At 47.3% G+C, this 71906-nt stretch overlaps 1 protein-coding gene and 1 long non-coding RNA gene across 2 annotated transcripts; both read right to left on the reverse strand.

Annotated features, from left to right (window-relative positions):
• Nucleotides 1-827: 827 nt before the first annotated feature.
• LOC143836454 (uncharacterized) lies at nt 828-30136 on the reverse strand. Its single transcript, XM_077335762.1, has 2 exons — nt 30019-30136; nt 828-4670 (listed from the first exon to the last, which is right to left on the reverse strand). The coding sequence occupies exon 2, from the start codon at nt 2847-2849 to the stop codon at nt 828-830; it is 2022 nt and encodes a 673-aa protein (XP_077191877.1). The 5' UTR covers nt 2850-4670; nt 30019-30136.
• Nucleotides 30137-39983: 9847 nt separating this feature from the next.
• Nucleotides 39984-55735, reverse strand: LOC143836893 (uncharacterized). The gene is made up of 3 exons (XR_013230820.1): nt 55123-55735; nt 41852-41904; nt 39984-40328 (listed from the first exon to the last, which is right to left on the reverse strand). It is a non-coding gene; the product is annotated as an uncharacterized LOC143836893 (long non-coding RNA).
• Between the last annotated feature and the right edge of the window lie 16171 nt (nt 55736-71906).

Here is a 71906-nt window from a genome sequence, read left to right on the forward strand (position 1 = left end):
GACCCTGCAGCTATGGCTGCCAAGATCTCATTGTATTTTGCAACAACAGGCGCTACTTGTGGGGTGGCCGCATTAAGCGCTCTAAAATCCACTGTCATTCGCCAAGTCACCCCGTCTGCTTTAAGAACGGGCCAGAGAGGAGCATTGCATATGGACTGCATAGGTGTTATGACATCCCATTTTAGCAAGCCCTCGATAGTCTTGCCAATACCGACCTCTGCCTCTGCAGGGTACCGGTACTGCCGTTGGGGAGGGGGGTCTTTCCCCTCAATGAGCACGCAGGCGCCTCGCACCAACCCACATTCTGCCTTGTCCCTTACCCAGATGTCAGGAAACTCCTGTACCCAGGGGTCAGTGGACAAAGGTGCTAGGGGAAGGGGGGCCTTGAGGGCTGCGCAACGGTGGATGGCAGACACCTCTGTGGGGCCATCTTTTAGGCTCCAAAGGAAGCCATTTGCCAGATCCATGGTTACCTTGTGGCGGCGGAGGAAGGGCATTCCGAGAATGCCATCATCCTCTCCCTGGTTCTCGCAAGCCTCAATCCGAGTTGTGAGTTTCCCTACCGTGAGAGGGATGTCCTGCCAGACTTTGGCTCGGTGGGTTCCTCCTCCAAAGCCAGCAAGTGCTCGGGCTTCTGAAGTGGGAGTTCCCATGGCTGCAAGCCTGGGGTGGAGGATATCAAGAGAAGCCCCTGTATCCACCAGGAGGGAGGCGGAAAGAGAGTTCCCGGAGGTCCCGACGCCCGCCTTGACCGTCGGTCTCCCCCAAGTGTCAGGCACAAGCTTTGCCATTACACCCAGTGGGAGATCTCTGGACCTCGGGCACCCCTATTCTGACCCCCCCTCGGCTTCTGGAAAGCCGGGGTAGTATGGGAAAGGATTTTCCGGGTCTTGCAAAGAGGCAACTGGCTGTGCGCCAGCAGCTGGTGCTGGTAGGGCTCTCATCAGGTCCGTGTAGGCCTGGATCATGACTTCTAGAGGCTGTTGGTCAAACTGCCGCATGTCCTGACCCATCTCCTTCAGACGAAACCAGAACCAGTTCCGGACTGATTTTCTGGCTGCCTCTGCAGGAGCGAGGCTGGCCGGAGCCATAGGAGCTGACGGCTGAGCAGGAGCTGGAACCGTGTTCCTGGGGAGCGGGGATGGGCGGGGACCGAAGGGGTTATTTGGGGAGAGGCCATTGCCGGGAGCAGCAGCAGGGCGCTCAGGACCAGGTTTGGCTCCTCCCTTGTTTCCCCCTCGATAGCCGCTCCATTTTGCAGAAAGATCCCAGGGCTGCTTGTCACTTCCTCCATTCCACTTGTGGGTGGAATGAGGGCCGTTGTTGGCGTAGGTGACTGCCTGCACCGGTTCCTGTGGGCTTTTCTTGGGATGCTTGACCTGAGAACCTCGAGCATGGGCCGCCTCACGGAAAAGGTCGCCAGCGAGTCGTACCTTTTCTTCCAGTGCATACCAAGCGATGTTGGTCGGGTCAAACATGCCTATAGCAATTTTTGTTCGGGTGTTGAGACCATTGTAGAATGGTGTCTTAAAATTGTCTACATTAAAGTTCCATATACCCTCAGCATTTGCCTGAACCTTTTCAGCTAACTGCGCAAGGAAGCACTTGCGGCTTGAATAGCTTTCAGGGTTCTCATCAGGGCCTTGCTTGTCAGTGAGGAACAGTAGCTCCGCTGATTGGCCCGGCCATAGCAATTTTGCTATTTCGCGGGCCCAATTCATTGGACCTAACTGTGCCATATTACGTTGGAGTAGGCCATTCCGTAAGGCTTGTGTGTCCGGTCCAGTAGCACACACCCTTACCAATTGGCACAGATCCTCCCCGCTGGCAGTGGGGTACTGCTCTAGGGTTGTACACAGCCATTGCACGCCAGTGTCCCTGTTGAGAGGGCCCAACTGGTCACCAATAGCCTTCGCTTCATGAGGCTTCCAAATCATGACTCTCTCCTGGTTGGTAACCTCGACACGGCCGTTTGCCATGTGTCTCCGGACTGTCTCATGCTGGACGGGATGGACCGGAGTGGGGGTTTCCGTCCAATCAGGGTTGATTGGCAGATGTGAGACAGCCTCTGCTGGCAGTACCTGCTCTGTGTGAGACAGGTCTGGCAGGGAAGGGAGTGTCTCGGGGTGCACAGTTGCAATGAGAGCAGTCTGAAGCCCCAATTTTTGCTTCAGACTTTCAATTTCATGGCGGCACGCATCATGGCTTATGGCTGAGACTTGTGCTGCTTTTTCCCTAGCCAGAAATTGTGCTGCACTCTGTGCCTGATCATGCAGCTTGCCCAATTCTTTCACCTTAGCAGAGGCCTCTTCTGCTCTCAGAAGAGCCTGTTGGCACTGGAGATCTTTCTCCTGTACCAGATTTGCATAGTGGTTTTTGTCCACAAGCAAGTCAAATTTCTCTCCTTGCAACTGTTCTATTTTTCGGTGGAGCTTGCTAATTACAGCATCTCGCTCCCCGATTTCTCTCTCAAGATCTTTTCCCAGGGACTCAAGGCGAGCTTCCCTATCAGAGAGCTTGAGTGCATACTCGCGCTCCTGATTTTCCAGTGCTAGTTGGAGGTCCTGTTCCAAACTTACCGACGCTGTTTGGAGTTCTCTAATCTGTGCCACACTGTCCTGCAGCGCAGTGTAGAGACCCCAGGCAGCGTGGGTACTCACACTTCCCAGTTTCAGCCTCCTGGAGTCACAGTATGACTGAAAAGTCTCTGTAAGTTTCTCCAGGGGATTTGGATCTTTAAAGAACCCAGGTTTCCAGGGGTTGCGCCCCTTTGACATGACCCACTTGGTCAGCTGGTCTACCCTGTCCTTGCTCTGAAAGGCTTCAGCAAGAACAATCTTTGCAGCCATCTCTTATGGCAGCAGTTACCCAAACACTCAAAGAGATAGGGGAAATCCTACAGGCAACGCACCCAAGAATTAACCCAGAGATTGCTGGCACCGAGCTCCGGTATGCAGCAAAAGAAAGACCAGGCCTGTGTCCTCTGTCTCTGCAGAATGATCACAGCCTGCACCAACCCTGATTCACGGTATATACAGCACATGAACAGGAGGAAACAAAAAAAAAGGGGGGGTTGGCACGGTGTCCTTTCTTGCCCTGCACTTAACGGGAGTGCCCGAAGTCAGGAGGAGCACCTGCAAATCTCGACTGATTCACGGTATCTACAGCTCGTGATCAGAAGAGGAGGAAGAGGAGCCCTAATTCACGGTATATACAGCACATGAAAGGGCAAACCTCAGCTCTGCCTTAGCGAAGGTCAGATGCGTGAGGGCGGGGTTCCCTATCGCACGCTACCGTGGTGGGAGGCACCCTGTGGGTCTGAAAGATGCAATGTGGGGTCCCCACAGAGCGACAGTCAAAACCCACAACAAAAATTCCAAGTTAACACCGTTTTAGCCCACGGCCAACAGGCTTTATAGTACTAAAGGGAAGGAGGGGAACGGAAAACAGCCCACCCAGAATTCACACAACAGCAATTGGCAAACACACTCACACAACAAAAGCCACTAGTTCAACTCAGAGACTTTTCCCCTACGTCACCGAGGTTTTAAACCGAGGTAGTTGCACCACTGCTTTTACCACGGAATAAAAGCCCTGGGGCAATTGCCCGCGTGATCCACCAGATCTGTTACGCCAAATGTGTGTCTTAAGGACACGTGTCTAAATTTAGTTGTGGGGAATCAGCTAGTAGAGCCAGCAAGAGGCAGCGTGGCGTAACGTGGGACCTTGTATTGCACAGTTTACTGGGTAATTATGTCACTGAGATAGAACCAAGGCAGACAATGATCTAAACATGGAAGAACTTTATTAACACACACACTAATTAGACAAAAGACAACACATGCATACTCTAGCAAAGAAATGTACATTCCTAGCCACTAGCACACAAGGAAAAGGCTTATAGGGGAGGAACCTATACTAAGGGTTGATTGGAAGTGATATCTACCTGTCTTCTGGGTGGAGCGGAGTTCCGGAGGTCCAGGGAAGCAATTTGGGGCGACAGACGAGGGACGAAGACGAATGTCGGACAGAGTTTCTGTAGCCTGGAAACTGACTGCCCTTTGTGGCTGTGGGAGCCCAATATTTAAAGGAAATTTGTGGCCTGAGGTTACAGGGGGCTGATCCTACCTTGTCCAGGGCTTGGACAAAGAGTTTGATGGCTGGAGCCGGGTCCCAACAAAGACACGGGTTGCTGAGACAAAGAAACTAGCTGCTGGGAATATGAAGAAATATTTCCTGTCTAGAAGGGCTGATGGCCCATTTCTGGCAAATCCTGGATGATTGATTGTGCCTGGGGATAGTGGTAAGGGAAAAGACAAAGACCAAATCTTGGATTAGATTTGGTGTTGAAAGAGAGTGGCCAGTTCCCTTTGCAAGACAAAGTGCTTGGCTGGCTGGAGGGGAGTCTTGGGTGGGGTGCCTTTGTCTCTCTGTACTTGCCAGGTGTGCTGACAAACTCCTCTTTTGTTGCAAGCAAGTAGGTCGGGGGAAGCCTAACTCCAAGTCCTGCTTCAGAGCAAGAAGTGGGTTTTAGTTGCTTTCCCATTATGCTTTGCAAGGCTTGACCTGGCTTTTCTCTCTCTGGTGCCAGGGTCTGCTCAGGAGTGTCAGGAAGGGTTGACACGGGTGTGCCAGCCTTTGATGGAGGGGTGGCAGCCCACATAACAATCCTAACAAATAAAGAACAAACAAAGAAAGCAAAGAAAGAATACATAAGAAAAGACTGCTCTCATTTTTGATTTCACATGCTTTATCGTTTGCCTTAGGATAGGTTTCTTGTTCTGAACTGATCTCTGTAGTCTGGAGATGAGCTCCTGTTTTAGGGGAACCCCACATCCCACCTGGAGGCTGACATCCCTGATGGCAAAGTTTCGATTTGCAAAGGGGAGAGAAGGAACAGATCAGCTGTACAACTGAGGGACTTATCAGGAGAGAGAGGAAGGCCCAGTGATGTCACTGGCAATGTGGCTACATCACTTCCAGCTCAGTGTCCCAGTGATATTTTGGCCTGCGGGCAAAATTTGATGGTAGAAGTCTTTGGGCAAAGAGCTGGCTTTCCTACTCCTCCACATGCAGCCAGCTGGGTGACCTTGCGCAAGTCACTGTTCTCTTAGGTCTGTTTTCAGAGAGCAGTTCTGTCAGGGCTCTCTCAGTCTCACTTACCTCACAGGGTGTCTGTTGTAGGGAGAAGAAGGGTAAAGCCACCTTGAGACTCCTTCGGGTAGTGAAAAGTGGAGCATAAAAACCAAATGTTCTTCATTCCCCTCCTCTCGCAAGCAGGCTACCCTGCTTGCTATAGGAGTCAATGGGGCTTTGAGGATTAGGAATTATAATCATATTAGGAATTATAACTATCTAAAGGTAAAGGTATCCCCTGTGCAAGCACCGGGTCATGTCTGACCCTTGGGGTGACGCCCTCTAGCGTTTTCATGGCAGACTCAATACAGGGTGGTTTGCCAGTGCCTTCCCCAGTCATTACCGTTTACCCCCCAGCAAGCAAGCTGGGTACTCATTTTACCGACCTCGGAAGGATGGAAGTCTAGAATGATAACTATCTAGAATGATAAAATTTGGATTTAGAATTATTCATAACTTCAGGATTATTCAGTGCTTCTGAATATTTAGAAATCCAAATTGCATATCCCTATTAGATTTCTGAGATGGTGTACCAATGATGAATTGCATCTTAAAACAAAACAAAACCCCAAACACTTTCCTAATAACCTTCCTATATCTGCAAAATCCAGCACGCCAAACTAGATTAAAACCTCTCTCCCTGCTGCCATAACGGAAATTAAGAAATCCAGAACCATGCATAGATTAGGCTTCTCTGGTTCCTCAACTGTATGTCTATTTTGTGGTCTAGGCGATCATGCTGCATAATATTCTATTAAATCCCCCTTCTAAACAATAACTGTGGAAATGTAACAGATAAAGCCAATTCCCTGGATTTAATGGGCTTAAAAGAAGAGTGAACATTAACACAAGCATGGGTAACTTTATAAGAAGACGGGAATATTGAAAGGGGTTGATTTTCTCAACATTAATAGGAAAAGAGTCTTTCGCCACCAGCTGTTTTATTGGCAAAGGCCCTATTTGAAATTACAAAACCCCATCTTCGTATTCTCTTTGGCACGGGATATGCCTTAAATGAAAATGACCGAGATGAAAAAGAACCTCATCCGAAAGTTGATTGTTCTTATTTTTTGGAAACGTGGACCAACTCCCCTCCTGTTCCGAGTGATGCTAACGAATTGCGGACACGGTCTCCAAATTAAGATCGCCGCCCATGTATTTGCGTATCCAATTTACCAGCGTGATTTGTTTCCCTCGCCTGTGTTTGTACAAACTGCAGCAGCGTCCTCCGGAATGTGATATTTAGAGGCACAGCACCCCTGCAAAATCATCACAATAATAAAAATAGCAGGGCGTAGTAGTGCCAGAGCAGGATCTGACCTGATCGTTGTGAATAATACAGTATGAAATGTAAAGAAGCGGAAGTTAACAGAGAAGGCTTCTAAAGTTCTGACAGAGTAAAGTTTGGAGAAAACGCTCGGGCTGATTCTTGAAGTGGGTCACGGGTCATGAAGAAGACACACTTGACAAAAGAGAGAGACAGGCTTCCTCTGCATTTTAATGTTTCCTTGCCAGGAAGTACGTTCAGCTCGTGACTGTTTGAGGCTCAGGCGAGGTACTTTTGTCTGAGTACGGGCAGTTACTTGAAAACTTCATGCGGCGTTCGAGTGCCGGAAGTTCACACATGTGTATGTTTTGAAATAACAGGGGAGGGGAGGCGGGCTGAAAAACTCAGCTCTCAGGGCTATAGCTTCAATGTTTGATATGAGAGCAAGGCCGGGGAATGGCTACGGTAGTCTCGGGAACCACAGGAAGCAGAGGGTGGACTTTGAGCTGTCAGGACAGGAAAGGAGTGGGATGCTGGAACCAGGATCGAGGCTGAGAAGATAGGAGAAAAGGGCAGTAGTCCAGGAACACTTCATTCATTCATTCATTCATTCATTCATTCATTCATTCAATCTATTTATATACCACCCTTCCCTGAGGCTCAGGGCGGTTTACATGGAACTAGAATAAAAACAGTACAGACAACATGATAAGTTGAACAATTGTGACAGTCATAACAGGAAAACAGTAATGGAATGGAACAAACATGGTGAGAACATCCGATTTTAACTGTAACCTACTGATAGCCTCATAGGATGGACATGTCAGTGGTAGTTCTCATGGGAAGGGGGCTCAGGGGAAGTGACTGAATTAAAGTTGAGCAATAGTTGGGGCAGGGGCTGAGCTTTCCCTTTGGTATAATGTTAAGTCTTCTGCATTTCGGTGAGAAAGATGGCGTCTGCACCTGTGCAAAATTCTTCACAAGGCTGATGGATTTCCATTCCATAGGTCCACAGTGGGACCTTCCATGATGATAGATCAAGATGGGTGGCTGTGTTAGTCTGTCTGGAGCAGGAGAAAAGAGCAAGAGTCCAGGAGCATATTGAAGACTAACAACATTTTGTAAGTCACTGCTTACTTCTTCAGAACTACAGGAGAATCGGCGTCTTTAGTTAGGCCATCTAGAGTGGCCGTTTTCAATGGGGGCCATATGGCCTCTGGGGAGCACTAGCACATTTGAAGGGGGTCATAGACTGAAAAATATGAGGTGAGGCCAAGGGGTGTATGGAGGGGGGGGTACTGGTAACTGTGTGGATGACATACCCTTTTTTCTCAGGTATAATGTCATTAATTTAATCTGTGTAATCCGTTCCTTTACGTGGGCATGGATTAATGCATTCAAGAAAAAAAAATGAATGCACATGCTTCACTTTGTGGAATGTTCTAGAAATCAGTCTCATAAATATATAAGACAAGCTACATCAAGTATATTTAGTTCACTCTTAGCTTAAGCCTCTTTTAGCCTAGCTCATTGCACAAGCGGCCAGCCTGTTGCAGGGGGCCATGGAACATGAGAAGAGCTCCTAAAATGGCCATGGCCACCAAAGAGTTGAGGATGGCTGATCTAGAGTACATGGATCTCTTCTACCTTGTTGATTTATTTGTGTTACTTATAGACCGTCTTTCTCACTGGGGCTCAAGGCGGATTACACTAGGTCAATGAGCATGATCAATAGAATAAGACATCTGGCGAGTGAGACTAGGATTACTTTGGTCATGCAGGGATGTCCACAACTGCTGGATAATCCCATTAACCAATGTGGTGGTGGTGGTGGAAAGGGTTTTTTCTTAATTTATAACCCACCTTTCTCCCAAATGAGGACCCAAACCAACATTAATCACTGCTGTTAAGCCACTGTGGACAAGACTATCAGAGGTGCTTTGCCTGCCTCTGTGTAACAACCATGACCAACTTTGGGGGCCTCCCATCCAAATACTTGTTGAAATAGGCAATGTCTGATGCATAAAGAAGAAGAGAAGAAGACTCTACAGGGGGGCAGGAAGAAGATAGAAAAGCAAGGTCAGGACCTTCTCTCATATTAAGTGTCATTCCTTATCTGTCTCCAGATTGCTACTCTTAGGGGGAATTTCCTGCTTCTTCTCAGAAGCCACAGATCTGTCTCTGTCTCTGTCTCTGTCGTCTCTGTCTCTGTCGTCTCTGTCTCTGTCTCAGCTAGACCTGTAGTTAGCAATTACCCCTGTCTCTCCTCTGCACTATCCAGTATGTTAATTCCTGAATAAACTTTTATCTACTCTTTAATCAAGCTGTGCAACCTCACTGTGTTATTTACTCTGCTAACAATACTCTGCTAACATGGCTGACCCTACTTAGCTGCTGAGATCTTATGAGATCGGGCTAACCTGGACCATTTCGGTCAGGGATGGGAAAGGACCCAGGACGTTTCCTGTTATTGCAACAGAACTTCCCACTCCTTAATATGCCAAAACATGTGCCCTCGTGGCATTTTACTTTGCTTGCCCTCCCCTGCCAGGGAAGTGAATATATAAAATTGATCTTTCCACTCACAGATCGGGGAACAGGTATTGTACAGTCATCTGTGCTGTGAGAATAACAGTTCTGAACAAGCCTCCGCTTGTATGGAATGGGCTGAGGGCTGGTTGATTCACAGTCGCATTTCAACATTTCCGCACAACACAGGAACCTATGAGTTAGGACAGGTGGAACCTGCAAATGGATTGTGCATGAGAGTCAGCATGGTGTTATCAAGACCTGCTAATCTGGAGAACCGGGCTTGATTCCCCCTCCTCCACATGCAGCCAGCTGGGTGACCTTGGGCTAGTTATAGTTCTCTTAGAGCTGTTTTTGCAATGTCGATTTGGACACTTTTTAGACGAATCTTGTCTGAATCGACCTCTCTCTTTAATTAAACTGCCCGAATCAGCCTTGGCTGAATTGTCAAACTGTGATTCGAGTGCGAATTGTCGAACGGTGATTCAGCCACAGTTCTGCAGGGCCTGTAAGACTTGAGCTCTTCCACAAGGCACTTGTTGAGGCCAGATCTAGGAAGAGCTTATTAGACCTCTCCAAGCACCTACCCTGAGGCATTAGGTTGAGACAGGCCATGGAGCCAGAATTTCTTGAGGGTGGTTTTTTATTGTTAGGATTTATTTTATTGGACTATTGTAGCAGTCTATTTAATTGAACTGTATTTTACTTGTTGTAAACTGCTGTGAGCCAGCTGGCCCGAGAGTGGTGATTAACAAATGTAATAAATAAATAAAATAAAATGTAAAGATTGGGAAGTTTAGAGGGACCAGAATTTCCCTTTCCCATCTATTCTGTGGTCTGGGAACGACAGGGGTCTGAAGTAGAAGCACCAAATCTGCAGCAGAGCTGTGGGTGTCTTTCCTCAAAAGAACGCTCAAGTTTCAAAAAGATTAGACCAGAGGGTCCGATTCTATGGTCACGCAAAGAGGGTGCCCCCATCCGACCTCCATTGTTTCCAATGGCAAGGGGAAAGAAGCTTCCCTGTTCTCGCCTTGCCAATGGACAGAATGCCACAGAGCTACAAGCACATAAGGGAGAGATATCTCCCCTGCTCATCCTTCCTCCTGCACCCTTGCTGGAAATTCCAGCAAGCTGTTTGCAATTCTCATCTAAGCGAGAGAACATTTTGCGCGCGTGTATGTGGTGGTAGGGGGGAGCAGCCCACGATCTGTACGCTGTCTATGCAAAGATAAAAATATCCTTTCAGCCACATTGGATCAGTCACTGCTCAAAGTCAACAAAAGCCCACATTGCTCCAATTCAAGCACATCCCCCAGTTCATGAAAAACCCTTTTAGGAGCTGGGAGGTTTATAGGCCTGATTCTTCAGGGCAACTGGACCGTTTCGCTCCTCCGTAGCACTGAGTGCAGGTGGGCAGAACAGCTAAATGCTTGCTAATGGGATTGCCCTGGCCCTTAAAAGGACCAAATAATTTCCTCTTGAGAGGCAGGGCGCAGAATAAAAAGGAGGTTGCAAGAATCCAGGGCTACAGACTAGAAGTGAATCTGAACCGTTCCAAGGCCAGAGGTTTTAGCTCCTAATTGAGGCTTTTTAGGCCATGTCTTGATTAAAGCTTGATGCGCAAGAAGGGAGTGATTAGGGAACTGAAGTTCAGTGTGGAGCTAAGGGGGTGGGGTGGGGTGCTACTGTGTCAACTTTATTCAGAGTTGCCAGCTCCTGTTTGGGAAAGCCCTGGAGATTTGGGCAAAGAGCCTCGAAGGAGTTGGGTTTAGGGAGGGGAGGGGATAAAATCCCACCCCCAAGCAGCCAATTTCTCCATATGAACTGGAGATCTCTAGGTATCCCCTGGATGTTGGCAACCTTTGTTGTATCAATGAGTTTCCTGTTGGCTGCTCGTCTCTTGAATTTTGGGGATAAAATCCAGTGGCTTTTGGCTAGAGCGGAAGAAAGCAACAATAAGTTTCTTTCATTATTTAATGTTGGCAGAGTGTGAGCACCAGACAGCTTAAAAGAATAAAACAGCTTGAATTAAGAAGAGAAACAGCATTGCTTAGAAAGTCCAGTCTAAATATTCTGTTGTCTCATTCTGTCTGCTCGGGAGGCAAGCAGGGAGGAAGTGAGGTCAGGGGAGCAGGATGTCTCCAATTGAGCCAATCAGAATACAGGAGGAGAGTACTTGAACAATGCCAGGAAGCTCCTGATCTGACTATGCTAAATATGCATCTCCACCGACGTCCTCTGCAAAGTATTCTTCATACACTGTTGAATTATGCACAGTACAGGTCTTGCATATTCCAACATTTAAAACATTTTAAAGGCACCTTTCCACCCTTTCAAGGTCTTCAAGGTGGCTCACATAATATGCTAGCACAATGAAAACATCAAAATTTTAAAATAACTCAATAAAAAACACAAACTGACAATACCCAAGTAAGGAGAAGGGCCAATCATCATTATTTGGGATAGGCCAAATGAGACAATAGAGATTTGCCCCTCACTGGCAGTCTTCAAGCAAAGGTTGGATACACAATTTTCTTGGATGCTTTAGGATGCTTAGGGCTGATCCTACGTTGAGCAGGGGGTTGGACTAGATGGCCTGTATGGCCCCTTCCAACTCTAGGATTCTATGATTCTATGATTCTATGATTCTATGATTCTATGATTCTATGATTCTATGATTCTATGATTCTATGATTAGGGGAAATTCCTAGAGTGCCTAGATGTGATATCATATCCTACCCAAACTCCATCCTCCCTAGGCATCAACTGTTAAATCCACGAGTTCAGAGGTAGACACAGAAACCAGCAGTGAATTGAGCTCTTTTTAAAGACCCCAGTCTGGTCCAAGAAGTACTGAGTACTGAATCAAATAACCCCCCCAACTACCCCAACATATATGTCAGAATCCCCTAGTATTCTGCCATGATAATTGTGATTGATCCATTTATTGTCCCACCTTGTCAGCCTGTGATGCATTCCAGTTCCTGAGCTGATTGGTACCCCAAGAACAAACATGCTTTCGGTTCACATAGCCTAGCTCATCCTCCGCAGCCTCCCTTTCCTGCTCACGCCTCTGTAGTTTTAGATTGCACCAAATGCTTGGGCTCCTTTGAAATGCTGGCCATCACCTTCCCAAGGGAGGGGGGAATGAGGTGTGCTTGGGTTTATCAGAGGAGTCTTTTCCAAGTTTCGACATTCCTGTCTATGCCTTTGTAATGATGTCGATGTCTCTGAATAAAGAATGATGTTGATGATGTCATCCGTTCAGTCGTGTCCAGCCCTCAGTGATTCTATAGGAAAGTTTTCTCCATTCGTCTCTGTCAATGTCCGCCTCTCTCAGTTGGTCCATGGTCATTCCTGTATCGGGTTTAATCCTGTCGAGCCAGTGGTCCTTTGGCGACCACGTTTCCTTTTGCCGTTGACCGTGCCGAGCATGAATGATTTCTCCAACGAGTTTGATTGCATGGTGTGTCCAAAGTAAGTGAGCTTCAGCCGTAATATCTTCCCTTCTAATGACATAGTTGGTTTGCTCCTCTCTAAAACTATCTTGTTGGTAACTTTGGCTGTCCATGGTATTTTGAATGAAGAAACTTGCTGCTAAAGAAGTTTTCCTGTTCATCTTGACGAGCACTCTTACAATATATACAAAAGACACACAATAGATCTTCCCACTAGTGCAGTGGTTCTCACCCTCCCTAATGTCGCGACCCTTTAATACAGTCCCTCATATTGTGGTGACCCCCAACCATAAAATTAGGCAAGTGTTCTTTCACAGAAATTAAACCAAAACTGACCAATGGCGTGAAGATCCATTGTTCATGATTGCCTATTAATTGTTTTTTTCCCGGCATTTCTCAGTTCAGTTCTACCTCTTGCCCCACCATGCCGATCTCGCTCTTTTCCGCCGCTCCAGCCAGACAAACACTCTATCTCAATCTACCCTGCAAGGCTGTTGTGTGGATGGCGCCCTCCCCAGCCAAGCTCCTTGCCCTGCCGCAACCCCTGTGAAAGGGTCATTCAACCCCAAAAGGGGTCCCGACCCCCAGGTTGAGAACCACCGCACTAGCGCATGCTATTGGTCAGTTTCACTTTAAATTGACTGCATCCGGCAGGGAGGATCTAACCGCACTTTGGTCAATTTCGTGCCAGCTAGGAACCTACCTTGAACCTCAAGCTCTGTCCTCAGCAGGGCTGCACACACTACCTCAACCTCAACCTCAACATCTGGCATTTGCTGAGGAAGCGTTGGCAGCCTTCACCACAACCGTTTTATCTAAAGAACATAATTCTTGGAAGGACAAATAATCCATCCAAAGTCGGGTTTACAGTTATTGGCATCTTAAAAAAAATGGTTGGTGCTCTTCCCACTGCATTCTTTAGCGGTGAGGCTAGCCTATGCGTGTCCTGCCCTGAATTATGCTATCTCGCCATTCCTTCTGGGTGAGGAAAGCCGGCTCGAGAAGGAAGATGAGACAGAAAATAATTTTTCCCTCCTTCCAAGTTCTGTAATGCATTAAAGGGGATGGAATTAAGTCCTGACAAAGAGGCTTCTGCAGGATATAAATCTCCCAAGATTTGGCCTCTGCTGCACTTTCTTCCTCAATCAGAGCTAAGTTTAGAATAATTTATGCCAATTTAAAAGCGTCTTCAATAAATAAGGGAGAAATGAATTCAGGCAGGGGAGGGACCTTCCCATCTAGTGCCAAGTTGGATTTCTTTTTTTTTTTTAGAAAAGCGTTCATCACTCGCCTTTGCCATAGCCTACCTATTCATCAAATTCGCCATGCCGTCAGTGCGTGCCAGCTATGTTATCAGCGAAATGGGTAACTTGATGGCCATACTGAATTGCTCAGTTCTGAGCCAGAAGGACAACGAGATGGGGAGAGACATGGTGTTACAGTAGAATCAGAGACTTGGAATGGACCGCTGGGGTTATCTAGTCCAACCTCCTGCAGAATGCAGGAAATTCACAACTATCTGCCCAACCACAGTGACTCCAGTGCGATGCCCCCCAAACCAGAATCCCTGGCCAGTCTGCCTTGAAGGAAATTCGCTTCCTGACCCCAAAGTGGTGATTGGCATTTCCTGGGCATGCAAGAATGGGCCACAAGAGTCAAGCACCATGGAAATGTGGTGAGGCTACTGGGTCTTTATTTCAGACTAGGGGCAAAGCCCATTGTACCCCAGAATATAATGGGTGGTAGGATCTCCAGGTGGTAGATGGGAGGGAGGGAGGGAGGGAGGAAGGAAAGGGGGTAAAGGAGGTGAAGGAAGGAAATGGGGTAAAGGACGGGGAACGAAGGGGGGAAAGGAAGAGAGGAAAGGGGTGGGAAGCTCAAAGGTGGCATGGGTGAGTCCAGAGCTCTTACCCCTATCCCCAGTGCAGCAGGTGAGCACCCACCTGAGCTGTGTAGCTGGCTGAGTTTGCGGCTTGGAGGTGCTACCAAGTCACACTGCTGACTCATGTTCAGTGTCTGGTCTACCAAGATCCCTTGCAAATGGTGCTTCCAGCAGGCTTGGAGAAGGGCATTATATCACCTAATGAACCATATGAACTGAACTTGTTCATGAATTTATTTCCAGAGGAGGTAGTGACGGCCTCAGGAATAAATAGCTTTCAAAGGGGATTAGATAGATCCATGAATGATAAGTCCATCAATGGTGTGGTGACCTAGGGGAACCTCCATATTCAGATGCACTAAGTCTTTGAATCCCAGAGCCAGGAGGCAACATCTCCTGGCAGGAGGCAACATCACTGGCAGTCTTCAAGCAGAGGTGGGATACACACTTTTCTTGGATGCTTTAGGATGCTTAGGGCTGATCCTGCGTTGAGCAGGGGGTTGGACTAGATGGCCTGGATGGCCCCTTCCAACTCTATGATTCTATGATTCACTTTTCTTGGATGCTTTAGGATGCTTTGGGCTGATCCTGCGTTGAGTAGGGGGTTGGACTAGATGGCCTGGATGGCCCCTTCCAACTCTGATTCTATGATTCACTTTTCTTGGATGCTTTAGGATGCTTAGGGCTGATCCTGCGTTGAGCAGGGGGTTGGATTAGATGGCCTGGATGGCCCCTTCCAACTCTATGATTCTATGATTCTATCTGGGGAAGGCTTCAGCCTCTATGCTCTGCAATTGGCCATCCAGAGTAACCACTTGGTTACTCAATAAAATCAGAGTCCAGTAGCACCTTTAATACCAACAAAGATTTATTCAAGGTGTGAGCTTTCGGGTGCAAGCACCCTTCGTCAGACTTCACTTAGTTACTGTGTGAGACAAGACACTGGACTAGATGGACCATCGGTCCGGTCCAGCAGGGCTCTTCATGTGTTCTTCTGGAAGGGCATTGGGGCTGAGGCTTAGAGATGACCTAGTATGGGCACTCAAACAGAAAGCCTAGCATCTGATGTGCACGGTAATAACCAAGTTGAAAGCATTTGCACATGTGCAGAGTTTCTTTCCACCTTTATTGACTCTCTTCATTGTTAGTCCTCATTATGTCTATATTTTAATACTGGAGAAGACCGGCATATCTGTTCCCTCCATTGTCCTAAATTAAAGTGGGGACTTTAATTACCAATTTGCAAAAGAGATAAGAAGTTTAATTTAAATCTGGATGTGAATTTCCTGTTGCAGGTGAATAATGAGCATTAATTAATTCAATGAGGCTTACCATGATTAAAAAGAGTGCTTCTGTAATTTTTTGGGGGGGAGGGTTTGTCTTTGATGTCATTTGAAAAGATCTGCTAGTACTAAGGGATTTGGTTTCGGTGTGTATGTTGTTCCAATCTATCACCAGTTCAGTACTGCATTAAGTGAAAATGTCTTACATTTCAATATCGTGCTTAATTTATACTTTTGGTTGGTTCAAATACCTCCGTGTTCAGGTAGGGAAAAAAAACACCACACTGCACATTTTAATAAAGAAGAGGTGTTTACCCTGTTGTAAATTTAAACACACTGAAAAAAAATGTTTAATATTTAAGATGGATTGAATGTTAAGCAAATTACATTTTTACCCTTATTTCTCTTAGAAGGGTATTGGAAAATGTACCCACTGTGCATGGAATGAAACTTGTGAGCAAACTATGACCTTTTGATTTGTCCTATGCAATTTCTTTAGGACTAGGTGGCATAAGATACGTCCCCAGTGAATCATAGACTCACTTCTGTGTCTATGTGAACACCATGACATGCACAATCTGGAGTGTTGGGAGGCTGTCTGTCTTCATGTTGTTCGTAGCTCCCTCCACCCATATTAACGCTGGCACCAGCCTTCATCTGTATATTTAGCCCACCCACCCTTTTCAGCCCTGGCCCCAACCTGGTGGAATGACCTCCCGGAAGAGCTAAGGGCCCTGTCAGGGTTGTCAGCTTTCCACAGGGCCTGCTAGACGGAGCTCTTCTGCCAGGCATATGGATGAGGCCGGGGTGGGGTCCCGACATTCGATCTAGGGCTCCCTGTGTCCATCTGATGGATCTGGTGCCCCACTCCCATTAGGAGAACAGCAGGATGGCTGTCCCCTGGCTGAACGAGGGGAATAGATAGTGGTTTCTGCCTGCTGCCTTGGTATTAATAATATTTATTATTAAGGGGAATTATGGGGTTTTATTGTATTTTATTCTTTTATCCTTGTAAACTGCCGTCTCAAAGCAGCTTACAATCGCCTTCCCTTTCGTCTCCCCACAACAGACACCCTGTGAGGGAGGTGAGGCTGAGAGAGCCCAGAGATTACTGAAGAAGAAGAAGAAAAAGGAGAAGAAGAAGAAGAAGAAGAATTGGTTCTTATATGCCGCTTTTCTCTACCGAAGGAGGCTCAAAGCGGCTTACAGTCGCCTTCCCTTTCCTCTCCCCACAACAGACACCCTATGACGGAGGTGAGGCTGAGAAAGCCCTGATATTACAGAAGAAGAAGAAGAAGAAGAAGAAGAAGAAGAAGAAGAAGAAGAAGAAGAAGAAGAAGAAGAAGAAGAAGAAGAAGAAGAATTGGTTCTTATATGCCGCTTTTCTCTACCGAAGGAGGCTCAAAGCGGCTTACAGTCGCCTTCCCTTTCCTCTCCCCACAACAGACACCCTATGACGGAGGTGAGGCTGAGAAAGCCCTGATATTACAGAAGAAGAAGAAGAAGAAGAAGAAGAAGAAGAAGAAGAAGAAGAAGAAGAAGAAGAAGAAGAAGAAGAATTGGTTCTTATATGCCGCTTTTCTCTACCGAAGGAGGCTCAAAGCGGCTTACAGTCACCTTCCCATTCCTCTCCCCACAACAGACACCCTGTGGGGTGGGTGAGGCTGAGAGAGCCCTGATATCACTGCTCGGTCAGAAAAGCTTTATCAGTGCTGTGGTGAGCCCAAGGTCACCCAGCTGACTGCATGTGGGGGAGCGCAGAATCAAACCCAGCTCGCCAGCTAAGAAGTCCGCACTCCTAACCGCTACACCAAACTGGCTCTCCAGTAAGTAAAGTTAACTTTGTCCTTCCATGGCTGTTTGTCAAATTACTACTGGAAGTTAGGTAACACCCGCTGTATTACCACATCTCTCACAGAGTCTTGTTTTTCTTGTTTGTATTGACAACCTGGAAATTGGCAGCTCTATGACAATTGGAAAAGTGGTTGTGTATTTCTTCCCCCAAGTTTATTTCTTTAGCAGGGAAAAGTGCGCTGTGTTCCGTAGACCGCTCAGTCATTGTGAGATTCCCTTTTTGTTCTAAGCTGGGTTTGTTTTTGTTTTACTTTACACAGACTGGGGCCTCTTAAAGTTTCTTTTACATCTGTGCCATCCTCGCCAGCTGGTCTCCTTTCCCCTTCCCTCTGTCTTTTGATGCCGGCTTATAATTTATTTATTAGAACGGCTTAATTTTTAATTGGACTTTCTTCATTTTTTAAGCTGCTTCTGCTGCACAACCAGCTCCCCGGTGAAACATTTCCCCATCGCTGTGCTGACCTGAGCTTTCGAAAAAAAGATTCCCCCCCTCCTTTAGTTTCAGCTTCTTCTTTGGACCAGACCAGAGGTTTAATCTAGAGAGAGCTGCCCTCCAAGCATGAAAGTTCACTGCCGATATTTAAATATGGCCTCATTCCATCTTCTGAGCAGACCTGATGCTTATCGTATTTTTAGCTTCCTCAGACAAACATTCTGCAAACGGAACCAAGAGTCTACAACAAACTGGGTGATTTTGGCTCATATGGAGGGAGAGGGAGAACCATCGGGCTTTTGAATTCTTTGACTGATTAATCCAGGGGTTTCTGCAGCCATTTTGAGCCTGCAGGAGCCTTTGAAAGTCTGATACACAGGTGGGTACAAACACAAAATGGCCGCTACAGGAGGAGGCACCAGCTATGCAGTGCAGAGGAGAAGGAGGGTAATTTGACAACTGTCCTGAGCATGAGCTGTGAGAGAGAATAAAATCAATACTGAGGTAGCAGGTGCCTCTGAAACAACTTCTTGAAATTTGCACAGACGTTTCATTCTCCAGTGGCCACCCAGAAGCCCTGCTGGTCAGGAAACCCCTCCCACTTCCTCAAAACTCTTGGTAGAGTACACCACATGGTGTGCCTCTGCAACAAACATCCACCTTCTCCAAAACCTTGATGGGGTAACAATACATGACCTTTAGAGCAGTGCTGAAGCAATTGCCAGGAGTCTTACTTATGGCTTTACCATAGAGTTCCTGGTAATTCCTTGCATGATGTGACATCACTTCCTGTTTTCCCAGGAAGTGACATCATGCTGTGCATGTCCCCTCTCACCAAATCTCTTGCTAGATGTCAGTCTTCAACTAGCAAACCTAAATGTCACTTTGGACTAGTTTTGTGCCCACAGAAATCACTTCCCCTTTCCACAATTCTTCATGAAGGGGGACTAAAAGAGCTTGCAGATGCCCATTGCCACTCCAATTTGGAATATTGTGTCCAGTTTCGGGGGCCGCCATTCAAGAAGGACATTGCCAACTTGGAACTTATTCAGAGAAGGGCGACTGGGATGGCTGACGGGTTGAAATCCATGCCTTACGAGGAGAGGTTGAGAGAGCTGGGTGCATGTAGCTTGGAGTGTGACAGGATAATTGTGTAAAAGGCAGACAGGTTGAAGAGGGGGCCAGCATATTTACTGAAACTTTAGAGGCAAGAACTAGGAGCAATGGGTTCAAATGATGGGAAAGGAGTTTCCACTTAAATATTAGAAAGCATTTTCTGACAATGAGGGCTGTTCATAGATGGAATAGGCTGCCTCGGTGGGTGGTGGAGTCTCTGTTGAAGGTTTTTTAGAGGAGACTGGCTGAGCACCTGTCAGGAGGTGGGGTGCTGGACTGGGTGGCCCTCGGTGGTCTCTTCCAGCTCTATGTGACTCTGATTTTGAAATCTTGCTGGGCAAAAGCCCTGTATGGGTCCATCCACTTTCTACGAACAGTGGACATTAGGCTGCCTAAGGAGGTGGTGAGCTCCCCCTCACTGGCAGTCTTCAAGCAAAGGCTGGATACACACTTTTCTTGGATGCTTTTGGATGGTTAGGGCTGATCCTGTGTTGAGCAGGGGGTTGGACTAGATGGCCTATATGGCCCCTTCCAACTCTATGATACTATGATTCTATGACATCAGGAAAGGTGTTGGCAGGGGCCATGACACCCATGGTCCTCTCACTGGGGACCCCTGATCTTGCCCAAATACATTTTGAAGTGGGGGTGAGCTGATATGACTATCTTCATTCCTTTTCATTTGACTGTGTTGTCATTGGGATCAATCTCACTACACCTCATATTTGAGGTTGTCGATTTTTTTTGTTATTATTTTGGAGCATTTGTGCACTGTTTTTATGCCACTATTATGTGATCTGTGGGCAACAGACACAAATATAAATTAATTTCCCCCCATAAATGTTAATGGGATAAACTGGGTGTGAGGATGGAGAAGCCGGCACAGAAAGAAAGACTCAGGGTTTGATTTTGCACAAGACAGAAGCAAAATCAAAACAGGACTTGGAAAATCAGGTTTGTCAGCTGTCAACATTCTGTCTCATCCCTTGTCCAAAGTCAATAGTCCTGCATAGATTGTGGAAGACAAGTCCAGACTTTGGTGAGTCCCCGAGGGGGAAAAAGAAATTCCAGCAGCCAGTAAAAGCATCTTTGTGTAACAAGGTATTCCTGGCTCTACACCTGTCAAGGTCCTGACCTGGATGACTCAGGCTAGCCTGATCTCATCGGATCTCAGGAGCCAGTATTTGGATGAGAGACCACCAAGGAAATCCAGAGTTGCTAGGTAGAGAAGGGCAACAGCAAACCACCTCTGTCCTTCTCTTGCCTTTGAAACCCTACAGGGTTGCTGTAAATCATCTGTGATGTGACTGCTCTTTCCACCACCATAACTGTAAAGAAAAGCTAACTGGGCTCAGCAAACAGTGTGGTCCTTTCTCAAGAGATGGGCATAGGAAGGTCACAGAATCATAGAATCATAGAATCATAGAATCATAGAATCATAGAATCAAAGAGTTGGAAGGGTCCATACAGGCCATCTAGTCCAACCCCCTGCTCAACGCAGGATCAGCCCTAAGCATCCTAAAGCATCCAAGAAAAGTGTGTATCCAACCTTTGCTTGAAGACTGCCAGTGAGGGGGAGCTCACCACCTCCTTAGGCAGCCTATTCCACTGCTGAACTACTCCGACTGTGAAAATTTTTTCCTGATATCTAGCCTATATCATTGTACTTGTAGTTTAAACCCATTACTGCATGTCCTCTCCTCTGCAGCCAGCAGAAACAGAATCCTGCCCTCCTCCAAGTGACAACCTTTCAAATACTTAAAGAGGGCTCTCATGTCCCCTCTCAACCTCCTTTTCTCCAGGCTGAACATTCCCAAGTCCCTCAACCTATCTTCATAGGGCTTGGTCCCTTTGCCCCAGATCATCTTCGTCACTCTCCTCTGTACCCTTTCAATTTTATCTACGTCCTTCTTGAAGTGAGGCCTCCAGAACTGCACACAGTACTCCAGGTGTGGTCTGACCAGTGCCGTATACAATGGGACTATGACATCTTGTGATTTTGATGTGATGCCCCTGTTGATACAGCCCAAAATGGCATTCGCCTTTTTTACCACTGCATCACACTGCCTGCTCATGTTTAGTTTACAATCCACAAGTACCCCAAGGTATCGTTCACACACAGTGTTACCTAGAAGCGTATCCCCCATCCATCTTCTCCATCCATCCATCCATCTTCACCATCCATCCATCCATCCATCCATCCATCGAAGCATCCATCCACCCACACACCCGTCTGTCCAACCATCTGACCATTTGTCCACCCAACCCACCAACCCATCCATCCATCCATCTTCTCCCTCCCTCCCTCCCTCCCTCCCTCCCTCCCTCCCTCCCTCCCTCCCTCCCTCCATCCATCCATCCGGCTCCCCATTAGATATGCTGCTGAAGATATTGGATTGAAACGGGCAGGAGCCGCTTACCCACCACACCCGCCATTCATACCAGTCATCCCTAAAGCTGTAGATGTTTTGATCCTGGTGGTGAAGTTCTAGCAGAGGAAACCTACACACCTATAAAAGCATTCTCCCAAACACAGCTCTGTCCCCTCCCTGATTTGCTGTGGCCTCTTTGTGTTAGCTTTCTCGGCAATAATTGTAATTCACGTTGTGATGGGATAATGCTTTCTTAAGAGAGTCATAAATATCGGCCTGCCCCTGCAGGCTGGATAGCAAAGAAAATTTGCTGTCGCCAGAAGGAACCAATCTATTTTTACTGCTTGGAGTGTGGCCTAAGCAAAATAATTGAAATGTCCTTAGTCTCTTGTCCCTTCCTTAGAATTACTCCTCAACTACATTGCAGGTCACTTTGTTCTGGGATTTGAGCAGCTTCCCCAGTCCCCGTTTCTCTATTCTTTTGGCATTTCTTCCTGTACTCTGTTAAAGTCCTCCATCATTCGGGTTTAATTTGGAGAGTTTCTAAAGCTGTACCATGTGCTGTTTTGAACAGTCATCATTGTCCCTCCCCCGTGTGATCATTGGCTAGATAGCCTGTATGTTCCCATCCTACGTTTTGCTTTGAGGCACTGGAGAGGGGGGAAAAATGCAGAAAACCAATTTTGCTGTAGTTGACCACATGATCTTTTCAGGATCCTTCTTGTACAGTCGATTAAAAAATTTAAAAAAAGGTCTTTTAAATTTTAAGAATAAAAATAAATGTGTAATAGATATATAGGAGGGGTACAAAAAAGGGAAGGGGTTTATATATGTAATTATTCAGAATCTGCTTCAGACTATGTAATGTACTAAAAGAAGAAGAAGAGCTGGTTCTTATATGCCGCTTTTCTCTACCCGAAGGAGGCTCAAAGCAGCTTACAGTTGCCTTCCCTTCCTCTCCCCACAACAGACACCCTGTGAGGGAGGTGAGGCTGAGGGAGCCCTGATATTACTGAAGAAGAAGAAGAGTTGGTTCTTATATGCCACTTTTCCCTACCCGAAGGAGGCTCAGAGCGGCTTACAGTCGCCTTCCCTTTCCTCTCCCCACAATGGACACCCTGTGGGGTGGGTGAGGCTGAGAGAGCCCTGATATCACTGCCCGGTCAGAAGAGTTTTATCAGTGCCGTGGCGAGCCCAAGGTCACCCACCAGCTGCATGTGGGGGAGTGCAGAATCGAACCCGGCATGCCAGATTAGAAGTCCGCACTCCTAACCACTACACCAAACTGGCTCTCTACTAAACAAGCAAGCAAATAATCTTTACTTGTACAGTAGATTCAGTTGGTCTGAGGTAATAGAATGAAGTTTGATTCCAAAGGCACATTGAAAGGTCAAAAGAGGCCTACACATAGAAGTAGTTTCTAAGCTGTTTGTCTACTGAATTTTAAGCCCATGCACGTATGGGATTTTATGTTGTGAACCTCCCCAAGACTGTTGGAGGGGCGACCCACAAGCCAAAGAAGAGTTGTTTTTTATACCTCACTTTTCACTGCCTGACGAAGTCTCAAAACGGCTTACAATCACCTTCCCTTCCTCTCCCCACAACAGGCACCCTGCGAGGTAGATGAGGCTGAGAGAGCCCTGACAGGACTGCTTGGTCAGAACAGCACTATCAGGAATGTGACTAGCCTGGGTCACCCAGCTGGCTGCATGTGGAGGAGTGGGGAATCAAACCCACCTTGCAAGATTGGAAGCTGCCACTCTTAACCACTACACCACACTGCCTTTATAAATAGTATAAAATAAATAACACCAAGAAAGGTGATTTCTGGGCATATGCTCTCGGGTGCATGGACACTTCTGAAAAAGTGTGCATGTAAACGAAAGCTTATATCCAGAATTATTTTTTGTTGATCTGCAAAGTTCTACTGGGTTCAAACTTTCTTCTTTACAGTGGACTACTGAGTTGCATAGGGGATACAGGATATCGGCAAAACACTGCACGGTAAAAAATCTGGTTAAACTGTACATATAAATAAAGGTAAAGGTAAAGGTGCAAGGACCGAGTCCTGTCTGACCCTTGGGGTGATGCCCTCTAGTGTTTTCATGGCAGACTCAATATGGGGTGGTTTGCCAGTGCCTTCCCCAGTCATGACCGTTTACCCCCCAGCAAGCAAGCTGGGTACTCATTTTACTGACCTCGGAAGGATGGAAGGCTGAGTCAACCTTGAGCCGGCTGCTGGGATCGAACTCCCAGCCTCATGGGCAGACAGCTTCAGATAGCATGTCGCTGCCTTACCACTCTGTGCCACAAGAGGCTCTTGTACATATAAATACATCCTCATTATTTTTTTTTGACTTATCAGTGTCTCTGTGCCTGTCAGTCCTGTAGTGGGGATCAATATGCAGAAAGCCTAAAGCAGCTGAAATTTGTAAAAAAAAAAAAAAAAAACCCCACAGGGACAAAATGATCTGTATAAAAATGAGTAAATTAAAAGGAGTTAAAGAGTTAGATTCAGCTTGGATTCCACCGCTCCACTGCTGTGAAATTCACTGACTGATTTAGGATCAGACTAACCTATGTCAGCCTACTTTACCTTGCAGGGTTTTTAAATATAAATGGGGGGGGCTGTATAGTATGTCACCGAAGACGTGTACCGTAAATATTAAAGAAACCGCACATATAACACACATTAGATATGCATTTAGATATAAGTACTAGGCGCACTTAGATATAAGTGCGTTTAGTCAAGGCTATGGTCCAGTTGCAATGTATGGCTGTGAAAGTTGGACCATAAGGAAGGCCGAGCGTCAAAGAATTGAGGCTTTTGAACTCTGGTGCTGGAGAAGACTCTTGCGAGTCCCTTGGACTGCAAGGCGAACAAACCCGTCAGTCCTAGAGGAGATCAGCCCTGCCTGCTCCTTAGAAGGCCAGATCCTGAAGATGAAACTCAAAGACTTTGGCCACCTCATGAGAAGGAAGGACTCCCTGGAGAAGAGCCTAATGCTGGGAGCGATTGAGGTCAAAAGAAGAAGGGGACGACAGAGAATGAGGCGGCTGGATGGAGTCACTGAAGCAGTAGGTGGGAGCTTAAATGGACTCTGGGGAATGGTAGAGGACAGGAAGGCCTGGAGGATCATTGTCCATGGGGTCGCGATGAGTCGGACACGACTTCGCACCTAACAACAACAAGATATGCATTGAAGAGTATGCATGTGTGCTTGCTTTGTAAAGTTAGGACAGGAGCCTAGGAGCACCTGGGAAGGCAACAAGGTTTTGAGGACATGAGCTTTTAAGGGTCAAAGCAATTTTCATCAGATATGAGTAGGAATAGAGCTCTCTAAACCCAGTGAGAAGGTGAGAGGGGTGTTACAAAGCGAGAAGTAAAAAGTTGACCACAAAGGGATTAGAAGAAGAAGAGTTGGTTTTTATACCCCATGTTTAACTACCTGAAGAAGTCACAAAATGGCTAACGGACATCTTTCCCTTCCTCTCCCCTCCACAGACACCCAGCGAGGTAGGTGGGGCTGAGAGAGTCCTAACAGCTCTGGAAGAACTGTGACTGGGCCAGGGTCACCCAGCTGGCTGCATGTGGAGGAGGAGTGGGGAATCAATCTTGGTTCTCCAGATTAGAGCCCACCACTCCTTAACCATTACACCAACCCTGGCAAACAACCACTGGCCTATGTATTTTCAATTCTATCTTCACTATCTTATAGGAATACTTTGAAAGTCAAATTCTGTCCTTTATTTTGCATAAAGCATCTTGACTTTTTAAAGTTCTGTCAAGTCACTGCTTACTAATGGCAACCCCACTGATGGGCCTTCAAGGCAAATGGGAAGCAGAGGTGGACGGCCATGGCCTTCCTCTGCAGAGCCTTCCTTGGTGGTCTCCCAGCAAAGACTTGAGGGAATCCCAGTGAGGAGCTTTCAAGGCAAATGGGAAGCAGAGGTGGTTGGCCATGGCCTTCCTCTGCAGAGCCTTCCTTGGTGGTCTCCCATCAAAGACTTGAGGGAAACCCAGTGAGGAGCTTTCAAGGCAAATGGGAAGCAGAGGTGGACGGCCATGGCCTTCCTCTGCAGAGCCTTCCTTGGTGGTCTCCCATAAAAGACTTGAGGGAATCCCGGTGAGGAGCTTTCAAGGCAAATGGGAAGCAGAGGCAGTTGGCCATGGCCTTCCTCTGCAGAGCCTTCCTTGGTGGTCTCCCATCGAGGACTTGAGGGAACCCCAGTGAGGAGCTTTCAAGGCAAATGGGAAACAGAGGTGGTTGGCCATGGCCTTCCTCTGCAGAGCCTTCCTTGGTGGTCTCTCATCCAAGTACCAACCTCAGTTAGCTTCCAAGATCTGATGAGATCAGGCTACCCCATGCCACCTCCCCTCCCATAAAGCGTCTTCCCTCTGTAATATTATAACTTTGGCAACACAACTGCCATGCATTGATACATAGAACAATGATACTATCAGGAGAAAACTGTTGCCGTTCATGGCCATCGAACTGAATGGGAACTTGCTCAAGAGCATACTGTCGACTAAAAGCGAAGTCACTCTGTTTCTCCCCCTCTCCCCCAGGGCCAGTCTTAGGAAGAAGAAACCCAATAAGCTTTGGATATATTGTATGTTCCTGCACTGTACTTTTTTGATCTCCCCCCTCTATCCCCTTAATCTCTTGGCATCAGGGTTCTCATCTGATGCTCCAGGAATACATTTCCCCTGCCTTGCCACAGTTCATTATGAATTTGCATGGGCGCGAATCCATTCCACGGCGAGGTCCCTGATTTCGGTAAGCCGCAGACTAAGCCCATTTATTGTCATGCTCTTCTGGATCAGCCGTACCAAGACCTCAGCTTCGACTCTGCGTTATTGCTTTATTACATTTTTAATCTTTCATAATAAAAATCTCCCTCCCCCCTCGAGCGACAATAAGATTAATGTGGGCAAACTTTTCCCTGTGAGTTCCGTGGTCTTCCGATCTGCTGCTTTCTGTATCCCAGGCACCGAGTTTAGTAAAATATTAGAGTTGGATTTGGGATGAATGGTTTGTAGGGGTAAGTCGGGTGCAACTGAGGAAGGGAGCGTAGAGTCACCAAACTGATGTGGGAATAGATTGTGTTAGCCTTAAAAGTGCCACTGGACTCTGGCTGTATTTGGTCGCGAAGGAGGAAAGTCATCCGTAATGGACTTCCACTCTGCCAAGAGCAGATGTGATTTGTTAGGCACTGCAATCTTTTTTTCATAGAATCATAGAGTTGGAAGGGGCCATACAGGCCATCTAGTCCAACCCCCTGCTCAACGCAGGATCAGCCCGAAGCATCCTAAAGCATCCAAGAAAAGTGTGTATCCAACCTTTGCTTGAAGACTGCCAGTGATGTTGCCTCCTGCCAGGAGATATTGCTTCCTGGCTCTGGGATTCAAAGACTTAGTGCATCTGAATATGGAGGTTCCCCTAGGTCACCACACCATTGACGGAATTATCATTCATGGATCTATCTAATCCCCTTTGAAAGCTATTTATTCCTGAGGCTGTCACTACCTCCATCACTGTGAACATTTTTTTTCCTGATATCTAGCCTATATAGTTGTACTTGTAGTTTAAACCCATTACTGCGCGTCCTCTCCTCTTCAGCCAATGGGAACAGCATCCTGCCCTCCTCCAAGGACTATGACATCTTCTGATTTTGATGTGATGCCCCTGTTGATACAGCCCAAAATGGCATTTGCCTTTTTTACCGCTGCATCACACTGCCTGCTCATGTTTAGTTTACAATCCACAAGTACCCCAAGGTCTCGTTCACACACAGTGTTACCTAGAAGCGTATCCCCCATCCAGTAGGCATGCTTTTCATTTTTCTGACCCAGATGCAGAACTTTACACTTATCTTTATTAAATTGCATCTTGTTCTCATTTGCCCATTTTTCCATTGTGTTCAGATCTCGTTGAACTCTGTCTCTATCTTCCGGAGTATTTGCCAGTCCTCCCAATTTGGTGTCGTCTGCAAACCTGATGAGTAGTCCCTCCACCCCCTCATCTAGATCATTAATAAATATGTTAAAAAGTACCGGTCCGAGCACCGAGCCCTGAGGTACCCCGCTACTCACCTCTCTCCAGTCTGATGAAACACCATTGACAACAACTCTTTGAGTGCGGTTCTCTAACCAATTCCCTATCCACCTAACTATCTGAAAATCCAGATTGCAGTCCTTCAACTTATCCACCAGACTTCAATTTATCCATTTGACTGTGTTCTAATACAGGGGTAGTCAACCTGTGGTCCTCCAGATGTCCATGGAGGAAACGCGGGCAGGGGGCTCATGGGAATTGTAGTCCATGGACATCTGGAGGACCACAGGTTGACTACCCCTGTTCTAATAGATCACAGCCAATGTTGGGATGCTAGGGAGAAAGGTCTTCCCTGCTGCCACCGCCACAAGGTTGCCAACTTCCAGGTATGAATTGGGGTGGGGGGTCCTTCTGGAATTACAGCGGATCTCCAGAGGACAGAGATCTGTTCTGACCAAGCAGTGATATCAGGGCTCTCTCAGCCTCTCCTCCCTCACAGGGTGTCTGTTGTGGGTAGAGGAAGAGAAGGCAATTGTAAGCCACTTTGAGACTCCCTTGGGTAGTGAAAAGCGGGGTATAAAAACCAACTTTTTCTGTTTTATCGGCTCAGTTACCAGCCCCCCCCCAAACACTTTGGGCTCCCCTTTATCACATTTGTTTGTGGCCCCTTTCAAATGTGCTAGGCCCCCCCCCCCCCATGGGACCAAATGAACCCCATTGGGAATGGCTGATTTCGAGGATCCAGAACTGATGTTTTTATTGCGAGAAAATATGCAATATTTTTATTTTAAGATGTGTCAAATAAACGAAAACACAGTTCAGAGTCATTCATCACCGCGAAAGGCATTGTTCCACTGCATAACAAGCCAAGAGCAACTTTGTATCGAGCAATTATGAAGTCAAGTTTTTTACGCTCTATCCTTGAGAGGACCTTGGAGAATTGTAATACAACTAGCCCACAAGCTAATTAATATTTCATTTCCTACTGGGGGGCAGGGATGCCGACTGGTTCCTCTAACACAAACACAATGATTATAGCCAAGGTGACTGACAGCTGCATTCCACTCCATCAAAAGCATGAAGGGAATTTGGGCTTGCTTCATACATCTGGGTCTGTTCACATGTTACTGTGAACCTCCTATTGACATTACAGTGAAACTGCATTATTATTATTATTATTATTATTATTATTATTATTATTATTATTATTATTATTATTATTATTGCCTCTTGTGGCGCAGGGTGGTAAGGCAGCAGACATGCTGTCTGAAGCTCTGACCATGAGGCTGGGAGTTCAATCCCAGCAGCCAGCTCAAGGAGCCAGTTTGGTGTAGTGGTTAGGAGTGCGGACTTCTAATCTGGCATGCTGGGTTCGACTCTGCGCTCCCCCACATGCATCCAGCTGGGTGACCTTGGGCTCCCCACAGCACTGATAAAACTGCTCTGACTGGGCAGTGATATCAGGGCTCTCTCAGCCTCACCCACCCCACAGGGCGTCTGTTGTGGGGAGAGGAAAGGGAAGGTGACTGTAAGCCGCTTTGAGCCTCCTTAGGGTAGAGAAAAGCGGCGTATAAGAACCAACTCTTCTCTTCTTCTTCTTCAAGGTTGACTCAGCCTTCCATCCTTCCGAGGTCGGTAAAATGAGTACCCAGCTTGCTGGGGGGTAAAGGGTAATGACTGGGGAAGGCACTGGCAAACCACCCCGTATTGAGTCTGCCATGAAAACGCTAGAGGGCGTCACCCCAAGGGTCAGACATGACCCGGTGCTTGCACAGGGGATACCTTTACCTTTACCTTTTTACTACTACTACTACTACTACTACTACTACTACTACTATTTATTCAATTGGTATGACCGCCGCTCTCGGAAACCGTCTCGCGGCGGTTTACAATATTTCAACTACAAATCAATACATTAAAACCATTAAAACCATTAAAATTCCCCATTAACCCCCCCCCCCCATAAACCGTGACTCACTCACAATGATGGCGATTAAATAAACTATTCCCACACAGGGCCACTGGATGGGCAAAAGGGAACGGATGGACAGTTGGGCTTCCTCCCTGCTTGCCTCCAGGACAGCTGGACAACAGACGGTCGACTGCAGAAAACAGCTAGCTGTAACGTTAACTCTCTCTCTATGTTCCTCTTCTGTTCCTCTTCTGGATAAAAACGATTGCATTCTTTAATCCGCCGGATACTTTGCTCTCTCTGCATATTCAAACTCTGCGGCAATAACGCTCTCCCCACGGCGGTGGGAGAATTAATGGTAAGCAGACTACCCTGGGTTGCAACATGGCCACCTCTAGCCTTGGCTGACCTCTTCGGCTGTTAAAATCTGCCCCCATTGTCCCTGTGCACAGCTCCCAAGCTGGCTCCCGACTCCCCTCTCAGCAAAGGAGAGGCCTACTCCACATTGATCTTCTGGCCCTCAAGTAATGACGGCCACCGTCGTGTCCCTTCTAATGGCTCTCTCCATCAAAGGCACGGCCAGAGCCTAATCCCGTAATTGAAGCCCATCACAAACAGCAGATTATTAATAGCCCCCAGTCTGCACAAGCACCTTTTCCCGTGAGCGGCGACATGTTAATAGCAGAGAAATAACAAAATGAAAATAAAATAGGACACCTGAGGGAGGGAAGAAATCAGTTTTGCCCGTTTCTCTCCCGCCTCCTCTTCCAGCAAGGAGTGAGAACCCGTTCCTTCCAGCTCTCCACGCAGTTCTCCTTCCCTCAGCTGAGCGCCCTCAACGGAGTTCAGTGATTTTTATTTCACGGAAAGGCAAAAGTTTTGTTGTTCGAATGGGGGAGGGCCAAAAATAAAGCAGCGATCTGCCAAAATGTGCCGTTTCGAGGGCTGGGATCGGAGGAATGAAGATTTCCCTCCACTGCCAATTAATTTCTCTCAACAGCCTGTTTTGCTCTTTTTGCCGGGGCTCGCATATGTGACTGCTGACATCTTGCAAATGTTCCCTGCCTGTTTGCAGTTCTGTGTGAAGAAGGGGGCGGGGGGAGGTAGCATTGAAATGCTAAAGAGCGTGTCACCCATAAGCTTTTCATGCCTAAATTCATCTAGCAAGAGAAAGACCTACAAATAGATGGGGCTATTCATCTTCCACAGCTCTACATATATGGGATTTCACTCTGATACCGCAGCCACAGAAGCCTGAGAGCCCATATCAGCAAGTCATATGGTGAAGTCAGCCTTGAAGGGCTGTTGTTAAGCTGTTTAAACAGCTGAACTGTACCTCAGTATTCTCTAGTGATGCCTAATGGTCACTCTGAATTTGCAGTGGAAAAAACCCAAGAACATGTTCTGGGGATTCATTTGTTCAAGAAGGGGTCCCTGTTTCTTCAGAAAGAGAAAGATCTGATCAGTGTGTGTGCTCTGAAGCAAGCAGCAGTATCCTCCATTAAGGCTGTCTGCTGATGTGGGGCATGTAGTCTGCCTGCAGTCTAGCCACAAGAGGCTTGCAATGTGCTGCTTCTGTAACTATTCATTAAGCTTTTGTACTCTGCTTCAGTAAGGAGACTGAAGCACATGAATATGATACATTTTCTGTAAATAACCATGCAGTAAAGAGTCTTTCTTTTAAACCTCAAAGCACTGAGAGTCTGGATTTGTGCCTCATCCACAAAGGTAACTAATAACGGCATACTTCCAAAAGGCTCTGCTATTCTGCATCTCTAATTTTCTGGAGAGACCCAGGACTGAGTCAAGTCCAAAAGTCCCAACACTATATTTGTAAACAACCAAACTTCAGGTTCTCCATAGGGAAGACAAGGAAAACCCGTGATGTCACTGCAAACTGGCCAATGGTCAAGGCAGATTTGCAGATGGGGAGCCTGTGTTGAACACATGAAGCTACCAAATCAGCCCTACTTAGCTTCGAAAATCTGGAAGGACTTGACTAACAAGGACAATTAGCTCACCAGGGCAGTTCAGGTCAGGGCCTGAAGGAAAGGTGGGGCAGACAGAGAGATAAGCTGACCTGAAACCACAGTTGTGGTTAAACTAGACACGTGCTCGCCTATTCTCTCCTCCAAGACTCATATCATTAATCTCATTTTTAAAAAAATAAGCCAGTTTGGTGTGAGAGTCATCTTGGTGTAGCGGTTAAGAGCAGTGGCTTCTAATCTGGTAAACTGGGTTTGCTTCCCTGCTCCTCCACATGCAGCCAACTGGGTCCCCTTTGGCTAGTCACTGTTCTATTAGGGCCGTTCTCACAGAACAGTTTCTCTCAGAGCTCTCTCAGCCTCACAGGGTCTCTGTTGTGGGGCGGGGAAGAGAGGCCGCCTTGAGACTCCTTCAGGCAGGGAGAAGAAGGGTACAAAAATCAATTCTTCTTCTTCAAAAATCTCACGAAAGAACTGCAAGAACAGCGTTCTCTTGCAAATCTTCACTCCTGGTGCAATTTCAGCTCCTCCGATATGACCATTTACCAGGAATTAGGCTAATTGATCCCTTAACATAGCCACCTGGATATTTTGGCTTGAAAAACCTTTCAAGGAAGAAATGAAGTGGCTCTTCAGACACTCAGTGACCAAGGCCTTTTGGTCGGCATTAGCAGGGGTAAAATCACAGCGCTCCTGCCAAATGTTTTCAAGTGTGCTATATTTGCTACAGTCTCTCCTTTTTTCCCTGGGCTTCTCAAAGAACCCTGGCTGTACGTTTTATGCATCCAGCTGAGAGTCCTTCAGATCTGCTTAGCTCGAGAAATTAGTTATCAGGTCCCCCCCCCCACACACACACACACGCCTTCTAAGTTTACTCGTATCGGTAAGTCCATTTCCTATGGCTGAATAGTGGAAAGGAGAAGAAGAAGAGACCTCCCCCCAGAAATTATAGGCTTTTATTCTGAGGGTTGCCAACAGGTCAGAGGGAAAAGGTCCCATCCCTTTAATGGGGGCTTAAGGGCACGCCCTTTACCTCCATGCCACAAAAAGCTTCACTTGCCCATTTCAACACCAGAAGCTTCTTTTAAAGGGACAGGGCATAATTCTCCAGGCCCTTGCCAATCTGGGTCATTTTAAGTTTCCTAGCTAGGCTTGCTGTACGTCTGCTGGGGAGGATTGCCAGGTCCCTTGGAGCAGCCGTTGGGGGGTGGGAGGCACCCTTCCCGGGACTGGGGAGGAAAGCAGGAAATTAAGGTCATCTATATCACTTGGAAGTGAAATAGGCATATTGGGAACACAGGAGGGAGGGAGAGGAGCAGCTCTCTGGTTTTGGGGCAAAATATGGTAGAATTAGCTTCCACCATAGAGTTTTGCCCCCAAAACAGAGTGTCCCTCCCACATACCTATGTCACCTGGTTTATGTAAGTCCGTTGCATTCATTTCTGATGTTTTTCCCCCCTTTGGAGTCCAGCCAGCCTACAGTGGAGAGGTGGGGGCTGGCAACAGGAGACCCCTGCCCCAACCAGGGGTCCGGCATCCCTGCTGCTGTGGGTGGGAAATCTCTTGCCCCCCAGTGGCTTTTGGGGGGGGGGAGGAAGCTATCACAAACAGTGTGACCTTGCATCTGGGGAAACCCATAAGGGGCATCATGTCTCTCCCAGTAATCACTGGACTTAGTTCTAGAGAGGATTAGTATCAGTTTCGGAGAAACCCTGGAAGCGATATTTGTTTTCTAAAAGCTGCTGAAAACTCGATAGTTTACAGAGCTTTCGGGAGTGGTCTGATGTCACTTCTGGGTTTCCCAAGTAGTGAGGTCACACTTTGACAACAGTGCCCTCCTAGTCTCTATGGGCTGGCCCCTGTTATCTTTTTTGCAGGAGAATGAGGGAGGAGAAGTCCTTTTTGACCCGGGAAAAGGCTGGAATCCTGGACCAAGTAGGGGCCAGAGTCATGCAGGAGTTCAATCGGGCAAGACTGATTCAAAGATCCACTCTCTGCTGTGAACGTTAGTCAGGTGGCTTTGAGTCAATCACCAAATCTCAGACTCACCGACCTCAATGGATTTTGCGGAAGATAAAATGGAGGCAGAACAATGCCAATCGCTTTGGGCCCTGATCAGGGAGCAAGGTCAGATAATGCACAAAACAACAAGTAAAGAACAGGCTAGGTCAGGTTGGCCAAACTGTGGCTCTGCAGATGTCCATGAACTACAACTACCAGAAGCCCCAGGGAGGCTAGGCTATCCCCCCCCCCTGATCATCATTTGATAATGTTATTTCATTCCCTTGGGTTTCTCAGCCATTTCACTGAAACCGGAGTTCTGTAAAGGCGCAGATGTCAATCTGCAAGCACCACACAAATAATATCCCCCCCAAAAGCCTCACTCAGCTTTGCTTTCTGACAAACAAGCCCTGAGAAAAAGAGACTTCACTTTCCCATTTCCCCCATTATCTGTATTTTCCGTCTATGTCCTTTTCTCTACTTTAAACTGAGCCACAAAAGGAGATTCAGTTTTCTTTGACTAGCCTGAACATAAATGAAGCTCACAGGAGGGGGACCATTTTTACGGAGATTATTGCCATCCATCGCGTTGGCCTGTGTCACATCTCATTGCAGCAAACTTCTTAACAAACTTCGCAAGACTTTTTTCCCTGCCGAGGTCTACGTTGGTATTGTTATAGAGATGTGGGTTTCCTGATGCACTCATCAAGGGATCCGAACACAGCTTCATGCTGGGTTTTAACTTCAAGACGGTGTGAATTTCATTTCTGCTTTGTAGTCTAGATCAGTGGTCCCCAAACTTTTTATCTCCGGGGACCAGTCAACGCTTAACAAGTTTACTGACGCCGGGGGGGGGGGATCTTTTGCCGAGGGACGTCACCGCCGCTGCCTGAGCCCCTGCTCCACTTGCTTTCCCGCTGGCGCCCCTCACTTCCCGCCGCCCACTGGGGGGCGCTGCCAGCAGCAGCTGCGCAGTGCCACACCAAGGGGGAGCCCCAGCCATGGCGGCCGCTGGAGAACACCTAAGGTGAGCTGGCAGCAGAGTGGCAGAGCAGCCCCGAGTCAACAGCCAGAAAGGAGGATGAGGAGGAGCTGCGGCCCGGTACCGACTGATCTACGAACTGGTCCCAGTCTACGGACCGGTCCCGGTTTACAGACCGGTCCCGGTTCCCTGGACCGAGGGTTGGGGATCACTGGTCTAGATGGCAAAATCACATTAACAGTCATCTTCTGGGGTCAAGGCGCTGAATTAAGGACCAAAAATGGGGGAATCATTGGGTTACCAAGTCTGGATGTCAAAAGTTCCTGTTCAGGTGTTCCCATCTCTGCTCCACCCAGCTACAGCAGACATGGAAGGGAGATGTTCAAAGCCTTTGGCCAAAGGTAGTCAAACTGCAGCCCTCCAGATGCCTATGGACTACAATCCCCATGAGCCCCTGCCAGCGAATGCATGGGAATTGTAGTCCATGGACATCTGGGGGCCACAGTTTGACTACCCCTGCTCTAAAGTCTTTGAACATCTCCCTTCCATGTCTGCTGTAGCTAGGTGGTAACCTGGTCTCTCTGATTTACCTACCTTTGCCTCTTGTTAAATTGGGGGGGGGGCATCAAAGCTGAAGGTTTCTCAATTCCTATAAAGCCACCTCTGCGGAAGCTAAAAATAGCAAGAGCTGAGATCACAGTTCCCCCTCCCCCCTCCCCCAAGAGTGCTAACAGGGTGTGAAAATAGTGTTGTGCTAATGAATGGGTGCTGAGGGATCAGATTTGCTTCCTAATGGGTTATTTAAACTTAAAATGACCTTTAGGAACAGCTCTGAGTCAAGGCGGGGATCATCCTGATGTCTAATGAAAGGCTGAGGTTTTCCAACTTTTGTGTGTGAGATGGCGGGAGGGGGGGAGATTCGGTAGATCTGAAAAGATAAGGTTACTTTAAAAAGATGTTTTGCCTTCCATTCGGGGAAGATGACTTTGGCGTAATATTTTGCAAGTTTACTTTCCGTGTTGGTTTTTTTTTTTTTTAAATGCTTGATTCTCCCACCCCACACTCACATCTTGGCACCGGGATTTATTGCAAAAGGCACGAATCAGGTTGTTGATTTCTAGAAGACCTCGCTGAGGATCCTGCTTTGCACATCCTGTGCCAAACCCACTCCAGGCTCCCTCGCTAGTATTTCAGGTATTTCCCAAATGTAGAGCTAGCAACCATCATTGCAGGTATAAAAGAGGCTTTCCATAACTGCTAGAAACCAAATCTCACCTTTTAGGCCGTGATGCATTTTCAGCACATATGCAGTTTGATACCACATTGCTACAGTGTTGTATGTGTCAACATTTAAAAAAAATAATAAGGACTTGAAATTAAATTAAGGTATGCAACTTTTACAGAGCAATTTGAAGCAGATTTGCAGCCTTCTATGTACACTGAAGGGAATGGCCAGTCTCACAGTATTAGAGCTCATGTCCTGACAACAGAGATCAGATTCCCTGGAGAAACTGGCTGCTTGGGAGGGAGCGCTTGGCTCCCCTCCCCACTCTGAGCTTCCCCAATCAAGTGCAAAACACTTCCTGTTTCAATTGGGGCAGGGGGGAATAGGGGAAGATCCGAGTTCAAATCCATCTGAATTAGAATCATAGAATCATAGAGTGGAAAGGGGCCATACAGGCCATCTAGTCCAACCCCCTACTCAACGCAGGATCAGCCCTAAGCATCCTAAAGCATCCAAGAAAAGTGTGTATCCAACCTTTGCTTGAAGACTGCCAGTGAGGGGGGAGCTCACCACCTCCTTAGGCAGCCTATTCCACTGCTGAACTACTCTGTGAAAATATTTATGAGCAGGATCCACAATGGAAAAAACAAAGTAAGTGCAGAATCAGTCTAGGAACAGTGCTAGGTCATAGCAATTATCATAGCTTAAATAGTAGAGATAGGCAACAGTGATTTGTCATAATGGTCACTTTTTTGAAATAGTCAGGAAATATATCCTCTTTTTTGTTTTTCACAATATGGGAACACTCTTAAATTATTGTTTTGAAGAAGCGTGGGTTCTTATATGACACTTTTCTCTACCAGAAGGAGTCTCAAAGCCGCCTACAGTTGCCTTCCCCTTCCTCTCCCCACACCCTGTGAGGTAGGTGAGGCTGAGAGAGCCCTGATATCGCTGCTCGGTCAGAACAGCTTTATCAGGACTGTGACTAGTCCAAGGTCACCCAGCTGGCTGCATGTAGAGGAGCAGGGAGCCAAACCCGGTTTACCAGATTAGAAGTTGGTGCTCCGAACCATACTGGCTCTACCCCAACCTGTTAAGGCAGAGGTAGTCAACCTGTGGTCCGCCAGATGTTCATGGACTACAATTACCAGGTAATTGTAGTCCCAGGTAATTGTAGTCCATGAACATCTGGAGGACCACAGGTTGACTACCCCTGTGTTAAGGTACAGTTCTCTGCTGCAAAGGAGTCTGATTTCTTGCAATGCTTTTTTTAAAGTAAATTATATATTTATGAACAAATCCAAGCAACCAATAAAACAGGTTGATTCATGTTTACTAAAAAGAGGCAAGTTTGCTAAATTAATGAATTTCTATTGGGCTAAATCTAATGATATACAGTGTCCTGCTGAGTCTTTTTCGAATGCTTGTTCAGCAGCGCTGTAAATATGTCCGAAGAAGCCCCAGCCAATGCGCCAAAATGTCAATACAGAATAAAGGAGTGGGCTGGACCTGGATTCGGTTGTCATTCCTTGAGACCCAAAATTGAGTTGTGTTCTTAGATGCCGGAATTAAATCTGGCCATTTGAAAATCAATCCGATAGTAATTTCAAGGAAATACATTTCTAAGAGTAATTTCCCCACGGCATTCGTTTACACTTCTTGGAGCAAGGTGACAACTGCTGACTCGGCGGTTTGAACAAGAAGTGTAATTGGATGAATTTCAGGAGGGCAACCGTGCCGGTCTGGAGCAGCGGAACAAAGCGTTGTGCCAAGTGGCACCTTTAAGGACAACAAAGTTTTATTCAAGGAATAATTCTGTGTGTGCACCCGCTCTTGTTCAGGACTTTGTTCTCTAATTGGATAAGGCTGATGTCAATCAAAGGGTAAAGTTATGAGCTCTTTGCAATTGGAATGGGGTTTATATAGAACAGGGTTGGGCAAACTGTGGCTCTCCAGATGTCCATGGACTGCAGTTCCCATGAGCCCCTGTGCTGGTATGCAGTCCAGCACAGGGGCTCATGGGAGTCCATGGACATCTGGAGAGCTAGTTTGGCCAACCCTGATAGAAGAAAAAGAATTGTTTTTTATATCCCACTTTTCACTGCCTGAAGGAGTCTCAAAGCAGCTTACATTCACCTTCCCTTTCCTCTCCCCACAACAGACACCCAGTGGGGTAGGTGAGGCCGAGAGAGCTCTGACAGAACTGCTGATGAGAACAGCTGCATGAGAACAGCATTACCAGGACTGTGACTAGCCCACGGTAATTCAGCTGGTTGCATGTGGGAAAGTGGGGATTCAAGCCCAGCTCTCCACTTTAGAGGCTGCCGCTCTTAACGACTATACCATGCTGGCTGTCTTTAGAAGCAGTCGGGGAATGTGCAGAGCTAGTATACACAAATAGCGCCATGTTAATTTGGAATGCAGAGGATTTTTAAAAAAATCAAAACTGGAATGCACAGGTGAGGAGAACTAAATCTCTTTGCTCCACACCCTCAAACCCACTTCCCTGTGCTCTGCTGTTAAAGGTAAAGGTATCCCCTGTGCAAGCACCGAGTCATGTCTGACCCTTGGGGTGACGCCCTCCAGCGTTTTCATGGCAGACTCAATACGGGGTGGTTTGCCAGTGCCTTCCCCAGTCATTACCATTTACCCCCCAGCAAGCTGGTTACTCATTTTACCGACCTCGGAAGGATGGAAGGCAGAGTCAACCTTGAGCCGGCTGCTGGGATCGAACTCCCAGCCTCATGGGCAGAACTTCAGACAGCATATCGGCTGCCGGCTGCCTTACCACCCTGGGCCACAAGAGGAACTTCTCGCTTTTCACAGCCTCAATATGCCTCATGAACTACGTACTATCTCTAGTCCAGTGCCTGTATTCATGATGGCTCCCAGTCATGCAGAGGCAGGCAGGTGGGTGGGGACCTGGCGATGCAGGGGCTGGTGGCGTCCACAAAGAAATGCCTGCCTGCGAACTAGCCTCCCCTCCCTGGTGCCCAATGTCCCACTGCCCGCACCGAGGGGTAATGGCAAAGAGGCCAGTCGTCTCAGTCCCAAGTCCCGCAGCTTGTCCCCACTGAAGAAGATGAAGGTGGAGGAGGAGAAGGAGGAGGGAGGAGGGTATGTTCTTATATGCCACTTTTCTCTACCTGAAGGAGGCTCAGAGTGGCTTACAGTAGCCTTCCCTTTCCTCTCCCCACAACAGAGACCCTGTGTGGGAGATGAGGCTGAGAGTCTCATCCTGAGAGAGTCCTGAGATTACTGAAGAAGAATAATTGGTTATTGTATGCCATTTTTCTCTCTACCAGAAGGAGGCTCAAAGTGGCTTACATTTGCCTTCCCTGTGAGGGACATAAGGCTGAGAGAGCCCTCATATCACTGCTCGATCAGAACAGTTTTATCAGTGCCGTGGCGAGCCCAAGGTCACCCAGCTGGCTGCATGTGGGGGAGCGCAGATTCAAACCCGGCTCACCAGATTAGAAGTCTGCACTCCTAACCACTACGCCAAGCTGGCTCTCTGTCAGGAAGGTGGGAAGGGGGACTGGTAGCCATTGGAGGGGCAGCCTGCAATGACTCCTGTGCCCGAGGGAAGGCCAGAGGGGATCATGCCGGACACCCAGCAGGCATCATTCCATCCGCTGCAAGCAGCCACGGTGCCCAGCCTTGAGTCTGTAGTGTTGGGGGAGCCAGGATGCCTGCAGCTGGCACACGCACCATCAAACCATCCTGAGCTCTCTGCTGCTCGATTGCCCACCCTGGCATCAATCTGGATCTTAGCTGTGCTGGGGAGGGAAAGGGGAAAGCTCCCGTCTCCACCCTTTCTGATAGTTTAGGCCTAGTGTGTGTGTGTGTGTGTGGGGGGGGCACTCCTGGCAAGGCCTGCCTTCTTCCCTCTCCAGGGGTAAGGCCGCAGGGGATGGCTCCCTCCTGCTCCGAGGGTCGACCAGGGTCTCCTCTCCTGGGATTGCCACCCTCTGCACCCTTTCTCAGGTCTGAGCACCCTCTGTCCACTGTGGCAGGGGCCGCTGCCCGTGGGGGCTGTATGGATCCCAGTGTACCCCCATCAAGTACGGCACCCAGGGCTTGATTCCCGGTCACCATACCCTAAATACGCTGCAGTTCACAGGATCAAGCACCTAATTTGTTATGTTATTGCAGCATTATTGCTCGGCGCGTCCCGAAGGGGGGACGTCGAAAGTGGCATCGGAAAGGCACGAGTGAAGTGCCAGCCGGCCATTGGCAACACGGTGACACCTACAGAGCTGGCTTTGCACCAATGTATGCACAATGTATGCATGCGGCTTCTGTGGACATTAATCTGCAAAGCTGTCATTAGAACTGGGTTGAAGGGGGAGCTGCCTGCCGGCCCGTTTGCCATTAAATCCAGCTACTTCTGCACATCTCTAATTAAGAGACTCCGGCTTGAGTTCCAATTGACAAACCGCTACATCTCGATAGGAGACGCTCAAGGATGCTTCAGGATCTAATGCAGTGTGATGGGGCGGTGGTCGGGATAATTCTGGGAAAGATTTCTAATTACTTTCCACTCCAGAGGTTAAAAGCAGCGCCGAATTGAATCGGCCACTTCAGGTTTCGTGTATTCCTTCCAAGGTTTTTGGGCTCCGATAGCAGCTGCCCGAATCCAAAATGGGTGACCCCTCTGGGCTCCGCTGCTTGAATTTTGTTACTTTGTAAATCCAGTCCCGTGCCTCTTCATCTCTTCTGGCATTCATGCGTTGATGTATTGCTCTTTCATTGTTCTGTCGTTTGGTGTATCAGCACTGTGTTAAACTCCATTTTTCCGCATGTAATACAAGTTAATCGATGCTTACCTTTCCTGGGGAGAAAAGGAGGAGTGAGAAAGAAGAGTTGGCAAGGTGAACTAACGATGAAAAGACCAAATGACAAGCAAACAAACACAGAATGTCTGCTCATATTAACCCTGACAGATGAACAGTGTAAATCTAGGGGACAAAATCACAGGCAACAAGAACACAAGTTCTCCCAAAATAGCCAATGATGGGCTTGGAGGGGGTGGGAAGAGGAGGGGCCCCAGGTGGGCATGTTCACAGCTATACTTCCGAACAATATTCTGCACAATTGCACCACTCCTGGAGTTTCTCGAAGCCTTACAAATGTTTCATTCAACGGTAAGAAAATTGAGGCAGGCTGTACAACACCACTACTTTAATTCTACTTTTGGGATGAATAGCACTAATCTATGGAACATTTGCACACACAAACACTTTGAACATGAGTCTACATACAGGAAACCAGATTCATGATGTTAGTGGGCAGACACCAGAAACACATCAAGACAGATCAATAGTAAGTCTCAATTCAGGCAAAATGTTTCCCTTTCAACAATGTAATTTTGTCACTTGGAGCCAGCGGTGGAGGATGGAGGGGAAGGAGATGCTACTGTCAAAAAGTACTGTCCCTTTGAATCTCCAAGCAAGGATACAACATCAGGGGAAGTTCAGAGGAACTGGTTGGCCACTGTGCGAGATGGAATACTGGAATAGGTGGGCCACTGGTCTGATCCAGCAGAGTTCTTTTTATTTTGGGGGAGGTTTGGGGATGTAGCCTGGGGAGGGCAGGAACCTCAGTGGAGTACAGTGCCATAGCGTTCACATCCCAAATCACCCATTTTCTCCAAGGAATAGATCTCTGTAGTCTGGAGAGGAGCTGTAATTCTGGGGGATCCCCAGGTTCCTTCTGGAAGCTGGAAGCCTGACCACCATGGAAGTCTAGGGTACCTGCACAGAGGCAGGCAATGGGAGGCCAGCTCCACTCATCTCTTGCTTTGAAAATCCCATGGGGTTACCCTTGGCCGGTTGCAACCCGACACTAGAAGCAACCCGAGTGAGCCCTGCTTGTTGTTGTTAGGTGCAAAGTCATGTCCGACCCATCGTGACCCCATGGACAATGATCCTCCAGGCCTCCCTGTCCTCTCCCATTCCCCGGAGTCCATTTAAGTTTCCACTGACTGCTTCAGTGACTCCATCCAGCCACTTCATTCTCTGTCGTCCCCTTCTTCTTTTGCCCTCAATCGCTCCCAGCATCAGGCTCTTCTCCAGGGAGTCCTTCCTTCTCATGAGGTGGCCAAAGTATTTGAGTTTCATCTTTCGGATCTGAGCCCTGCTGGGGGAAAGCTATTCGGAGAGCTAGCTGTGTTGTGCTTGCAGTAAACATCCTACAAACAAACCTGCCATTTCCCTTTGGAAACCTTTCTTTTGGCAACAAGGCCAGATGATGCCTCCTTCATTTGCCTGTTAATTGGGCCACAATGCGCAAAACTGAAATTTCAGGGCCAGGAAACCAAAAGGTCTTAACTGAAGGTTTGAAAATGCACCTCACCTGCAAATGTTGTTACGGCCTGTGCAAATCTATCTCTCGGACGCATGTTCCTTCTAAAAGAAAAAAGAAAAAAATCCACGCATGATGTTTACTGTCAACTGCGGTGTTTGCTGGTGCTCAATTCTCCACAACGCCGGGCACAGGAGCCATCATAAACATCACCCTTAACGGACGATATTTGTTGATGCAGTGCATTCACTTACACTGACATACAGCTGCCGTCGGCAACAAGCAGCAGAATAGCATCTTTGAGCTTCTTAAATTAAAAATTAATTAGGAGATTTAAGAACAAACTCATTGGGGGGTTGCCGAACAATGGCGTGTTTACAAAATCGGAACAAAGGGGGTGTGGCTTCTTCGGCTGTGTGCGTTTCTGCTAAGCGTTTCAATCAATTCCGCGTCTATTAAATATAATTACGGGTGATGTTTCCTCCAAAATTAGAATGTGGCCTTTTAGGAAAGCAGCTGGGAGAAAGTCTGCAATTTTTTACATGGGAACGAAGGCGGTCATTAAAATGCAAATCGGCGTAAGGAGCCATTTTATCAGGGAGGAAAGACCTCCGCGTCAACATTGTTACACATTAATCTTGCGTTTACAATGCCGCTCGCTTAAATGCTATTTATTATCTTGGCCAGGCTGGGATTGCTGTGAAAGGGGGTGGCGGGGAGGCTTGATAATGCAAACACGTTTTGCCACTTAAGATATAAATATACAAGAGGTGAGGAGAAGCTGCACGTGAGTTTTTGCAAAGAGCTGTGGTTTTGCTGGGGTCTGGGTGGTTCTTCCGCAGTCTTTGCAGAAGCCTTCCCTTGCTCCATGAGATGAGGTTGAATCCCATGGACGTCTTCCACTGGCTATTTCCACTGGCAGAGTCTTCTATGGAGGCAAGGGGCTTTGAAAACGGCTGCTCCATGGGCCTTAGTTAACATGGCTTTGCCCTGCAGATGACTGACTGGTTGGGGATTGCATGGGCCCCTTCTGCATGATGGAAAAGCTGATGAAAACTCACGAAATACATCGTGGTTTTTCTGTTTTCCGCACAGGAGAGTGAATTTACTCCGCAAAACTGATTTTGCTCTGCGTGGTGAACTGCCTCTTCGGTGCTTTAAGCGTCTTTTAAGCGTTGTTTCTGAAAGAAGCTTTTCACCGATTCATTTCTCTCCTGCTTGCCTCAGGCGAAATATTAGTCATTCAGGGAAGCTCCTTGGTTATGCAGATTAGTGACTGCATTGGAGAACAAAGCATGTCATTGGCAAAACTACAGGGGGCAGGACTATGAATTGTTCCATGCAGAAAGCATTGCAGCATAGTTTTTCAACAGAATATATTCAATGCAGAACAACGATTGTAGTATAATACAGCAGTCTAAACTGGTTGTTTTTGAAACTGTTTTATTTGGCTCCGTGTAAAATACCTCCTGGCTCCTACCTGATGGAATGAGCTCCTGGAAGAGCTAAGGGCTCTGTCTTACAGGCCCTGCAGAACTCAAAGATGGAGCTCTTCCACCAGGCGTTTGGTTGAGGCTGGGGCAAGGAAGATCTTCAGGCCCCTTTTCCCCTGCCCCTGCCTGTCTTCCTGAGCCACCGGGCTGCGGGGGACTATTGGGTGAAAGGGTGAAAGGGTTATTATCAGGTTTGAATGGTGTTAGGATTGCAGAGGAATTGCTGTATAGATTTATGTATGGTTTTGCTAGTGATTTTACTTTGCCACAAGTCATATGGCTGCGAACGTGCGGTTAATAAATATAATAACAAATAAAAATAAAACAGGATGAGTGAAAACAGTGGGTTTTCACCCAGTCTTCCCAGGGATGGGGAGATTAATGACAAGTGAAATGTTACATTTTGCCCAGTTACTGGGCAAAGCGCTAAAATGGGGGTGCCGGGTCTGCCCTGGCCACTAGCAGGGGATGGGGGGTAGGGTTGCCAGATACAGGTTTGGAAATGGCTGGAGATTTGGGGATAGAGCCAGGGGAGGACAGGGACTTCTGTGGGGTACAAAGCTAGAGTCCCCCCTTCCTCCAAAGCATCCATTTTTCTAAAGGGGAAGTGATCTCTGTCATCTGGAGATGAGCTATAATTTTAGGCAGTCTCCAGGTTCCATCTGGAGGCTGGCATCCCTAGCCTACAATGTGCACTTTCCCTATTATTCTTATTCTTATTCTTAATTCCAGGTTCAGTCCCTGGCATCACCCGTTCCAAGGTGGTGCGAAAGATATTTACCCAAGACCCTGGTAGTCTGAAGAAACAATGCTGATCGGAAGGACTGATGGGTTAATTCAGTGGAAGGCAGCTTTACTTATTTACAGGAAAAATATGTACGTTTTGTGGGACTGTATTGTGGTACCTCATGAGAAAGACGGGGTTAGCTGAGTCACAAATTGGGATCAAGATTGCAGGGAGAAATATCAACAACCTCAGATATGCAGATGATACCACTCTAATGTCAGAAAGTGAAGAGGAACTAAAGAGCCTGTTGATGCGGGTGAAGGAGGAGAGTGCAAAAGTTGGCTTGAAACTCAACATCAAGAAAAGAAAGATCTTGGCATCCGGCCCTCTCAATTCCTGGCTAATAGATGGGGAAGAAATAGAGGTAGTGACAGATTTTATTTTCCTGGGCTCCAAGATCACTGCTGATGGGGACTGCAGCAAAGAAATTAAAAGACACTTCCTCCTGGGGAGGAAAGCTATGGCAAATCTAGACAGCATCCTAAAAAGCAGAGGCATCACCCAGCCAACATATGTGCGTTTAGTCAAGGCTATTGTCTTCCCAGTTGCAATGTATGGCTGCGAAAGTTGGACCATAAGGAAGGCCGAGCATCAAAGAATTGAGGCTTTTGAACTCTGGTGCTGGAGAAGACTCTTGCGAGTCCCTTGGACTGCAAGGCAAACAAACCGGTCAGTCCTAGAGGAGATCAGCCCGGACTGCTCCTTAGAAGGCCAGATCCTGAAGATGAAACTTTCATGGGCTACAATTCCCATGAGCCCCTGACAGGGGCTCATGGGAATTATAGTCCATGAACATCTGGAGGACCACAGGTCCTCCAGGTTGACTACCCCTGCTCTCCAGCATTGACCCTACTGAAGCCCTTCTTCTCTTCAGGCTCCACTCTAGATTTTCAACTCTACCCCCCATCTCCTACCAGGGAGGACCTGGCAACCTTTTCCATGTTAACTGATTGGAAAGATGGCCAAGACAGAAAGACGGTGTGTCTGGCTCTTGGGAGTGAACAATGTGAACGTCCTTTTCAGTTTGAGATATATTCATTAGCATTCATTGAGAAGCTGAAGTCTATAGCATATATTGACTTTTTTTTGATGCATTAGTTGTGGTTTCTTCTAACATGTCGACTTCCATACAGGGTCAACACTTAAGAGAGTCTCAGGGCATGGCCACACATCACTGAATTGCATTCCAAGAAAACGGCAACAATTCAAGCAAGATTCCTCAATGGCAAAGAATGAATTGGCCTTCAGTTCTGGGCTCATTCTGCACACATAGGATAATGCACTTTCAATGTGCTTTGGCAGCAGGATTCTCCTGTGCAGAACAGGAAAATCTACTTCTAAAGTGCATTGAAAGTGCATTATCTGTTCTGTGCAGACTAGGCCCTGGTCTGTTCAGGTTTACGAATAACGAAAGGGATATTTCTGATGTAATTTGTGTTTTGCCTGCATCATGTCCATTTTGCTGAACCCTGCCTGGAATTGAAAGGATAATCACGGTTAAAATATCTGGCAGGAGCTTTTGCGTGACACGCCTTTGGCTGATCATTGTTTGGAACATGCCGTTGTTGCTTAAAAGAATGAGGAATAGAGCTAGAATTCCTCCCCCTTCATATTTATTTAAACGTTTTTATTCTGCCCTTCCGCCCCCAAAAAGGGATCCCTAAGGCAGTGAACACCTGTGCCTTTAAACATATGGAAACATTGAAACAGCATTTAAAATGTATGTATAAATATTTACGAGCACAATAACAGCATACCAATGTGGAATCAAACAAATTTAACCAAGAGGGAAAATAAGCATTCACTGAAGGGAAGCCAAATGGGAAAAAAGGCTTCACCTTGGGCAGAATGCAATGACAGAAATAAACAGTTGAATCTCCCAGGAAAGGGAGTCCCAAAGAAGGGGTGTTAGGTCTGTTGGACTGACCAGTGGGAGATGGAAATGAACTTACTGGGAAAAGGAAGGGAAAAAGCTGGAAATAAATGCGATAGGCCAAGATCACCTGGAAGTGACATAGACACATTGGGGGTGACACTCTGGTTTGTGGGCAAAACCTCTATGAATCATAGAATCATAGAATCATAGAGTTGGAAGGGGCCATACAGGCCATCTAGTCCAACCCCCTGCTCTACGCAGGATCAGCCCTAAGCATCCTAAAGCATCCAAGAAAAGTGTGTTTCCAACCTTTGCTGGAAGACTGCCAGTGAGGGGGAGCTCACTACCTCTTTAGGCAGCCTATTCCTATGGTAGGTATGTGCACAGAAAAAAATATCAGTACTTTTCTCATTTGTCCGAATTCAGTTGGGCTGAATGACCTGAATTGCGGCTTCACTATAAAGCTCATTCCACCAGGTCGGGGCCAGGACTGATAGGGGCCCTGGTTGAGGCCCCTATCACCCTTTTTTTCACTTTTGCAATCTACAAACCACATGACAATCACAGATTGAAGGTCCTCCTAACTAAACAGCACTGTGGGGCCCATGGCATATGCTAAACTGCTTCTGAATGTCATTTAGAATCATAGAAGAAGAAGAAGACTTGGTTCTTATATGCCGCTTTTCTCTACCCGAAGGAGTCTCAAAGCGGCTTACATTCACCTTCCCTTTCCTCTCCCCTCAACAGACACCCTGTGAGGGAGGTGGGGCTGAGAGAGCCCTGATATTACTGAAGAAGAAGAGTTGGTTCTTATATGCCGCTTTTCTCTAATCGAAGGAGTCTAAAAATGGCTAACAATCACCTTTGCTTTCCTCTTTCCACAACAGACACCCTGTGGGGTGGGTGGGGCTGAGAGAGCTCTGGTATCACTGCTCGGTCAGAACAGCTTTATCAGTGCTGTGGTGAGCCCAAGGTCACCCAGGTGGCTGAATGTGGAGGAGCTCAAAATCAAACCCAGCTCACCAGATCAGAAGTCCGCATTCCTAACCACTACACCAAACTGGCTCCCTCATAGAGCTGGAAGGGACTTCCAGGATTACCTAGTCCACCCCCCTGGAGAAAGCAGGAAATTCACAACTTGATGGCAACACAGATGACTCCCAGTAACCAACAATGTGCAATAGTGACAGAGAAAGATGATGGCCCAAGGATACCACATCATGGGGAGCTGCACGATGTTACAGTGGTTCAGAAGAGAACCACATTTCTCATAATCGATCAGGCCCCTCTATGATTAAAAGTTAGCTGATAAATTTAGAAAAGAACACACGTTCTAAAACTAAACCGTTTCAGGATCCAAGCCGGTGGTAAAGGGATTGTCAGTGGACAGTTTTACTTAAATGAAGAAGTACAACTAATTATGTAGGGGGAGAAAAAAAATGCCTTCAGGTTTTAGAACATGAAAGAAGAACTGTTTTGCTGACGTTCATTTTGGCCTCTTTTATATAATGGGGCATTATATATTTATGAAGCATAAACAGTAGAACCGTTTCCCCCACCATGTTGAGGGCATTCTCCTTTTTATATATTCAGCGTTTTCAAGAAAGGGAAAATGGGAAATAAGGTTGCCTGGGTTTACCTCTCTCTGTGTGGCCTCAGTGACTGATCAAACATTTAAAACTTAATTAGGCTTCGGATGACCCGTAAATACCGGAGGGTGGGAGAACATAAACAAATTGTTTTTCAAATGGAAGCTAATCTGTCGGGTCACCCCCCCTGTTGAAGAGAGCAAAGATAAATGAGATAAAACTATGTCCCAGTAATGAAACCGGGCCTGCCTGAACTGAAAAGAGGGTATAAGTAGGACAGATATTTTGATCAATTACATAGCTTCTTGCCTTTTGAAAAATTGGGGGTACAAGTGGGGGCTCTCAAGACTCCTGGCAGGTATCCCATTCCCCCTCCCACCCTGTCGCCAAGCCCAGGATGGCTTGAGGCCTCTTAAATGTATTTTTTTTAATTCGATTTTTCCAGAAACCTAGGAAGGAGCCCTTTCAAATTTGCAGAACTATCAGGTTTTTTTTACAGTTACGCCCTTCTAAATCCATTGAGTTCCAGGGCCTTAGAAGGGTGTTTAGGATTGCACTGTTAATCTACCTTTCTTCCATTTTATCTGTTCACACACATTTCTCTGTGCGTTTTGTTTCTGCTAAGCTTGCAAAACCATAAAGCAACGCAGAGCCCGGCACTCTTTGTCTCCGGTGGGCCATCTGCTTCCATGGTGGTTCTCCAAGATGGACAAATAGTTGTGAATTCCTCCCAACCCAATGGCCCAGAGGACTGTTAAAAGTCGGAGATGGATAATGTCAATTTCAGACTCATCAGGACAATCTAAATGATAATAACACTCTATTGACAAGAAGCAGTCCACCTGGCCCTCATCCACAGATTTAGGTATCCGTAGATTGGGTCACACTTTATTAGAATGCTCTTCCACCAGGCCTAGGGTTGAGGCCAGAACAACAACAATCTGACCTCCATCCTGCATTGTACCGCCATCCTGGGTTTTGCTTCTACACCTATGGGCAATTTTACAATTTTTAGAACTATTTAACTGTGTTTTTAAGTGTATTATCAAACACACGTTATTCACTGCCCTAAGTCCACTTTGATGGAGACGGCAGTATATAAAATTAAATAAATAAAGGGGGGAGCAGGCGTGATGGGCTGTCACAAAGGTGGTAGTAGGGAGCTTTGGTAGGCCCCTTTGAAACTGCGAGAGAGAGCCACAGAAGGGTGGGAAGGGGAGAAAGACCCTGATCCTGAGTGCATCCAGAGTCTTTAAATGCTCCCCCATCACAGCCCTCTGATGACATGCAGAAAACTCATCAGATTGTAGGAGGACATCATGCTTCGTGCCCGCTTCTGGCAGCCACTGCATTAGAAGAAGAAGAAGAAGAAGAAGAAGAAGAAGAAGAAGAAGAAGAAGAAGAAGAAGAAGAGATGGTTCTTATATGCCACTTTTTTCTACCCAAAGGAGTCTCAAAGCGGCTTACAGTCACCTTCCCTTTCCTCTCCCCACAACAGACACCCTGTGAGGGAGGGGAGGCTGAGAGAGCCCTGACATTACTGCTCAGTCAGAACAGCTTTATCAGTGCGGTGGTGAGCCCAAGGTCACCCAGCTGGCTGCATGTGGGGGAGTGCAGAATCGAACCCAGCTCGCCAGATTAGAAGTCTGCACTCCTAACCATTATACCAAACCACTACACCAAAAAGAAAGTTGTCAGGATCACAGTTTGCCTTATATATAGTAAAGGATAAGATCTGTGGATAACTCCAGATAATTATGAAAACCTCTGCTGTCGATGGGCGTCTAACAATTGGCTCTTCATTGCTCAGCACACAGGTTCCCCTTTTGGAGGAGTTGCCATAGGTGGGGGTCATTACTCCTCAAGACACCCTGTTTCCTTTTCTCTCTACCCCTTAAAGCTAAAAGGATGATCATCCTATTTGCCACCCACAAACTCCCCCCCCAGGTTCCCCCCCCCCAGGTTTGTACAAGCATGACCTCACATTTCTCATGTTCTTTCTCTAAGTATGTTATGCCACATTTATTTATTTTATTTTATTTATCATACTTTTATACCGCCCTCCCCGGAGGCTCCCCGGAGGCTACATGGTAGCCCTGGGACAGCCATGCAGGAGGCAAAATTCCTTTTCACACAAACAGTGGGAAGAAAGTCAGAATTTATTGAAGGATAAAATAGAATCATAGGCAGGACAAATTAGCATACATAAATCTCTCAGGATTTGGGGAAACATAGGCACTTAATAATGAAAAGCAAAGTGGTAAAGTTACAAAAAGGACACTCCGAAGAACATAAAAGCCTTAAAGCACCAAGCTTCCAACCGTAACATTTTCTGTCACCTTCATCCCTCTCTCTTGAGAACCAGATCCAGTCATGGGTGCTCTTTATCATAGAATCATAGAATCATAGAGCTGGAAGGGGCCATACAGGCCATCTAGCCCAACCCACTGTTCTACGCAGGATCAGCCCTAAGCATCCAAGAAAAATGTGTATCCAACCTTTGCTTGAAGACTGCCAATGAGGGGGAGCTCACCAACTCCTTAGGCAGCCTATTCCACTGCTGAACTACTCTGACTGTGAACATTTTTTTCCTGATATCTAGCCTATATTGTTGTACTTGTAGTTTAAACCCATTATTGCATGTCCTCTCCTCTGCAGCCAACGGGAACAGCATCCTGCCCTCCACCAAGTGTCCCTGATCGTAGAATCATCACTGGCTGGCTTATTTACTTGCTCTTGGCAGGGTTGGATCCAGATTTCCCATCTGTGAAGCAGAGATTCATCCATCCATCCATCCATCCATCCATCCATCCATCCATCCATCCATCCAACCATAATTATATTTATATACCACTGCTCACAGATGTCTTGCAGCGGCTTACAAGAATTGATAAAATACAATTAAATCCCCAACAATATCCTTAAAATAACCCTGTATCATCACACTAGCAAGATGGTGAACCATAAAACATCAGCCTTCCCCCCTCCATTCAGCATGTAGGTCCGGAAACTGGGAGCGAGGATCTTAACTGATCTTCGTCAGCCTCAGATGGAGATCTCAGATGGTAACACCAGGGGCACTGCACTGGCCTCAACCATATGCCTGTCGGAAGAGCTCTGTCTTGCAGGCCCTGCGGAAAGCTGAGAACTCATTCATTCATTGGAACAGGCTTCCTTGGGAGGCGGTGGGTTCTTCTTCTTTTCAAGTTTTTAAGAGGCAAGATAGCCATCTGACAGAAAGGCTGATTTTATGAATTTAGACTGATGGTGTGTTGTGGGGGCAGGAAAAGATGTGCCAGCCTTCGTCTCTTGTGGCCCTTCCTTGCATACCTGGGGAATTTCTGATTGCCACTGTGGGATGGTAGGTAAATTTCCTCCAGGCCAGGCTGAAATCTGGAGGGTTTTGGTGGGGGGATCACTGGGGCATGCAACTGGAGCAACTGTGAGTGGGCTGGTAGTTGTGAGTGTCCTGCATTGTGCTTGGGGTTGGACTAGATGACCCTGGAGGTCCCTTCCAATTCTATGATTCTAGGATTCATTCATTTACTGACAGAGTTCTGTATTCCCAATGGCATGCAGATCCTGGGGCCAGCTTCTCCTGCAGGGCAATTGAAACCACACTGCAGGAGAACGTGAGGGCGATCTGGCTGAGACATCTGTCACCCCATTGATCGCCAGGGTTGATTCAGCTGATCTGGCTGGCTAGGCGGGTGTCCCCTACCTCCCTCACCGCTCCATGTGCGTCCCTCCCGAAGCTGCGTGCTCGGTGAAAGAGGAGGACCATCCCAGATAGAAGGAGTGTACCGTTCTTCGGTCAAGGGTATACCACACTGCAGGAGAAGCTGAGCAATCCTGTTATTTTTCTTCTTGTATCTATTGGATCTGAAAAAAAAACCTAGAGTTCTGAAAAGCCCCAGATATGATTACCATATCAGTACTGGGATTTGGGATTTTCCAGAAGTACCAAAAAAAAAAAAAATTGCCCCCAAGAGACCAGAATTGGATTGAACTACCTACCTACCTACCTACCTACCTACCTAACTAACTAACTAACTAACTAACTAAACAAATAAACACATAGTGCGCTCCTATTCTGTGTGCACGGACGGAATGCCACAACTTACTGTGGAATGCCCAACTTAGTTTGATTGTGCACATTGCTGCAACAAGGTTATTTTGATCTAGTGATTTCAAAACAAATTTAAGAAGGCATATACTCTCCCCCCCTGCAAAAAATGTTGCTATTGAAAGATAAATATCCTATCATATCCCAGAAAAAAATACCATTTTGAATATGCATAAATTCAAATTGAGCCTCTTGTGGCGCAGAGTGGTAAGGCAGCCAACATGCAGCCTTAAAGCTCTGCCCATGAGGTTGGGAGTTCGATCTCAGCAGCCGGCTCAAGGTTGACTCAGCCTTCCATCCTTCCGACGTCGGTAAAACGAGTACCCAGCTTGCTGGGGAGTAAACGGTAATGACTGGGGAAGGCACTGGCAAACCACCCCGTATTGAGTCTGCCATGAAAACACTAGAGGGCGTCACCCCAAGGGTCAGACATGACCCGGTGCTTTACCTTTAAATTCAAATTTAAACCTTCATTTGCAAAAGTTCAAGAAGGTTGCTTAACACTTAAAAAAAAACTTTCTTCCTTCTGTCTTTCAACTTACAATTTTAATTACTTTGACTATTTCTCCTCTTTCTAAATTCTCCATAGCGGTTCCTGCTATATGCAATGAATTGGAGCCGCGTTATCTATACTTTGAAGAGCTGTTAAAAGCTATCGGGGCCATTGTATTTCCTGTTTCTGCAGTTATTGTTATTTCCCTCCCCATATAGTACCCAGTTAACTCAATGGTAAATAATATAAATTTTGATATCTCTTTTCAATATTCCCATGTAATAATCTTGAAGTTATTTGTGATCTTCTCATTTTGTTATTGTTTGTTAAATAACTTCACTGAATTGTAGAATCCTAGAGTTGGAAGGGGCTCTAGGGCCATTTAGCCCAACCCCCTGCTCAATGCAGGGTCAGCCTAAAGCAGGAGTAGTCAAACTGCGGCCCTCCAGATGTCCATGGACTACAATTCCCATGAGCCCCTGCCAGCATTTGCATTTGCTGGCAGGGGCTCATGGGGACTGTAGCCCATGGACATCTGGAGGGCTGCAGTTTGACTACCCCTGGCCTAAAGCATCCAGGAGTTGGATCTGTCCAGCTGCTGCTTGAAGACTGCCAGAGAGGGGGAGCTCCCCACCGCCTTAGGCATCCCATTCCGCTGCTGAAATACTCTGACTGTGACCATTTTTTTCATGATCATGGAATCATAGAGTTGGAAGGGGCCATACAGGCCATCTAGTCCAACCCCCTGCTCAACGCAGGATCAGCCCAAAGCATCCTAAAGCATTTTTGTGACCCAGATGTAGAACTCTCAGCGTCTCCTTACATCTTGTTCTCATTTTCCAGTATGTTCAGATCTCGTTGAACTCTATCTCTATCTTCTGGGGTGTTTTCTACTCCTCCAATTGGGTGTCCTCCACAAATTTAATGACTCCCTCTACCCCCGCATCCAGATCAGTGATAAAAATGTCAAAAAGTACCGGCCCCAGTTCTGAGCCTCTTAATCCTTCTCTAAATATCACTTACATGAGTCAAATGACTGAGTAAATGTACTAGTGCTACATTCAAGGGGATATGGAACGGCATGTGTCCCCTGATCTTGGAAGCTAAGCATGGTCTGTACTTAGATGGGGCACGACAGAGGAAGACTCTGCAGAGGAAGGCCATAGTATCCCCTTTTCCTCAGCTGTGATTTTCAGAGGCTGATTCGGACTCAACTTCAAGTTCCTTATCAAAACCGACCGGGCTTATAAAATCTTAACAAGGTAGATAAACAAGGTTCTTGTTCAAGCTGAATAAGCCGCCAGGCTGCATACGCCGTTGAAGCTTGTAGAGGCCGCAAAAGCTTACAAAGACCACCAGCCGACAACATCTGGTCTCCAGCGTCGGACAAATTCCACAAACAAGAGGCAACTCAAGGTCAGCTTCCTAATTTCCACTTGCCTGGTTTAGCATTCGGCTTAGCAATTATTCATTCTTGAAGGAACCAAAGTAAGATAGAATTTTGAAAGATGTAAAGATAAATAGAAAGATGAGTTTCTCACGGATAGCCCTGCCGGGCAGTGTTATTTCTTTGTTGCCACCACTGTTAAGAGCAGGGGTAGTCAAACTGCGGCCCTCCAGATGTCCATGGACTACAATTCCCATGAGCCCCTGCCAGCATTCGCTGGCAGGGACTCATGGGAATTGTAGTCCATGGACATCTGGAGGGTCGCAGTTTGACTACCCCTGGGCAAGAGGATCAAATTAAGGGCTTTTCTGCATGCGACAATTATAGTGGAATGCTTACCTTGTGAAGACGCTATATTCCAGCTGCTCCGCATGACGTCGCCAATCTTCCGCATCTTGCCAGCAAACTGGTCGCTACATCCTCCATTTTAAAGCGCTAGGTGGGGAATCGCATAAAGTGGATTCACCTAATTAAAGGGGTTTTCCCCCAGTGGCCAACCAGCAGGCCACCAGCAAAAGAAAGGTATGGAGGTGAAGAAGTGCTACATCCGCCTCCAGTGTCCTGGCCTTGCACCCGCCTCCCTCTCCCTTGTTCCGGGGACGGGAAGTGTTTTTTTTCAAAATGGAGAACAGCCTGGAGCAACGAATAGGCGGACACGCGCCTCAGCTGAGATTGTCTGTGCCTCTATGAAGATTCGGATAGGCACTTAAACAAATAAGTCTATTTAAAAACAAAAAAACGGCGATCACCGGAAGTTCATCTCCCATGCCGGGAAGGGATTCCAGGGCTGTGATGCAGAGGCAGGCAATGGCCATTTACCTCTGGATGTCTCTTGCCTTGTAAACCCTATCAGGCCTCACTGTGAGTCAGCTGAAGAAGAAGAGTTGGTTCTTATATGCCGCTTTTCTCTACCTGAAGGAGGCTCAAAGTGGCTTACATTCGCCTTCCCTTTCCTCTCCAGCATGCCAGATTAGAGGCCCGCACTCCTAACCACTACACCAAACTAGCTGTGAGTAGACTGCCTACCCAAAAAGTTCTGTACCACTGTGGCATGCCAAACACTGCCCCAGTGATGCTTGCTCAATCCAGGCTCCCGAAATTATGTTGGCAACCTGTATCTGCGGAACAGATTGCCACCACCACCACCACCACCACCTCAATTTTTTTGTCTTCCCTAAACCAGGGGTGTCTGCGGACTACAATTCCCATGAGCCCCTGCTAGCAAACGCTGGCAGGGGCTCATGGGAATTGTAATCCACGGACATCTGGATAGCCACAGTTTGTCCACTCTTGGCCAAAGTTTCTCATTCCAAAAGGCCTGGAGTTTCACCAGTAGACAAAAAGTCCAAAATATATAGGAGCTGCAGCCCTTATTCATAAAAAGAAATACAATTCACCCTCCCCCCCTCGTTCTGCAGTCCTAAACGAGAGCCACTCTTCCTTCCTTTCAACATGAGGTTGCGATCCGGGCAGTCAGGGGAAAAAGAAAAAAAAGAATTAGCATGGCTGACCTTCACGAGGCGCGTCGCTCACTTCCCTTTGATCCGCCGTGTTGCTAAAAATGACTTCAAGGCCGCGAAGTTTCTCGCACTGATCGGGCGTCTGGATCGGAAACTTTGCCGGAGATGATGAGGGGACTTAAAAGGAAGTTAGTCAAGTTCTGTGCCTTGACCCCGTGAGGCTTATTTTAAAGCGAGGAGCTTAATTAGAGAGGATAATGCTGTTCCTTCTCTCACTCCGGTATCGTGCCTTAGTTTTGCAAGATGATTCCGATCAATTAAAGCGGCTCTGCTCCTGCTGCCCGCTTTGTGAAGGAGCTCTTCTGATAAAGGTCGCTTGGCACCGATCACAGCCGGGATTCTGTTCCGGCCTCTGCCTCCAGACCTGCAGGGCCTGGGATCCTTTTAAAGAGGTAAAATATCACTCCTGTTGATAGCTTCAAACTTCCGGGTGCTTGTTCCGCAGTAAAAAAAAGAAACAGGCCGCCGTTGAGGCGAACGATTTACGGCCGCAAATAAAAGAGAAGAGTTTCTAAGCAAGTCGCTGAACTTTAATTTAGTGATGGGAGGGGAGATGGAGGAGTCTCTTTGGAAAGTTCCTCCTCACCTCCCCTCACCGGTCAATGCCAACTTCCTTCTGCCTGGAAAGGATTGTGGTCAAGAAACTGGCACAGCCTCCCTTCCTTCTCCTCTTGGCTTGGATGCCGTGGCGATATTCCATGAATGGAAGCATTTCCACCTATGGGGCTGCTTCCAGAGGAAATGTCATAGTCCCATTGTATACCGCACTGGTCAGACCACGCCTGGAGTACTGTGTGTAGTTCTGGAGGCCTCACTTCAAGAAGGATGTAGATAAAATTGAAAGGGTACAGAGGAGAGCGACGAGGATGATCTGGGGCCAAGGGACCAAGCCCTATGAAGATAGGTTGAGGGACTTGGGAATGTTGAGCCTGGAGAAAAGGAGGTTGAGAGGGGACATGATAGCCCTCTTTAAGTATTTGAAAGGTTGTCACTTGGAGGAGGGCAGGATGCAGAGGAGAGGACACACAGTAATGGGTTTAAACTACAAGTACAACGATATAGGCAAGATATCAGGGAAAAAATTTCACAGTCAGAGTAGTTCAGCCGTGGAATCTGCTCCCTAAGGAGATGGTGAGCTCCCCTTCACTGGCAGTCTTCAAGCAAAGGCTGGATACACACTTTTCTTGGATGCTTTAGGATGGTTAGGGCTGATCCTGTGTTGAGCAGGGGGTTGGACTAGATGGCCTGTATGGCCCCTTACAACTCTATGATTCTATGATTTTATGATTCTATGAAATGGTCTGCTAATGGAAGGCAGTTCCATCAATGGAACACAACCTTCTTGCAGTTCCCTCTGCTTATTGTCTCCCTGAAACATAGAAACATAGAATCATTGAGTTGGAAGGAACCTCCTGGGTCATCTAGTCCAGGGGTAGTCAACCTGTGGTCCTCCAGGTGTTCATGGACTACAATTCCCATGAGCCCATGACAGCATTTGCTGGCAGGGGCTCATGGGGATTGTAGTCCATGAACATCTGGAGGACCACAGGTTGACTTCCCCTCTAGTCCAACTCCCTGCACTCACAAACCTATCGCTCCTCCACTGTCACCTGCCACTCCCTTGAACCTTCACAGAACCAGCCTCTCCTTCAGATGGTTATCCAGCCTCTGTTTGAAAATTCCCAAAGATGGAGAACCGACCTCCTCCCAAGGAAGCCTGTTCCACTGAGAAACCATTCTGACTGTCAGGAACTTCTTCCGGATGTTCTTTTGCATTAATTTCATCTCATTGATTCTGGTCTGTTCCTCTGGGGCAAGAGAAAACAACTCTGCTCCATCCTCTATATGGCAGCCTTTTAAATACTATCCGATCCCCTCCCAGTCATCTCCTCTCCAGGCTAAACAGACCAAGCTCCCCCAACCTTTCCTCATACATCTTGGTCTCCAAACCCCTCACCATCTTTGTTGCCCTCCTCTGGACACGCTCCAGTTTGTCCACATCCCTCTTCAACCGTGGTGCCTAAAACTGAACAGAGTACTCCAAGTGAGGCCGAACCAGAGAAGAATAAAGCGGTACCATCACCTCCCATGACTTGGACACGATACTCCATTTGATATAGCCCAAAATACCCATGTACCTTTTTAGCCACTGAGTCACACTGTTGACTCATGTTCAATGTGCAGTCTACTAAGACTCCTACAACTTTTTCACACATACTGCTGCCAAAACAAGTCTCCCCCATCCTATATTGGTGTATTTGGTTTTCCTTCCTGAATGCAGAACTTTACATTTGTCCCTATTGAATTTCATTTTATTCAGTTTATCCCACTTCTCAAGCCTATCAAGATCACTCTACCTGATCACCCCCTGCCCTCCTTTTCCCCAAGATACACATACCCAGTTCTCTCAACCTCTCCTTGTAAGGCATTCATTGAAATCCTTCCACCATCCTAGTGACTCTTCTCTGACCATGTGCCAACTTGTCAATATCCTTGAACTGTGGCTGCCAGAAATGGACACAGTAGAATAGAGTGGCCTTAGAGACCCCCAAGGAGGACTCTCCAGAGGAAGGCAATGGCAATTTCCCTTTGCACTTGCCTTGAAATCTCCTTACTGGAGTTGCCATTGGTCGAAGATGCTAGATCTGTAGGATGCATGACTCAAAGAGATACGAAGGATGTCCTGCAGGGGGCATCAGAGGAGATCTGTAATTAGCATAGTATGATTAGGAACTTCCTGATGTTTTTTTCAAATAGAGCCTCCCAGCCTCCCCTGCTCTCTGGAGAATGGGGCAGGCTGGGATGCTGTGACGCCACAGTGCCTGGCTTCCCAGGCCTGCCCCACCCTCCGGAGAGCAGGGCAGGCTGGGAAGCTCAGAAGCTGCAGCGCCTGGCGTCCCAGGACTGTCCCACCCTCTGGTGCAGCACCCAGCTTCCTGGACTTGCCCCAACTCCAGAGAGCAGGGCAATCCAGGGAAGATCTGCCGCCATGGAGCTCAGCTTCCCACGCCTTTCCTGTGCTCTGGAGACCAGGGCAGGCTGGGAAGCTCTGCCACCTCTGCTCCCAGTTTCCCAGCCCTGCCCTGCCCGCCACTACAGCACCCGGCTTCCCAGGCCTGGCCCACCCTCCACTGCAGCACCCGGCTTCCCAGGCCTGGCCCACCATCCGGAGAGCCTCGGGAAGCTCTGCCACCATGGTACTTGGCTTCTCAGGCCTGTCCCCCCCTCCCCTACCTTGCTCTGTCTCTCTTCTCAGGCTCACGTGGTCTTTCTAGGCAATCCCTCCCAACTCATTTCGATTCTTACGATCAACCACATAGCGGGCAACGAGCGTTTTCATCTATATTTCACGGGCGAAGTTATAGGAACAGAACCCGGAAAGTGATGGATTGTCCCAGCACATAATCTTCTTGGTGTCGAGAAGGTCCATGCTGCATTTCAAGCTAATATACTTACGGGGACGGCTCTGTCATGTCATCTTTTGTCACCAGCCCTGGGAAGGAAGTGTTTAATGACACAGTCAGGGCGGATTTATAAATGGAACTCTGCATTTGCAGGTTGGAGAAAACACCTTGTCCGCCATTCCTGCAGACGCTGAAAGTGCCTGTGAATATGTTAACACCTCCCAAAGCAGGATCTTACTCATAATTATATCTATATGCAAGGAGGGTGAAAAAGAATCCCGGTCGGAAGGCTTAAATTCCACATGAAAAAAAAAGAAAGAAAACACAGGCAGATTACAAAAATACTCTGTGACACACTGGAAAGTTGTTCCCCCTCCTGAAATATTTTGCCTTGCATATCATTGGAGTACTAAGAGGGCAAACTTAAGGACACATTGGAGTAACCCCATTTGAATGCTGTATGTGTGAAATGCTGTCAAATGGCTTCAGGGTGACTGTGCGCAATGCAGAATATTGATAGAAACATGGGAACGTATCTGGGTTAAAGTGCCTAAACTAACAAACAGTCAAATCTTAAGAGGAAATTGGTATAAGATCTTTTACAGATGCTATGTAACACCCAAGGTAGTTGCAAAGATGGCTATAATAATGTGTTGGAAACGTTATGAAAAAGTGCAATGGCAAACCCATTTTCCTTTGCACATGCATTAAAATCTCTTTACTGGGGTTGCCATTGTCGGAAGATGCAAGATCTGTAGGGTGCATGACTCAAAGAGATATGAAGGATGTCCTGCAGGGGGCATCAGAAGACATCTGTATTCAGCATAGTATGAATAATAATTTCCTGATGTTTTTCAAGTAATTTCCTCCAGTGTCCAATTGGCTCATTTGGAGATATCCTGCTGCTTTGAGGACACTTTCTCCCTGCTTGCCTCCTGAACAGACACTGCCAGCTGGCCTTTAAAAAAATTTCAAATGGTCATATTACACTTCCTCTTCCACAAAACTATGCATGCACCCATGTTCACGAGGAGAGAGGACACACATCCTGGAGGGGGAGGTACTCAAGATCTTCCTGCTTAGAATCCCAAATACCTGGAGCTGGTTTTATTGTCCGTGATTTCACTTCACACTAGCGATGACGAATATATGAAATGGAACAGATACCCAATTACGAAATGCACAGACAACATTCTCCAAGTGATTAGAAGTACAGTCAGAGTAGTTTTTTTTTTCACAGTCAGAGTAGTTCAGCAGTGGAATAGGCTGCCTAAGGAGGTGGTGAGCTCCCCCTCATTGGCAGTCTTCAAGCAAAGGTTGGATACACACTTTTCTTGGATGCTTTAGGATGCTTTGGGCTGATCCTGCATTGAGCAGGGGGTTGGACTAGATGTCCTTTGTAGCCCCTTCCAACTCTATGATTCTATGATTCTACAGGACCTTCACCATTTTCTGGTTACCCCAAGTAAAGGGCAGAAGGCTAGGAACTGTGCAAGGGGGAGCAGAGATAAAGAATGGGGAGAAAAGGCTTACACTTCTTGTCCGCCCAATCTAACGTATGTTGTGGGTGGGTGTGAAGTCCCAGAAAACCGCAGCTGACTTATGGCAACCCCAAAGTGCTTTCAAGGCTGGAGAGGTACAGAAGTGAACCTTTTTACTACCTGAAGGAGTCTCAGAGTGGCTTATCCCCTTGCTCTCCCCATAACAGACACCCCCTGAGGTAGGTGGGGCTGAGAGAGCTCTAACAGAAGTGCTCTGTGAGAACAGCTCCAAGAGAACTGCGACTGGCCCAAGCTGGCTGCATGAATCAAACCTGGTTCTCCAGATTAGAGGCCACTGCTCTTATCCACTATACCAAATTTGCTCTCACCAAGTTGCTTGCCATTACCTGCCATTGCACAGCAAGTATGGACTTCTTTGGTGGTCTCCCATTGAAGAACTAATCAGGGTTGACCCTAGAATCATAGAATCCTAGAATCATAGAGTTGGAAGGGACTTCATGGGTCATCTAGTCCAACCCCCTGCACTATGCAGGACACTCACATCCCTATCGCTCATCCACTGTCACCTGCCACCCCCTTGAGCCTTCACAGAATCAGCCTCTCTGTCAGATGACCATTCAGACTCTGTTTAAAAATTTCCAAAGATGGAGAACCCACACCTCCCGAGGAAGCCTGTTCCACTGAGAAAACACTCTAACTGTCAGGAACTTCTTCCAGATGTTTAGATGGAATTTCTTTTGAATTAATTTCATCTCATTTGTTCTGGTCTGTCCCTCCAGGGCAAGAGAGAACAATTCTGCTCCATCCTCCATATGGCACCCTTTTAAATACTTGAAGATGGTTATCAGATCCCCTCTCAGTCATCTCCTCTCCAGGCTAAACAGACCAAGCTCCCCCAACCTTTCTTGGTCTTGGTCTCCAAATCCCTCACCATCTTTGCTTAGCTACTGCAGTCTGAGAAGATCAGGTTAGCCTGTGGCTCTTCCTTTGCACCATTTCTAAGAAACTCATATCCAGATCCTCTTCTTACGTATAGACCTGTTTGGGTTGATTATTTTGAAAGTTCTGAACTTCTCCTATCTTTGCTTTATTGATCCTTTCCAAACAAAGGGCCAGAAGTCTTCCTCATGTGTATTGCAAAGGCATGTAAAGGAAGGATCTTTATCTTAACAGTGGGCTAGGATAACAGAATCCAGGCGAAATCAATGACATGGAAATGGTACATTGTGCATTCATGGTATAATCGCGATGTTAAAATGGTGTAAGAGACCCACTCCCCAAATGGAAGTGGAGACCAAAGAAAATGAGCAAAAGTACAGTAGAAAACAAGAATAAATGAAATGTGGCTTTTGCAAGAAATCCTTCCATTTTGCTTGATTTTATTATTCTCTCCTGTGGGTAAGGCTTTTCTAGGCATCCAGTTATGAAAATAAATGCCTAGATCCACCTTCCTTACATATGTAAACCTAGCTCTTTTCTCGGGCCCATCATGAATTAATTCCTTTGGAAAGTTACAGGTCATATTTTTATCATATAAAGGTTAGCAAGCGCCCCCCCTCCCCCAATTTCCCCACCACCATTGGCTCCATTGTGGTCAAATGTCAAATCAACAGTACCCAATTATGACACGCTTTCAAAGCCGCTTGGACAGCTAGTCAAATTTGTTTTAATTACCCTCACAGCATCCAGTAAACCTCTGAAAGCAAGTGAACAATTCCACGAAGGGGAGATCATTAAAGGGAGCTATAATGATTCCATTCTCCAAGCAGCCGACATGTGAGAAAAGGGCTGGATTCTTTATCCTCCCCCTTTTTACACTCTCTGAAACTTTTCCCACGCCAGTGATAGCCCCTGCTTGTAACATTTTAAAGCGCCAAATTTTGTGTTCCTTTCCGCATCTAATTTTGTCTTTCCTGCCACAGACCCAAATTGTGCACTCACTTACCCTGTGGTTAACAATTCCTCTGTTACAGCGATTCCATTTTTAAGGTGGGTTCTAATTCTAAAACTCCAGCCTGCATCCTGGCACGAATCCTCCGGAGCAGGGGTAGTCAAACTGCGGCCCTCCAGATGTCCATGGACTACAATTCCCAGGAGCCCCCTGCCAGCATTTGCTGGCAGGGGCTCCTGGGAATTGTAGTCCATAGACATCTGGAGGGCCGCAGTTTGACTACCCCTGCTCCAGAGCGTAAACAGTCATAGACAAAGAAAATGAAATACTGCCTGTGTACATGGATGATCTACATGTGATCAGGATGAGTGGATAATGGTAGGTCATTCCTCCGTGAAGGTCTGACGTTTTCCAGGAGCCGTCTAAGCCGGTAGCCTTTGCAACATGAGAACAACTTTCATAAGTTAATAATGCATCGCTTGGAGAAATGTTTCCTTTTGTCAGGCCAGAACCAGCTGTTTATTTTTTAATAAATCTTTGGCATACACAGAACTTCCCAATGCATTTAATCATAACAAGCTCTCCTTCAGGGGGAAACGGCCGGTGGAAATAATTGCTGCAGAAACAATAAACAGAGCCCCGAAAAGCTTATTCAAAGAAACTTTGTGTTTGGTTGCTTTTTAATAAAACTTTGGGCATTGTTACTGGGGAATGAAGTTTCAAGGCCATGTATAACTTGCAAATACACACTATTAAAGGGATGTCTACCATTTTCTACTTTTAAAAATTATAATAAAGATCTTGTCGTTCACTTAAGGGAAAATAGGATTACCATGTGTATCTAGCCAGCTTGGTGTAGTGGTTAGGTGTGTGGACTTCTAATCTGGTGAGCCGGGTTTGAGTCCGTGCTCCCCCACATGCAGCCAGCTGGGTGACCTTGGGCTCGCCAAGGCACTGATAAAGCTGTTCTGACCGATCTCTCTCAGCCTCACATCCTTCACAGGGCGTCTGTTGCGGGGAGAGGAAAGGGAAGGTGAATGTAAGCTGCTTTGAGACTCATTTATGTAGAGAAACTCAACATATAAGAACCAACTCTTCTTCTTCATGTCCCTCCTGATAACCTCTGTGTATGTCTCCACAAGAGCCTCATCTCAAGGCAAATCTGGCCAAAACTCGACCCAGCCCCTGGACAGCCTCAGGATGCAGATAACATCATGTGGAGGAAGCTCTAAAACCCGCCAGCAACCAGAGGCTGTCCAGGGATAGATTCCTCGTGAAGAATCAGTCTAAGTCTCCTTTCACTTTCCCATACCCAAGTTCTTTCTCCTTCTCCCCCCATCTCCTACACGTGTCCCCCCCCCCCATGCCTGTGGAATCCACCATGATTGAAGAGACCTGAGGGCCGATGAATTGGTGAAGAACATTAAATTTTTAATTTGTTTTATGATTTTAACAGGGTTTTGATGTTGTTTATCTCTTGTAAACTGCCCCATGCCTGCTTGTGAGGAACAACCGAGAAATCAAAATATAAATAAATATAAATAAATCCGAGGATTGTCTGGCAGTCAGGCACAGGACATTTGTAGGTGGTTTACCATTTTCTGCCTCTGAGTCATGACCCCTCATGCTCCCTGGAAGAACTTCATCCAAATCCTTGAAGGTCTCCCATCCAAAGATTAGCCAAGGTCAACTCTGCTTCATTTCTAAGACAGAATCATAGAATCATAGAGTTGGAAGGGGCCATACAGGCCATCTAGTCCAACCCCCTGCTCAACGCAGGATCAGCCCAAAGCATCCTAAAGCATCCAAGAAAAGTGTGTATCCAACCTTTGCTTGAAGACTGCCAGTGAAGGGGAGCTCACCACCTCCTTAGGCAGCCTATTCCACTGCTGAACTACTCTGACTGTGAAAAACTTTTTCCTGATATCTAGCCTATATCGTTGTACTTGAAGTTTAAACCCATTACTGCGCGTCCTCTCCTCTGCAGCCAACAGAAACAGCATCCTGCCCTCCTCCAAGTGACAACCTTTCAAATACTTAAAGACGGCTATCATGTCCCCTCTCAACCTCCTTTTCTCCAGGCTGAACATTCCCAAGTCCCTCAACCTATCTTCATAGGGCTTGGTCCCTTGGATATGAAAGGATATGAAAGGATTGAGCTTACCTGGGCTATCCCCCAGAGGAAAAGATAACTCGAGTGGTGGGGCAGACAATTTGGCATCACATCCTCATTGGGACCCCCATTTGCTCCTTCCTTATTTAAACACAGGCTCTGTTAGTGGCCATGGCCACACCAAACTTGAAAAGGCAATTATTATATGAAAAAAAAGATAAACTTTAATTATGTCTGCCCAAGAGAAGACTGGAGTAAATACTTCTAAACAGATATGGCTTTCCCCTGTGTTCCATTTTCCTCCTTGTTAATTGCCCTGCTGCTTCTTCCTGTGTTTGTCCTTCCTGGGGACGCAAGGAAGGACGATGGATGCAGGCAACCACCTGCAATTGAGTTACTGCTAATGGTTACTAAATGCCTGTAAGAGGTCCTGTAATTAATTAGCACCAAGGGAGACGAGCTGCTCTAGCAAGGGACACAACGGCAGGGAATGGTTGTCGTCGAAACCTGAGTCAGTCACTTAAGTCGCGCAAGTTGCAGGGAGGCGTCTCGGCCAGGAGGAAGCCTTCAAATTTGGCAGTGTGGTTTGATGGGATAACTGGCAGTAGTCCCCCAAAGTTGTACTATCTCAGTATGCCATGACGGCATATGGTGTTAAGCAATGAAGTAAGCTGCCTAGGCCTAGCGACAGGTAAGCTGGGTGCAGTAAGGTGATATCCTGCCCTGTGCCGCGCAGGCCAGTCAGATCTCATGAGATCTGGAAAAGGAAACATTATCAGCCCTGGTATGTACTTGGATGGGAGACCACCAAGGATGTCCAAAGTTGCTACGAGGGTTGCCAGCACTGGGAGGGAGAATACCTGGACACTTTTGGGGTGGAGCCAGGAATCAGTAGGATTTGGGGTGAGAATGGACCCCAGTGGCGAATAATGCTATGGAGTCCACCCTCCAGAGCAGCCACTTTCTCCAGGCTAACTGATCTCTGTCCCCTGGAGATGAACTATAATGCTATGGAGTCCTCCCTCCAAAGCAGCCATTTTCTCCAGGGGAATTGCTCTCTTTAGTCTGTAGAGGAGCTATAACGCTAAGGATTCCCCCCTCCAAAGCAGCCATCTTCTCCAGGGGGACTGATCTCTGTCCCCTGGAGAGGAGCTATAATGCTATGGAGTCCCCCCTCCAAAGCAGCCATCTTCTCCAGGGGAACTGATCTCTGTAGTCTGGATGTGAGCTATAATTCCAGGGGACCATCAGGCATCCCTGTTTGCTACTCAGAGAAAGGCAATAGAAACCCTACCTCTGAATGTCTCCTGACTTGAAAACTGCATGGCAGGCTTTCTCAGCCAGGGTTTCAGGAAACTCTGGGGCTTCTTGATGGTCCTAGAAAGGTTTTCTGAATGGGTGGGAGTTCATTAATGTTTAATATATTGTTAACATTTGTTAAACATTTATCGGGTGATATGACCATATGCAGTCATGTCAAGCTGCCCCCCCCCATGGTCAATGATGGGCCTGGAGGGAAGGGGAGGGGCCCCAGATGGGCGTGTCCACAGCTAGGCTTGCCAGCCATATTTTGCACCATCATGACACTCCTGGGGTTCCTTGAAGCCAGAAGAATGTTTCAGGGTTTCTCAATGATAAAAAAATTAAGGAAGCCTGCCCTATGGTTACTTGATGAGTCAACAGAGACTTTGTGCCATCCCGGTAAGATTACACAACCTTCTTTCATGGAAAATCAGTCTTGGGATGCGTTAGCTAAAGTTCCGTTAACTTCTATCGTTTCTCGAGTTCCAATTCTATAAAATGCTTGCCCTCATCATTTTTTAACTCCTTGGGTGAAAGGCAGATTTCTCCCTAGATGGGTGTTTAATTCACAGGAGGTGTCAACGAGATGAGCTCAAGTAGAATGAATGTGCTGTGATTTTCATGGGTTGAGTTAAATTTCATGGGTTTCAATCTTCACAAAATTGAAGGAGATTTTATTGCTGTGGAAAAAAACAGAGCCGACATGCGCTTGTCTTTTGGAATCTCAGTGAAGGCCCCAAACAAAATGAATGGAAGCTTTTGAAGGGGTGCCTGAAACGAGGATCAATCTGCACTCACACACACACATACACACACACACACGCACCTGCCGGGGTGCTGCTTTCTGGATAACAGGGGGTGGGGTCCTATTTATGAAAAGTAGACAGCATATTTGATCAATCACATTTAGAAGAAGAAGAGGAGTTGGTTCTTATATGCCACTTTTCTCTCCCCAAAGGAGTCTCAAAGCGGCTTACATTCACCTTCCCTGTCCTCTCCCCACAACAGACACCCTATGAGGTAGATGAGGCTGAGAGAGCCCTAATATTCCTGCACGGACAGAACAGTTTTATCAGTGCCGTGGCGAGCCCAAGGGCACCCAGCTGGCTGCATATGGGGGAGTGCAGAATCGAACCTGGCATGTCAGAATAGAAGTCCGCACTCCTAACCACTACACCAAACTGGCTTTCCAGATTTATTCAATCTGGAGTATGGGTCTACGTTCATTTCATCAAATCAATTGAAATCAAGATCAGCTCAATGGATCTGATTGGTTTTCTTTCCAGCTATACTCTAAGGGTGGTTTGTATTGTCCCCTTCCTCCATTTTTATGGACATAACTCTATCAGCAAGGTTGCCCAAATCCAACATGGCTTCTTTGGGGGGTGGACTCTGTGGCATTATACCTTAATCCCCAAATCCTGCCTTCCCCAGACTCTACCCCTAGATCTCCAGGAATTTCCCAACCCAGTTGGCAGCCTTATCTGTGAGGCATGCCAAAGATCATTCAGCCAGCTTCATGGGAGAGTGGGGATATGAACCTGAATCTCCTTGGTTGACCCTCAAACTATTGCATAACATTGCTTTGATATAAATTAGTCTTACAAACACAAAACTTTTTTATACTGAGACAGACCATTGGTCTACCAAAGTCTACCAAAGTCAGTATTGAATCCTCTCACAGGCAGTGGCTCTCCGTGTCACAGATCACCAGGTCGGAGTGGTTCTCCAGATCTTTCACACAACCTTCTACTTGATCCTTTTAATTGGAGATGCCGGGGATTGAACTTTGGCCCTTCTGTATGCCAAGCCGTTGCTCTACCACTGAGCTATGTCCCCCTTCAGCTGTCTTTCTACTGAAAAAAAAAAAAAAAGATAGGCAACTGATGTTAGTCTCTGCCTGTTGGTGGCAAGAACAGTCAGAAGGTAACCTTTGGGGTATCTGTAGCATCCACGGGGGCAGAGAAATGTTACACTCAAAGTCCATGAAGAGGTTCTTAACTCAGCAAGTCTGTTTCTTCAAGCAGTTCTTTTATTTCTCATAACACTCCTCCCCGTCAAAGGAGTGGTTCAACTCACCCAACTCAGGGTTACACTGTATTACACTGCGAACAGCCGAGCCACGGCACTTTCTTCTCCTCCTTCCATTTTCTCCATTATTTCTTTTTATGTTAGGCATGAACTGAATAGCTCATCTCCTGGGGACAGAGGTCATTTCCCCTGAGGAAGATGGCTGCTTTGGAGGGGGGCTCCATAGCATTATAGCTCATCTCCAGGGAACAGAGATCAGTCCCCCTGGAGAAGATGGCTGCTTAGGAGGGGGCACTCAATAGCATTATTGCTCATCTCCACGGGACAGAGATCAGTTCCCCTGGAGAAGATGGCTGCTTTGGAGGGTGGACTCCATAGCATCATAGCTCATCTCCAGGCGACAGAGATCAGTTCCCCTGGAGAAGATGGCTGCTTTGGAAGGTGGACTCCATAGCATCATAGCTCATCTCCAGGCGACAGAGATCAGTTCCCCTGGAGAAGATGGCTGCTTTGGAGGGGAGATTCCATAGCATCATAGCTCATCTCCAAGGGACAGAGATCAGTTCCCCTGGAGAAGATGGCTGCTTTGGAGGGTGGACTCCATAGCATCATAGTTCATCTCCAGGCGACAGAGATCAGTTCCCCTGGAGAAGATCGCTGCTTTGGAAGGTGGACTCCATAGCATCATAGTTCATCTCCAGGCAACAGAGATCAGTTCCCCTGGAGAAGATGGCTGCTTTGGAAGGTGGACTCCATGGCATTATAGCTCCTCTCCAGGGGACAGAGATCAGTTCCCCTGGAGAAGATGGCTGCTTTGGAAGGTGGACTCCATGGCATTATAGCTCCTCTCCAGGGGACAGAGATCAGTTCCCCTGGAGAAGATGGCTGCTTTGGAGGGGGGACTCCATAGCATCATAGCTCATCTCCAGGCGACAGAGATCAGTTCCCTTGGAGAAAAGGGCTGCTTTGGAGTGGGGACTCCATAGCATCATAGCTCATCTCCAGGGGACAGAGATCAGTTCCCCTGGAGAAGATGGCTGCTTTGGAGGGGGGACTCCATAGCATTATAGCTCATCTCCAAGGGACAGAGATCAGTTCCCCTGGAGAAGATGGCTGCTTTGGAGGGTGGACTCCATAGCATCATAGCTCATCTCCAGGCGACAGAGATCAGTTCCCCTGGAGAAGATGGCTGCTTTGGAAGGTGGACTCCATAGCATCATAGCTCATCTCCAGGCGACAGAGATCAGTTCCCCTGGAGAAGATGGCTGCTTTGGAGGGGAGATTCCATAGCATCATAGCTCATTTCCAAGGGACAGAGATCAGTTCCCCTGGAGAAGATGGCTGCTTTGGAGGGTGGACTCCATAGCATCATAGTTCATCTCCAGGCGACAGAGATCAGTTCCCCTGAAGAAGATCGCTGCTTTGGAAGGTGGACTCCATAGCATCATAGCTCATCTCCAGGCGACAGAGATCAGTTCCCCTGGAGAAGATGGCTGCTTTGGAAGGTGGACTCCATGGCATTATAGCTCCTCTCCAGGGGACAGAGATCAGTTCCCCTGGAGAAGATGGCTGCTTTGGAGGGGGGACTCCATAGCATCATAGCTCATCTCCAGGCGACAGAGATCAGTTCCCTTGGAGAAAAGGGCTGCTTTGGAGTGGGGACTCCATAGCATCATAGCTCATCTCCAGGGGACAGAGATCAGTTCCCCTGGAGAAGATGGCTGCTTTGGAGGGGGGACTCCATAGCATTATAGCTCATCTCTAAGAGACAGAGATCAGTTCCCCTGGAGAAGATGGCTGCTTTGGAGGGTGGACTCCATAGCATCATAGTTCATCTCCAGGCGACAGGGATCAGTTCCCCTGGAGAAGATGGCTGCTTTGGAAGGTGGACTCCATAGCATCATAACTCATCTCCAGGCGGCAGAGATCAGTTCCCCTGGAGAAGATGGCTGCTTTGGAGGGGAGACTCCATAGCATCATAGCTCATCTCCAAGGGACAGAGATCAGTTCCCCTGGAGAAGATGGCTGCTTTGGAGGGTGGACTCCATAGCATCATAGTTCATCTCCAGGGGACAGAGATCAGTTCCCCTGGAAAAGATGGCTGCTTTGGAAGGTGGACTCCATAGCATCATAGCTCATCTCCAGGCGACAGAGATCAGTTCCCCTGGAAAAGATGGCTGCTTTGGAAGGTGGACTCCATAGCATCATAGCTCATCTCCAGGCGACAGAGATCAGTTCCCCTGGATAAGATGGCTGCTTTGGAGGGTGGACTCCATAGCATCATAGCTCATCTCCAGGCGACAGAGATCAGTTCCCCTGGAGAAGATGGCTGCTTTGGAAGGTGGACTCCATAGCATCATAGCTCATCTCCAGGCGACAGAGATCAGTTCCCCTGGAGAAGATGGCTGCTTTGGAGGGTGGACTCCATAGCATTATAGCTCATCTCCAGGCGACAGAGATCAGTTCCCTTGGAGAAGATGGCTGCTTTGGAAGGTGGACTCCATAGCATCATAGCTCATCTCCAGGCGACAGAGATCAGTTCCCTTGGAGAAGATGGCTGCTTTGGAAGGTGGACTCCATGGCATTATAGCTCCTCTCCAGGGGACAGAGATCAGTTTCCCTGGAGAAGATGGCTGCTTTGGAAGGTGGACTCCATAGCATTATAGCTCATCTCCAGGCGACAGAGATCAGTTCCCTTGGAGAAGATGGCTGCTTTGGAGGGTGGACTCCATAGCATCATAGCTCATCTCCAGGCGACAGAGATCAGTTCCCCTGGAGAAGATGGCTGCTTTGGAAGGTGGACTCCATAGCATCATAGCTCATCTCCAGGCGACAGAGATCAGTTCCCCTGGAGAAGATGGCTGCTTTGGAGGGGAGATTCCATAGCATCATAGCTCATCTCCAGGCGACAGAGATCAGTTCCCCTGGAGAAGATCGCTGCTTTGGAAGGTGGACTCCATAGCATCATAGCTCATCTCCAGGCGACAGAGATCAGTTCCCCTGGAGAAGATGGCTGCTTTGGAAGGTGGACTCCATGGCATTATATCTCCTCTCCAGGGGACAGAGATCAGTTCCCCTGGAGAAGATGGCTGCTTTGGAGGGGAGAATCCATAGCATTATGGCTCATTTCCAAGGGGCAGAGATCAGTTCCCCTGGAGAAGATGGCTGCTTTGGAGGGGGGACTCCCTAGCATTATAGCTCATCTCCAAGGGACAGAGATCAGTTCCCCTGCAGAAGATGGCTGCTTTGGAGGGGGGACTCCCTGGCATTATAGCTCCTCTCCAGGGGACAGAGATCAGTCCCCCTGGAGAAGATGGCTGCTTAGGAGGGGGGACTCAATAGCATTATTGCTCATCTCCACGGGACAGAGATCAGTTCCCCTGGAGAAGATGGCTGCTTTGGAGGGTGGACTCCATAGCATCATAGCTCATCTCCAGGCGACAGAGATCAGTTCCCCTGGAGAAGATGGCTGCTTTGGAAGGTGGACTCCATAGCATCATAGCTCATCTCCAGGCGACAGAGATCTGTTCCCCTGGAGAAGAAGGCTGCTTTGGAGGGGAGATTCCATAGCATCATAGCTCATCTCCAAGGGACAGAGATCAGTTCCCCTGGAGAAGATGGCTGCTTTGGAGGGTGGACTCCATAGCATCATAGTTCATCTCCAGGCGACAGAGATCAGTTCCCCTGGAGAAGATTGCTGCTTTGGAAGGTGGACTCCATAGCATCATAGTTCCTCTCCAAGGGACAGAGATCAGTTCCCCTGGAGAAGATGGCTGCTTTGGAAGGTGGACTCCATGGCATTATAGCTCAACTCCAGGGGACGGAGATCAGTTCCCCTGGAGAAGATGGCTGCTTTGGAAGGTGGACTCCATGGCATTATAGCTCCTCTCCAGGGGACAGAGATCAGTTCCCCTGGAGAAGATGGCTGCTTTGGAGGGGGGACTCCATAGCATCATAGCTCATCTCCAGGCGACAGAGATCAGTTCCCTTGGAGAAAAGGGCTGCTTTGGAGTGGGAACTCCATAGCATCATAGCTCATCTCCAGGGGACAGAGATCAGTTCCCCTGGAGAAGATGGCTGCTTTGGAGGGGGGACTCCATAGCATTATAGCTCATCTCCAAGGGACAGAGATCAGTTCCCCTGGAGAAGATGGCTGCTTTGGAGGGTGGACTCCATAGCATCATAGCTCATCTCCAGGCGACAGAGATCAGTTCCCCTGGAGAAGATGGCTGCTTTGGAAGGTGGACTCCATAGCATCATAGCTCATCTCCAGGCGACAGAGATCAGTTCCCCTGGAGAAGATGGCTGCTTTGGAGGGGAGATTCCATAGCATCATAGCTCATCTCCAAGGGACAGATATCAGTTTCCCTGGAGAAGATGGCTGCTTTGGAGGGTGGACTCCATAGCATCATAGTTCATCTCCAGGCGACAGAGATCAGTTCCCCTGAAGAAGATCGCTGCTTTGGAGGGGGGACTCCATAGCATCATAGCTCATCTCCAGGCGACAGAGATCAGTTCCCTTGGAGAAAAGG

The sequence above is a fragment of the Paroedura picta genome, chromosome 4 (assembly GCF_049243985.1).
Source record: "Paroedura picta isolate Pp20150507F chromosome 4, Ppicta_v3.0, whole genome shotgun sequence".
In the NCBI taxonomy this organism is placed as follows: domain Eukaryota; kingdom Metazoa; phylum Chordata; class Lepidosauria; order Squamata; family Gekkonidae; genus Paroedura; species Paroedura picta.

Bases quoted from the DNA above. Each gene is read 5' to 3' on its own strand.
- LOC143836454 (XM_077335762.1), bottom strand. From the start codon at position 2,849: ATGGCTGCAAAGATTGTTCTTGCTGAAGCCTTTCAGAGCAAGGACAGG.